Raw genomic sequence first — 62,664 nt, 5'->3', positions numbered from 1 at the left:
CCTTGAAATTACAAGCTTACTATGGAAATTACTATGGAAATTACAAGCTTGGGCGGAAACCGAAACCGATACCTAAGCATACGTCGCATGCAAGAAAGACTAGTCACTGATACTTACAGCATAAGATCAAAATGTACACCCTGTGAGCACGCTCCTGCTACCGCTCTAATCAAACACTCATGGTAGCGCCAGTGGCGCGTTAATTCATTTAATTTTGACAACAGTGATAGTCCACATGATTATTATGGTTTAGTAGGTTTAGTTGCTGGTTGCCGTTATTATGAAAACAATAATAATTTTGATTTCGTTGTCAAATATGTAAATGATCACATGGATGTGCACTGGACGCAGGTGGACAGACCGATTTTGATGAAATATGCGTGTTGAAATATGCCTATAGGTTGGATGCAATGGGTAAGACCAATTGGGCTTACCATTGGCAAATATTGATGCAACCGAGTATCCGTCTGGAAGATGAACAACCAATATTAAGGCTACTGCTATCGTAGAAATGGCTGTCTATTCAGACATTGCGCTACTAGCTGTGCAGTTGGAACCAACCGGAAATCCATTTAGACCGATGAGAGCCGAAAAAGGGATTGGCACGCAATTTGAAAGTGCCAAAGACTGAAATGGGTAAACGAAGTTAATTAAGCCACTAGAAGCAACCAGAAGCAACCAACAGCAGCATCCGTGGTTTCGCATTACTTCAATGCAGATTCTACAGTGCTCTCTAATTTTTTTTTTAACTATACCTCCCTCGAAAGTGTGACACACCCTGCCGACAGCTCCTGCTGACAACGATGGGGCATTAAAGGCTTTCGCCTTAATAAGGTTGCACTGAACTGAACTGAACGTTCCCGCACGGCAGCCAGTTGACAGCGTGCGATTACCACTGTCATCATTCAGTTGTTCCTAGCGCGCTCGTGCCCTCGCGAGAGGCGAAGAAGACTATGAATCATGGGCGAAACGAAACGTGTCTCGACCTGTCCAGGCCTTTCCGCGGGCCTCACATTGCGTTGCCTATGGAAGCGTCACCCCACCATCAACAAGGGGCGTCATTTACGCGGCCGTGGACAATGTGGACGTTCGCCGCGGTCACCGACGGCGCCCAACTGCGCTCGCCCTGTCTGCGAGTTCTTCCGCCAGTTGCTCAGAACGCCCGCGATTACGAAGATCAGCTACACCTCGCTGCCTCAGGTACGGCCCTTCCCGAGCGCTCGATCGGCAACGGCAAGGAAAGCCTGACCACGGTGCTCGTCATGCTCGCGCTGTGCGTCTTCGTCGGGCTCGTCGTGTCAGCCATGCTGGCGACCTCTCGGCGTCTCAACGATGGCGCAGAGACCGAAGGAGCAAGGCTCGATGCGACGCAGGTCTTCGCGGCGCCGCTACAGCAGGCGCCGGCAAATGTACCTCTTCCGAGCATTGTTCAGCGGCTCCGTGGCGCTGACGAGGCTATGTCGATGAATGAGGTTGGCGTACGGACCAACACCACTAAGCACATCGGTGGACAGCGCGAAGATGCGAGCGTCCACTTCACCCGTCAGAATTCGCCAGAAGACGACCAGGAGCAACGGGAATGGACTGAGGACTTTACGTCCGACCTTGCAGGGGAATCCAGCGCTAGAGCAACGGCTGCCGTTAACTCCTCTGAGGCTGTCCCCTCGCTCGTGTCAATGAGAATCTCCGCATCCGAAGGGCAGCATCCGACGGAGAAGACGTGACATCGTCCCAAAGAACGGCGAGAATCGAGCGCTACACCCTGTGAGTTCTGGGATTTGTAATCTACAATCGAGTGTTACAAGAGCGGCTGGCTTCGCGGTGGCTCACTATGCGTACACGGTGAAATTTTGTTTGAACAGTAACGAAATTGCATTTTTTTTGCTTTAATCATGCTCACGAACGTAAATAGTTATGTAGCGAATTAATGCTCAAGAAAAGGAATAACGTTATTTGAAAAAATAATAGGATTGCTTTTAAGTTACTGTATACCTTTTGCATACAAAGGAGCCAAGAAAACTAGTAAAAGAAACGCATAGCTAGTCGTCTCTCTAAACGCGACTAGACATATTTTGTACTCCCGGCCACATTTCGCGCTGCTCATTTTAGTGCGTAGCACTACTTGCTGCAATCACAGATTTCACCGATGTCTGTCCGAAGCCGCTTTCTCTCTCTCTCTCTACGTGAACTTGAAGTGGATAAAGATTATTATTATTATATTATACAAGGAGGCGACGCGCGTCGCACATCTTAAGCGCCGACTTTAAGCAGGCACGCGTCATGCGCTGCCGCGTCAACGTCGTCGCGCGCGTCAGCCAAAGTCGGTCTGCGCATGCGCGCGGCACCTGACGCGAGCATCGCAAGTGCTGACGCTCCGATCTGTCCCTGCCAGATATTTGGCGCGTGAGCGCGCGCGCTACACGCGTCGGAAACTAGCCATGGGGTTACACCAATAGGAGGGGAACCCGCAGCTGTCCCCTACTCCTTTCTTCTTGTCTTCAAGGCTGTTAGCTTCCTCTGCTCCTTTTCTTCACATACTGGGTGCCTTTCAGCTCTCCCCTGCTATTTTCTTCATGGTTGTCAATTTTCTCAGTCCCCGCGAGAGGCCGAGCGAGCCAGTACCAGGAACATGAAGGTACATTCCCCTTTTGAGAAGTCTGCTGTGATGCCGGCATTGGCGTCGCAGCTCGTGGAAAATGCTTTGGAGTCCCCGCTTTAGCGAATCCGACCGTCAGCGGCTGCGTTTCGATAGAGGTGAAACGGAGGCGTCCCTGGGCTGTGCGATGTCAATGCACGTTAAAGATCCCCAGGTGGTCGAAATTACTCCGTAGCAATACACTACGACACCTCTTCCTCTTTCCGCTTTCACTCCCATCTGCATCCCTTCCCTTACAGTGCGGTTAAGGTGTCTACGAAGTGTGACAGATATTGCGCCTTTCATATAAAGCAATGCAATTTTACGCGCGCTTCACGCCTTTTTGGACAGTCCGTTTACCATGACGGAACAGTGGACAGCGATAGATGAAAGTAACAAGAGAAGTGCACCCGGCAGGGACGTCATAACTTGTAACGAGCGGTACAGCGGCCCGCGGCTTCCTTGAGCACATCAACGAAGCCTGGGAGAGCTCGCGGTTTCCGAAGGCATGGAAGGGCGCCGAGGTTTGCTTCATTCCAAAGCCTGGCATGGCTCTCGATAGACAACATGCGGCCCATATTCCTCACGTCCTGCGCGGGGAAGGTGATGAAGTGCATGGTCCATCGCCGGCTGCAGAAGCACCTCGAAGAAACGGGTCATATGCGGAGCCGATGTACGGCTTCAGGCAACATCTCAGCACCCAAGACGTGATGATCCAAATTCACGAACTGGTCGTCAAGCTTGCAACGAGGCACGCGCCGCGCGGGATGTTCGCCCTCGACCTGAAGGGAGCGTTTGACAACGTGTCCCACACGAGCGTATTGCAGAATCTGAGCACGACCAGGTGTGGCCAAAAAACATCCAGCTACAAAACGATTTTCTGTAAAACCGAACGGCGACCACCAGGATAGGTGAGAAGTAGGTCCCTGTCGAGCTCGGTGATAGGGGCACCCCAAGAGATCGGTCTTGTCGCCCATGCTCTTCAATCTGGTCCTACTGCTCCTGCCCGATCTACTCAAGCAAATCGAAAACGTGGACCACGCGTTCTACGCCGACGATATTACGATGCGGACGGCCCGAACGGGGTCTGATGCCTGGACGGAGGAAGCCCTGCAGGCGGTGGTGGTGGTGGAAAACATTTATATAGGATACAAATACAGGAGGTTACGCATGAGCTGACCCTGAAGGGGCCAATCCTCACTAACACTAGGTGGAGGTCCCTAGTTCAGGACCCCAGTGGCGTCTGCCGCCGCTCGGGCTCGCCCGACTAAGGCCCGTTGGGCCTGCAGGTCGGAGCAGCCGAGCAGCTAGGGTTGCCTCCCAGTCCTCCCGGAGGCGGCAACGACCGTGCACGAGTACACAAAGTCGTGCAGACTGAGCTGCGCTCCCTAGAAATCGGAGCTGCTTATGATCTGAGAAAATCCAAGAAAAAGCTGCCCCCAAACGTGACCGTCACCATCGACGGAACGGCCATCAAGCCAACACAGCAGATTAGGATTCTCTGCCTGCTACTTCAGAGCAACGGGAAGGCACACGCCGCCGTCACAAAGATCACACAACCGAACAGATACTTTATATGATTCGGAGGGTATCCAACAGAGACGATGCCATGCGCCTGGTATGCGCGTTCGTCGTGTCGCGGGATACTTATTCCGCCCCGTATCTCCAGCTGACGAAGGCGAATAGGGACACCTTAAACACGATGCTTTATTAAGGCGAAAGCCTTTATTGGCTCATACTGTCGTGGACTAGGTGTGTCCCGCTTTTACGGCGGCTGTCGCGTGGTGTTCCTTGGCGCGCGTTCAAGTGTGGAATTGCAGATGGCAGGAACGCTAGACAAGATGAGACTTCTGGAGAAAAGGCGCCGTATTTCTCCGACAAGTGTGCGTTTCGATGGTGCGCCATCGCTCCTGTCGCGTGGCGTTCCTTGGCGCGCGTTCAATTGTGGGATTGCAGAGGCTTCAGGCTTTCGCCTTTCAATACTTTAGTCGCTAAAGTCCCTCTTAATTTTTATTATTATTATTACGCCGCTGATGCCTGCTGCACCGAGTCTGCTTCTATATGCTGTGTGGGGCGGCGTTCGAGAAAGCGCCAAATGAATGGTGCCGCACGGACGACTGGATCGAACGCTCGGCGGGGTTAACTTCGTATATGCATGAATCGCCTGGTGACGTCATCAGCAGTTGTCACCGGATGTGACGTCATTATGACGTCACTTAAGACTACTAGACATGACCATATGTGACGTCAAGATGACGTCACATCCGCTCATGACGTAATAGCCAGTCTGTCACTACTCGACTATTTAGTGGGTTAAGTGGAGAAATATGAGAGAGGCCTTCGCCCTGCAGTGGGTATAGTCAGGCTGATGATGATGATGATGACTCTTGTTCTTGTTCTAAGCTGTTATGTGGATACCTGATCCGCCCCATAAGGGAAAGGAGGAAGGTGGGCGTGAAAGCGGAAAGTGCGTGAAAGAGGAGCCGTAGTAGAGGGCTGTAGAGTAATTTCGACCACCTGGGATTCTTTATCGTGCATATCACACTGCACACGAACCCCTCTTCGTTTTGCCTCTATCGAAACTTTACTAGAGCCAGTTAGGTGGTTTACAGTAAAAGAAAGGCCCGGTATCTGTCACTCACGGAAGAGGGACGAGGAGCCAGTTGGTATGGAATATGTGTGAAAAAATTAAAAAAATTGTCTGTATTTGTACATACAATTCTGGCTCGAATTCTTGACCTCAATCTATCGAAAAGTTGAAACAGCTGATGAGCTGCGTTCAAATCTCGCATTAGGAAGTAACGTAGCCGTCTGTAATTTTTTTCCAGAAGTTACATAGCATTCTGCGTACGAGACATTGTCGCGAACAAAGCAACAGCTGCTTTGCTGCTAAACCAATGCTAAACCCGACTGCTAAACCAATGTTTTCGTCTTTCGTTTTCAGGTAGACTGAACTTCGAGTGTCCAAACAAGGAGCCACTTCAACGACAAAACAACTGTTTATTAGCGGAAACTTTACATGCGTAACAATGGCCTAGAATAATCTAGTCACAGTTTCATTGCAACTATATTTTTGTTTTCCCTTCATACGTACCAAGTCTTAGTCGCGAAACAGCCAGTAGATATCGGTTGCAGCTCATATGTTGAATGCAACGTTTCAGTCTCCAAATAAACCTCGAAAGTTCGGCAGACGATAGTTGTAAACACAGTGCAAATACCTGTAAATACGTTATTATAAGTTAAATTTTGTGACTTCATGCGCCCGATTTAAGCGCATGAGCTAGCCCACATAAACAAAGCGCACCTTGAGCACGTTTTGAAGAGCACCAAGTAACATAGGTAGTGTCTAGAGCGGCTTACGACGATGTTTTTATGCAGCCCTCGAGTACCGCGTACCACGGTATGTGCAGCACTACGTACTGCTGCCCCGTCACGTCCCGGACGAGTGTTTTACAGCGGCGTGTTTAGTGAAAAGTGTAAAAAACATCGGGCCCCAGCTACATCATGAAAGAGAAGTTCCCAAGTGAACACTTGGGACGCCGAATGCCGCGAGTTTGCCGGAGCGGTGCCGCCGCAAGCGCGGTGGACGACGGCGCACTGGCCTAGTCGTCACTAAGCCTATATTGTTTCGCATCGAAGCTACCGCCAACGGTGTTTTCGATTTGACCAGCACTGTTGTAAACGGCCTGCCCAGTAAAAAAAAAAAAAAAATAATAAGAGGGCTACTGACTGTCTTGTAAAAAAAAAAAGAAAAACAAAACGGATATGGCCATATATGGGCGAGGCCTTAGCAGCGGAGATAGCGTACAAGAAGGCCGGGTGAGCCGGCGCTACACATGCGGCAGCTGTTGTGCAGAAACTTGCTTGTTATCACAGTGATCCTCAAGAAATGGTCAGTTCGGATACGTCTTTATGTCAGGCTTGTTATTCTAGGAAAGAATATTTCACTACGCACGCTGGCGCAAGAGATATCCGCCGCTGCCGTACACACCTCGACGCGGCGGTAGGGCAATGTCAAAATAACGGCTTGAGGGGCTAGTTGGTGCTGCATAGTATTCAGAAAGTGTGCTATTGCCGCCCGAGTCGGAAGCAGCTCTACACACAGTGTAGAGCTGCAGCTTCGTTATGCTAATCGCCTAAAGGGTAACGGTTGCGCGCTGTGCAAAAGTGGTGAGCTGCTATTCGCGTTAACTGCGGCTAAGTTCGGTCCACAGTTAAGGCGTCCGCGTAAGTTGATGTGGCCCTTATCACCTTTATATTTGCGTCCAAAATTAAACGGATTTAGTGGAACGCTGTCAACTTAGTATTAATTGTTAGGGCTGCACAGGTGCGTCCATGTTTATATGACGCCCCTTTAGACGAAGGCTGTACCTGAATTTTGCCCAAATGCACGCCAAATCCGGCATTGTGAAATAATATTAAAAAAAAAAAATGGAGGCAGTGTCCAACGAGCGCATCGCGAAACCGCGGAGTAAATAGTGTATACCTTCGACCGGCTCTCTGGTCCGGCTTGCCGGCTGCTATTTTGGCCCGCCGTGTGGATGCTGTCGCGGGCCGGGCCTAGCCGGATCGTGCGCGATCGACACCACGTGACCGGTCCGCGGCCTAGTCTGTGGCTCCGGATGTATTCGCCGCCCGGAGCCCGGGCAGGACTATAGTGCCTAGAATATTCTAGGCACTATAGCAGGACGGTCGAGAAAAATGGCGGAAGACGGCAGCGGTGGTATAGTGAACTAGAATACTTCTAGTACACTGTAGCGGTGGCGTTCGGCCGGCAGATACGGGCAACGCAAGCGCGGGGAAAGTTTGATCACATGACGCCTGACGTCACGCGCTCCGCCTCGGTACGCTGCTCTCCGAGCAGCGTGAATGTTCCATTGGGGAGACGAGAACGCGCGTCCCCAGTGCTTTCGTACGCTGCTCTGGCTGCTCGTTGCTCCTGTTCGCCCAATGGAAACCGGTATAAGACTTTCTTACGGGCAGAACCGCTCTGATTCGCTTGCAAACCGAAGAATATGGACCATATCACATGGGCACACCACACGGTTGATGGGCCGCGGTAACTTTTAACGCGACAGCATTAAAGGCCCCGTTTTCCAGAAAATTCGGCATTGAGCGAAGAAATCGTGCATGCCTCTGGTAGGTGGCAACTGACATATGGCATGGCCGTGCACTTAATGGTCGTCGGGTTGTGACATCACGAGACCACATGACATGGCTGATTTGGCAGGAACTGACAACTCGGGTTTCACCATTGAGATGGAAGGTTGAGACCACAAAACGGCCTTCCAGGACTCGATCGTGTATCCCCAGTTACACTAGCTGTCTCTAGGCCACGCAGGCATATTTGTACGGATTGGTTAAAGCGGGGCGTTACATCTATATCTGGCGATCTTTCACATAATGAAATATATATTACTGTATGCAATTATATTGTTTACTTTGCACGCATTCGCTTAGAGAAAAATGCGCGCATGGGAACGAGGATCCGAGAGGGCAGCTAGCAAACTGGAGCCATTAATGCTGTTGCGTCGTACCCTGGTGTGATCGTCGGGGTTCGGGGTCCTTGGCTTCATCGCAGACTGGTCAGGAGCAGATGAGACATCGAGGAAGGAGCGGGCAGGGAGGAGAGACGAAGAAAATACGTTTATGTACACTTATTTACACGGTGAAGTGCTTGTAGGTCGAGAGAACAGAGCTGAGATACTGATGGATGCAACTCCCTCTTAAATACTAGTTGCTTGTCCCCAGCTAGGGAGCTGGGAAAATAGAGTTCCTGTCGGGCAGTCCAATATAAGAGAGACACTTGCGAGCATTCGAGGTGCCGCCCACTGCCGACGGTGGAACTTGAACCTCCCCGTACGCCTTCATGTGGCGATGGCGATCTTGCGCTGCCGGTGGAAATACAGCACAAAGTTGAGACAGTCCAGGATGTCCGAAAAGTAAGCCCTTGGCAAAGTTCACTTTCCCCACCTAATTTTCGGAATGTCGCGGGCACTACTGTTCGGCGGAAAGCGCGTGCTTGTATTTTCGCCAACAACAGGGAAAAGTTTCTCGTGGCCACCCCTGCGAGCGCCAGACGGGTAATTATACATGAATGGATCGATCCCCATCCTTCCGACCCGGCGAGGTGGTTGACCGCCAGCACGCGTTGGCGATGGTGCCCGTCATTGTCGCCGCGGATGGAAGCCTTCGATGGCTGCCGCTGGCCAGACTCGGTTGGTTCCTGTGTTCCAACCGCGAGAACCTCTGCTCGGATTCCAGTCATAACAACCCTTAAAGGCGGAGCTTAAGCGTCTCCCATATTTTCGCATCATCATCATCATCATCACATAACGCAAACTCGGAAGAAAAGCGAAGCTGCAGCTCACTCTGAGTGGGAAAACGACGCATGCCTGGCACGTGGTGTAGACGAAAATGAAGCGACTGCAGCTGCTTCACAGGCCAGCTCTCAATATAAGGGGTGAACACAAAGAGGTTCAGAGCGCTTGAGCTCTCTCGTCCAAGCTTGCTGCCATAGGTAAGATAACCTCGAAACCCCTGAAGCTGCAGTCATGGGGAAGCCGCTGAAAACAGGGAAGGCTGATGGGCAGAAGCCAAGACAGTGCTCTTTCTCAGAGCCGGGGAGGAGCCTCCCGTCGGGCATAAGCAGCCAGAGCAGGCCGCGGGAAACCCCAGCCGGCTTCGAGCGTTGGACCACCACTAGCAGCAACGGGAGCAGCAGTAGCCCGCACGAGGAAGGAAGCATCTTGACACCAAGCGACGTCAGCAAGGACGAAGAGCTCAGCGCCGCGGTCAAGGCGGGAATACTGGGCTTCATCTTAGTCCTGTGCCTGGCATTGACGATGTTTGTGAGGAACCTACCGCGCCCTCCGGCCGCGAGAGAGACTGCGCCTCTAGACAACCTGACGACGATAGCGCCCAGCTCTAGTGGAAGCAAAACGCCGGTCATCGTGGACGATGACAAACGCGGGCCAAAGCCGACAAAGCACGCTACAGATGAAACGAAACGGCAGCATCACGGCGAGTGACAAGATATACTGACGAACAGTTTATCCCAGCTCGCGCCTATGGCCCACCCAGACGTCGTCAGGTTCCACGGACCATTCGAACCTGGATATGGTGGACTCGCTGCTGACTGACGCTCCGCGAAGAAACCTTTAAAACTAGTGCATTGCATGGTCAAAAACGCCTGGCTGAAATGTTTTCTTCTTGTATGCTTCTGCAGCGTAAAGCTGTTTGGAAACGCGAACATTCCACAATGCGACGCAGCAGACAGGTGTCCACAAGGATCTCTTCTCTGTTTTAAGCGATTGTATACCGAGCGGCGTATTGAAGTTCTTCGCGGAGGAGGGACGCAGTGATCCAGCAGTGCATCAGCTAGGGAAGACCCGCCACTGTGGCGCAAATGTTAAAGCACTCGGCTGCTCAGCTGGAGGACCCGGGTTCAAACTCAGCCGCAGCAGATGTGTGTCGATCGAAGCGAAACTTAAAAGAAAGTTTCCCTGCAACCGCGTGTCGTCCCCAACAGAAGTCTAAATTGGGTGACAATTACATCCCTTGATAAGGAAAAAAAAAAAATCTGCAGAGTAGGTCTTTGCATAAAGCACAACCAGTTTATGAGTAGCAGCGTATTCGTGACACCAAGCCAGGGGTATATACCACATATATCTGTCGGCCCTTGCAGTGGAGAAATATGGGAGAGGCCTTCGCCCTGCAGTGGGTATAATCAGGCTGATGATGATGATATCTGTCGGCCCTTGCAGGTGGTAGTTCGTCACAGTTGGAACCTGCGCTTGCTTATTTTGCCTATGTTTGCGAGGTCCTTGGTCTGCGGCACATACGTAAGTGGCTGGCAATATTTGAGGCTAAACTAAAGCACATTATGACCGTGACTCAATCAGCTTCGCATATATCGTCAACTTTCATACGTGCACACTGGATTCACAACACATCGCTATAACATTCCGCCGCGGTGGTGCAGTGGTTAGGGCGCTCGATCATTGTGCCCGAGGATGCGGGATCGAATGCCAGCCGCGGCGGCCGCTTTTCGATAGAGGCGAAGAGCAAGGCACCCGTGTGCTGTGCAATGTCAGTGCAGTTAAGAATCCCAGGTGGTCGAAATTTCCCGAGCCCTCCACTACGGCGTCTCTCGTAGCCTGAGTCGCTTTGGGACAATATAACCCCATACACCAAATCAACGCGTTTTGTTCAGAGCTGCTGCACAACTAGCGGACTACGACGTTTTCCTCATGGACATTGTGCAAGCCACAACGAAGGTTTGAAGATGATTGCAATCTTGTCAATGGAAATCATTTCGCGCCTTCGCTCTCCTGGCACATTGAAACATTGAAATCGGCACGATACTGATGCCATCAAACGCACTGGTAAAATTTTTTAGCATGCATGAGGCCATGCTGCGAAAACGGGAACTAAACTGCACATGAAACCAGCGATGCACAACGCTCCAGCCGTGGGCCATGTGCAGCGAGAATGTTTAAGGACAGGGGCGCAGCAGTCACTTTGGCAGCTCTGTCCGGACGCAGCGGAATAAATTTTGAATTATAACAGCGAAAGGGCAGCTTGGCCAAACAGTGTCATCCCACAAAGTGTTTTCAACTACAAAAGGTGGTCGAGACAAGCCAAGCACTATGCTATAGATGAAAGCTTGTACCCAATGCATCAAGGGATACCTTGCAGCAATGTAGATAGAACCGTGAGCCTCCCAAGTGAGAGGCTGATGCTTAAACCACTCGGCCACTGCTTCGATGAAGGTGATCAACTGTTTAGACAACCACTTACCATGACGGCCACGCCCGAGATGGGACACTTTTTTGTGCATGTTTTGTCCAACGATCCACACAGCAGGTTATGTTGCATGTGCCGCATAGAATCGGTAAAAAGTGTTGCTCAAACGTTACAAATCGGCACACTATGCACAATGCCTCAAATGGCCCCAGTTTCAGGCATATCGCATGGTAGGAAAATTTTGCTTCGCAGACACAAAATATTGAATACATGAGCTCCTTCGCAAGCCTCCAAAGGCAATGGCTGTTCCTTTGCTATATTCATTGTTTTATAATAAATCATTTTGCAACTAGAATGTTTAACTTAGTTCACATTTCATTTTCCCCTCAAAGTTTTTTCATGGCCAGTGAATCAGAGAATGTGCCTCACCTAATGTGGTAGACACAATTTCGTTTGGCGGTTTTGCAGCAGCAGCTATGAGATGATGTGCCTATGCGCTAAACTAGTGTTTCTCAAATGTGGGTCCGTGAAACCCACACCCCCACCACAAAAAAAGACAGGCCCTGTGAGAGTTCTGGCCTTGCTAGACACCATCTTACAGGACTCAAAGGCACCGAGGTTCACAGCCAACTTTTGTTTCTCAAAGTTAAAGTATGGACCCTAGGGAAAGAATGAGGGTGATAAGGAACGTTTATATCGTTTGTTGATGCCGGCATCAGTGAAACTTGAGTTCTGGCTACACTGCAATGAAAATAGTCGCGAGCGTCCGATAAGTGACGGGCACTGTGTTGGGAGGAGTCGAATCTCTTTTATTGGCATGCATTTCACTTATAGCGGCATGCATACCGACGCCAATGCTTCGTCTCTTCCCTGCTTCATCTGCAGGCCGTGGAGACCTGTCCAAGTGCACCTACTTTAGAGGCCAGTTTAGCCTTGACTTAATTTCAATTACGCGACCTGCTCCCAGAACTGTGGCAGCTCTCCGCGCAAGATAGCCTCCCTCCCCTCCCCCCTTCCAGGTATCGGGGGGGGGGGTCCCCATCACTTTCAGTAAACCGCAAGGCATCGCTGATGCATCCATGGCTGAGAACCCCTGTTCTAAACAAGCCATACTGCCGAATTTTTCACCTCAGCTGGATGAGGGAAGGCATCTTAGGATCCCCCTCCACCCCTCTCCCCCCTTTTTTTTTTTCATTTAAAGTAAAGAAAGAAGGAAGAAAAAGTCTCAGGCAGTTGCCCTTATTTATTTCAGACAATTCTGAAGCTTGCTCCAAACCACCATTCAGGTTAAAAAGCCTAAGCCAGGCTGTTGACACAAAGAGATCGTTGCAAGTGTCAGTCCATGGAGCAAACAATGACATATATTTGCACAACCACAGTGTCCAAAGTGCGTAGAAGTGCCACAGGACTGGTCAACAATGAAAGAAAAATAATAATAGTAATAATAATAATAATAATAAATTTACAAATATTGTGACTCTGTAGGTGAGGTTGCAATGTCCCCTCAAGGCCTATTGCAGTGGTCCATGGGAGTAACAGGCTGGCTTTTTGTCTGACACAGACAAGTTGAATGTGTATACAATGTGTTTGTCAGTGACTGGCTAATATACAGGCATCTTCAGCAGAATGTTCCTGCTTCACATGCACACACATCAGGTTGCAAAGCGAAAGCACTAACTCTACCTAGTTTCCAGATCCTTCCAATAGCAGCGCTAGGTAACAATTAAGTTCCACATGTTTCCCACTATTATGCAGCCAGTCTAGCTCTATGGCGTAAAATTTGCTAAATGATATCGATTCTACTGTAATTTATCCAAAAAATAAAATAAAAATTGGCCTGAAAAGCATTTATCCTTAAGACATCACGTGACATGAGGTTAAAATCACGTAAGCTGGATGAATTGCACTCAGCACTGCTCACAGATCAAAAGTTGAGTGAGCAAGTTCACAGCTGTCATACAAGTGAGAACACTAACTGCAAGAAAATCATTCCAAAACTCAGACCTATTGTTTCCATTTAATTGAGAAACCAGCCCCACCAGGTCTAATATTATTCTATTTTTTATCCAGCAGAGTACCAGAAAATCATTCAGTGCCAACAGCACCACAACCCTGATGCAACCTTCTAAGTAGGAACACATTTGCTTCCTCATAACCCTGCTTGATTGTGACACGAGAGAGTAACTGGGCTGACCACAAATACACATTGCATTTTGCCGACATAGCTTGGAAAGGCTGTGTCCAGTGCCAGCTGCCGAGGCATAACACAAGTGCATACACTATAGCGTTATCAACCATGCGTAAAAAGCATGCAGCAAACGCAGCCTTAGCAGGAGCCAAGAAAGTGCATGGGGCATCAAAAAAGGAGTTATGCCACACAGTGTGTGCGCCTGAGTATACATGTATCAAATGTGACCAGACTTGAAAACTAACACAAGCAAGCATACACTCCGTCTCCCTGGCTTTGGGTGACCTCCTTTCCAGACAGAGCTGATAACAACGACAACAACAAAAATGAAAAGGAAGGGAAATACAGGCAGCTGTCTAGAGGTGTCGAAACTCTGCCACCAAGCTCTGGCTTGGCTTAGCTGCATGGCATGAAGGGGAGTGATCACAGAAATCCAGAGGACTCTTGGCAGGCTAAATGCAGGGAAGGCATACACCCAAACTTCGAAGAATCCATTTCGGGGCTCTGGCAATGCCAATGGCTTTGCGATTGCTTTCACAAGTGTCGTGCATCTCGATTCTGTTCACCATTTTAAGAAACAGTAAGAAAAAATTGAAGCTGGCCTGAATTGATAGAGCACTGCATTCCAATCACAATGAGAACACTCTCACCAAAAACAGAGACCCTACAACACGGGACGGCTTCACAAGTAAAATGTGTGTCTTTTCACTGAATTCCAGGCATGGATCCCAGAAGTTATGTTATACTACTGACCATTTCAAATGGCAACTGGCCCCTTTTGTTAAGGACATCACGAGCTTGAATCACTGGCGAAGTGATTTTTAAGGGATATCTTCTTACTAACTACCGTACCTTTTGCTGCCAGGAAGCCATCAACATGGCCAGAATGAGTAAAAGATAAGTTTTTACTGACATCAATAGTTGCCTAATGTTGTCCCCGGTGCCCACATAATGTTGCTCCAATTCATTGTGAGCACTGCTGCTCCTTATCGTTGGCACCATTTAAGCCCATAGTTGCCTAGTGTTGTCCCCGGTGCCCACATAATGTTGCTCCAATTCATTGTGAGTACTGCTTATCGTTGGCACCATTTAAGCCCATCTGTCTGCCTTCTGAGAGAATTCATTCGGCCCACTAGGAGTGCCCTAGGATACTGTAAATGGGAATCCTTAAGTAGCGCAGCCTTTGGGTGTGTGTGAGCTGGGAACACCGACAGCAAACGGCTGGGAATGGGTGACTCGGGGGATAAAGGCGGTGCAGAGAAGAGTGCCATGTCAGGCCTTGCGGGTGGGGGCGTTGTACTCTTCTACGTCAGAGTCGCTTCCCTCGGATGCCGTGTCGTCCAGAGCGAGTCGGTCAAAACCCCGGTGTGGCTGCAGAAGCTGGCCCAGGTCCAACTTTCCCTGAGACCAACCTTTGCTGCTGGACCCTTTGTCTGCACATGTCAGTCACAACAGAGCTGCCTCAGTGACTCGCCACACCGCTCTACAGTTCAGAGGTTTCAAGCATATGACACACTCAAGCGCTGGAAGCTGCTCCATGTTCCCATCACCCAGGCTTTGACAGAATACCATTAGACCAAGTATGAAAGAGCACTTAACAAGGGTTGGGAAGGAGCCTCAATTCGCAAGCCGGGCCAAAGTTTCGACAAGGGGACTTGCCTTCGTCTTGCGAACTGAAGCTCCCCCTCAACCCTTGTTCAGTGCTCTTTCATGCGGTGTAGCCATCTTCTTTCTCTCGTTCTACATTAGGTCAAGTCGTAGCTCATTAGTGCAATCTCGAACCAGTGATGAAGCTGGAACGTTCACAGAACCTGTATAAATCCTTTGTTCATAACGTTGTGAACAAGGAATTCATTTGGGTTTCTAAACACCACCCAAAGTTTTGATTTGGCCGGTGATTTTACTAATATTTTACTGCAGTCGATAACAGTTTCTTGCAGTCAGTAGTTGCAGTCCCTAGCTTTAGTGTGAACAATCCTGTCACAGCCTAAATTTAATGCATGTTAAAAGAAGTGAAGAGGTCACTGCAGCAACATATCCCTAGCACATGATGAATTGTTTTTGAACACTTGGGTGCACAGCAATGCTGAAGTCCGCTCCAAATGTTATGGCAGAGTTTCAATGTGCATGTTCTGAAGGAGACATCCCCATCAGCCGCAGTGTTCACATATATTGACACGACCTGAACGCCATCAAGCCTTGCCCATACAAGGAGCAATTTCCATACTGTGGACACAGAAAATGCGCTGAAGTCTGAAACGCCTCGCGTACAAATATACCGAGTCAAAATGAACAAAGAAATCGGTTAGTTTAAATGAATGGCGCTGTGCTGTACAGTAGCTTTGGTATGGCTCCTGTGAGTGTCAATTTTCATTTGCTTGCTTAGCAAGTACATAAGCAAGTGGCCAAAAATGAGTTGATTTGTTTACATAACTATCCATTGTGACAGGTATAAGTCTAAGTACAATTGATATAACTGAGACCTTGAAAATAATGAGTCACCATACAGATATACGAGGCCACGAGAGAAATAGCATAATTAGCTACTCAACATTGAAGATCGGAAATTTCTATGTAGTCCTGGTGTACTGTTCAAGAAAATTTGAAATTAATAAAATTTTCCCCTCATTGGATCATAATTCGCGCTTGAAAGAGAAACATACTAAATGTAGAAAATGTCATTCAGAAACTGCAAGGACACATGATGCCAGTCTGCATTGCAAGCTCCCATATTGTTGACTTGCAACTCTGAACGGTATGTCATCTCTGCTGCAAAGAATTCGTGCTTTACTTTCTTACCTGTTGCAACAAAGAACTGTGCAATGTACAGATTGCAAGAAAGCTTGACTCTTTTCCTTTCGAACGGATATCTTTCTTCCATTAACAGCCATAACAATTTCTTCAATCACTAAGCTAACATAAATGTTTATTATCCTCTGATAAATGTAAAGAGTGTGGTAAGGCTTTTCTATATGTACAAAGATCAAGAAATATTCTATGTCTGGCCACCCCCCTTTAAGAAGTATATATAGATATTTCCCATTACTCTCCCCATTTAAGCCATGCTTCTTGCCACGCAAGCAAGACAACATGCCTTCTTTATAAGCAATGAAAAAAGAATGCAGTACATATGTCTGATGGCAGGGCAAAATTACAAAAGTAAAATCACAGCCCTCCTAGTCATGGTACTACGCAACACACACTTACACAACAGCTGATCCATTCTGCCTGTTCCCCTTAGGCCTTTTCATCTACCCTCCCTCGTCAAAGCTTAAAATCTAGGGTAAGCTTGCATCTGTTTTCTGTTACTATATAATAACTGGTCAAACTGTACTGATTCACTCAAAGGTGATTTTTAAGCCTCCTGCAGTTGCTAGTCTTAGTCTGGTTTGATGCCAACCAACAAAGGTGTTGCTTTAGCAGTGATGCTAGCTTGTACAAAGCAGGTCCACTGATGCACTGGCAGATTGCCACTGACAAATGACAGTGCGGGTATGATCCGAGACTAGTGACTGCCATTTCTCAATAACTGCTGTACTAAGATGAGAGAACAAATTAAAGAATATTATGGGTGCAGTGTCCATAGGGTTTACTCAATGCCATTCAAAAGATTACCACATTCTGAAAATTCTTGGAGCCATTTAAGACCCCTTAAGAGCGATAAAGGCTTTGGGCTAGTTCTATTGTAGTATTTATCTGACAGAACCGTTTTTCTTTTTATATACACTTTGAGACTTCCTTGTTTCAAACTTTACTTGCCTTGATCCACAGCACATCACGCATTCGCTAGCTACCGCGTTCAGGGAGAGACTGAGTGAAGAGCCGCCAGCACACCCCCTCTCATTCCCTCCGTCAAGGTACAGTGGCGTCCCCTACGTCGCCATGGAGATGGCAGGCTCGCTACACAAGGAGAATTAAAATCTGTTTCTCATGAGCCCGGCGTGGAGTAGTGGTTTGCGCGCTCGGCTGGAGATAGGAGGGATAGTGATTCGATTGCTAGTGGAGACGATGCATGAGATTCCGTGATTAACTGAGTTAAACCATTAAGTGCCAGTGCAAAAGAGGTTTTCTGGTCACAATTTCTGCTCACACCTTCTGTACAAGACGTGCATGAGCCAAGGAAGACTTTCACCTTAAAACATCCTAGATACAACTCTCACTAAAAACTGCAGTACTGCTCTTCTGAGTAAGCCTCATTAGTTGTGCCTGCACACAAACAAAAATTGAAACTAAGTAATTGAACAGCATTACATATTTCGAAAACCTATAACACCTGAATGGTTGACTGAAGATTCAGTGTATAATTATTAAAAATATATGCCTGATAAATGATTGCAAGATAAGTTTTCAGCAATTTACTCACGGCTCGTCCAAAGTTTCCTGGTGAATCACACCTGACAACTTGAACTCAAAGAGTACTGAAAATTTCTACAAATTTTGCAGAGCGCGAGCTAATGTGAACATGAGTGAACGTTTCATAATTTCAACAACACCTCTGTTAAATAACAAAGTATTTAGCCCTCGATTTGGTCCGAATGTTTGATGCTTCGCATGCAGATCCAGCAGACAAGTGGCAAACCACACCAATGAACTGCCCAGCAGTTTCGGACCTCAGTGTGATGCAGGCTCTACAGGTCACTGAAGGACTGAAAGTTGCTCTCACCGAGCCTACTGCTAGCCAGGGAACGAGGCGCTCAGTCTGAATTTTTGTTAGTGAAACTGGCCTGTACATGATTTTAACTTTTTCTTTTAAAACATGAAACTCCACAGATGTATTCGCCTTGCATAACAAAACTATTCGAGGTACCTTCACTTTGAAGTTACTCGAAGAAAATCATGACTTGCTTTCAATTCACTTCGTATACAATAAAAAAAAAAGAGCCTTTTGCACAAGCCTGGTTATATGCTGACAGGACCAAAGCGTTAGTCTGAATCAAGCAGCAGTTCAGATTAAGAAAGTTCAGAATGGTAGCAGTCCACTGTAATGTTATGTGCTAATAATCAATATGATTTTCTCATGATTCTCTGTGCAGTTACCTAACCCATTAGGATCATGACATTATACAAACTTCTCTGTACCCGAAAAGATTAGGGCTAGAACAGGGGCACAAATAATAAGGTTCGGTGAATTAAATAGAAAAATGTTATAAAATTACACTTTGGATTAACTGGACAAGAGATTAAAAATTTACACTGAAAAAAAGTCTTTTTTTCTTGCTCATACTTGATGCGGACGAAATAGACGTTGAGGTACCTACCAATTTTGTATAATTAAAGATATTATGGATTGAGCCAAAATGGATTTTACACCAGACATGAAGTTCCACAGGCATGAGCACAAATATTCACAGCCTTAAAGCTTGCAAACTTATTTTGGTTTTGGATGCAAAAACAAACAGTAACGAATGAAATAAAACAAAACAATAAAGAACCATAACAATTTTAATAATTAAAAACGCCTAAGATTATCTTTTTTTTTTTTTTTCAGCATGTGCCATGGTGAGGTGCTTATTTGCTCTCTTGCTGATGTTCCAGCCAAAAAGTTTCATGTTGGCATGTTGTTCTGATGTCAGGCTGTGCAGTAAATATGTGGCAGCGATGACAAGCCGGCTGTCTAGTCAGGGCAGAGAAGTTCATCACCCGTCTTCATTCCCAACGGAGTGTACTCAGGATCTAGAATGAGCAATTCATAATTTAGTCTTATATATAATCGCACGGTGATGAAGAAACCCCTGCTAGGCAGTGCTGCCTTAAACTTGGCAGTTCATCCTCCAGCACAAATGCCTAGTGCTCGTGACTAACTTGCACATGACAGAAAAGCATGTTAATTAAATGCTCGAGTATCTTAGTGCCTCAGCAAGCATTAATGGCCCAGGTATTCAAGACAACACTGCCCACCAAGGTAATGTAAACAGTACCCGAAATGTGAGCAAGCATTGCCCAAGGATGTGGCCATGCAAGAGTCCATTCTAATTGTTTAGCAGAACACAAGGGACAAAGTGTACTAATTTCTTATTGACTACCTGCTTGGTGACAGACGGTTAGAATGTAGTAATGAAAAGCTCAATCTGGCTGAGCCTGTGACTGATATGAGTTCCGAGTGGCTATGCTACGGGAGATCAGTTTGAGCCCAACGCCCACATGTCCCCATGTTTCCTGCAGAGAAGGTAGCAGGCCAAAGCATCACAGTCTGCAGTTGACCATCATTCTATCTATCACTTTTCATTCAATCTCCTGTTGCCCCTACAATTGCCATGCACTTTGTCCAACATGACAGCCAAAAAAGCTCATGGCACTGTTGCAAGAGCAGGGAGAAAAATTAAACAAGTTTTGTGGACTGATGCACTCGCATGCTTCATTTAATTGACTGTGTGGGCAGTCAAATAGAACACAAGTGTGATCAGAGTATCCTCTGCTGTGTTTGTAGTGGAGGCAGTTGAGGTCACTTCGGATGTAGTGCACATAGCGTTCAGTGAGAAGAGAGTAAATTTGAGCACTCTGCCGTTCTAGTGGGACTGGTGGCAACGTCAGGACGTGGGAGGATAAAGGTTGCACAGTCAAGGCATGTGCCAGTTCATTTCCTGAAACCACCAAGTTATCCGAAGTCCAATGGATCGCAACCCTGAGATATGAACCAGGTTGTAAGTGCTTTTTCATTGCTCTTTGCTGGCAGAAGGAAAGAATGGGGTCAAAATCTAACTCTTAATGGCAGCCCAGCTATTCACTTTGCCGAGCATAAGAGAGGACTGAAACAAATGTCCATCTCGGATCAGCTGCTATCGGTGGGTACTGATGACTGTGGAGAGCCATGGAAACTTTATCAGTGCTCAGGCTGTTCTCACCTTTCCTGCGCTTGAGCCGCACGATGAGGGTAATGATGAGGAAGGAGAGAATGGGGATGGCCAGCAGGGCAACCACCACCATGGAGAAGCCAAAGTTGTCCTCCTCGTCATCCTCCTTCGAGGTGGGCAACTTGTTGGGGCCAGCCTCGCTCCGGGGACCTGGCGTCGTCGTGCTTGGCGCCGTTGGTGGAGGCACATCGTCCAGGACCTTCTTGCCGCTCCTGTGCACCTCTGCAACAGATGCAATGCACAATATCGTCAAGTACTGCCTACATACGTTCTGGATTGGCGTTTCTAGCCACAAAACGCTTATAGCCGAGCCCTCTCGGTTTTCGAAAAGCAAACCTGAAGATAATTACAGCCTGCCATGTAGCCAGAACCGAAACTAACCATGAGTAGACAAGATATTGTCACAGTATCACGGTGTCACGGATAGGCATTCATCATGCTAATAGCACTGCCCACTCATCTTTGCCACCACTACTCCTCATAAGACACAGCACAAGCATTTTGTTCTCTGTTATACTTTCAACATGTGCAATACCAAAGTAGGTTGCCACTGATTGCCTAATGGCCCAGCCTGTGAGGCACCAGTCTTGTGATTTGGAGGATAATTTGATTCATAGCATAACCAGTTTTACACCTTTTTCTTTCACTCATCACTGTATGAGCCACATTTCCAAACTCTAGATGTAACAGTCCACTAACGTCCCGAGTGATCACTGCTCTGACAGCATTTTGGATGGCGATTTTGACTCGAAAGCCTAGAAAGTTACCTATAAGGTAAGAGAAATACAGTGGGGGAAAGCATAGACTATTTGCTTGGTGCTAGCTTAAAAAATATATATTTGAGTAGAAAAATATTGTTCGGCTCAAAGAGATATTTAATTTTCACATCAGCATCCGAAAAAGGAACATAGAAGGCAATACACCCTAACTTACACCAATGACTTGTAGAGTGTAAATAAATAATAAAAAAAAAAATGCAGATCACTGCCGAAACTGCATTGGAGAAATGCAAAAGCATCCTTATTACTAATTTCCTTATCATCAATTTCCATATCACTAATTTTGCTACCATAAGTGTTCAGAAGCAGAGCGCCAGCTGAATGCTGCACGGAATGTTTGTTCAGGAAAGAAACGCACTTGAAAGAGAAGTGAAAAGCCCGCTTGGAGAATAGTACTGTGACTGTTCTTCCAATTAAAATTAATGTGTACACATGCTTTACACTAGCGAGTAAGCCTTGAGTGTGCACGTAGCTGAGCAAGCTGGCTGGTTGGGTTGACAAACTCTGAAGAGAGGACCAATGGACAAAGGGGGATCGCAGTGTGTGCATTGTGGCCACTTCGAATGAAACTATCATTACATCATTGATTGTCCAAAGGAACAAAGAAATGGCACCTTGTCATTTTCTACTCACCTCGGACAAACCGCCACAGCCGGTTGGGACCGATCTCGCCCACGTAAACTTGTTCAATGTCCTTGGAACACGCAATGTCGTGAGGGGCTACAAAAGACTGGAGAAAGAGAAGAAAACGGAGGGCCATTCTGTTTACTGCTATAACATCTTCAGGGAATGCACCCACGTCTGTGGACACAACAAAAACACTATCAAAATTCGCCTACAAAAGTTGGTTTTAGTTTGCTTCTCATTACAAGCCTAAATGCTTTGAAGTGTGCAAAACTGTGTTGAATGCTTTACATAATGATTGATTGTGACAAGAATTAGTAAAAAAAAAGAGTGACTGAGCCCTTTAATACACTACGATGGCACAATAAGGATATATAAGGACCCTAAAAAGTTAGCATTTTTTTTTGTGTGTGTGTGCAATCTTAGCATGCTCCTTACAAAAACCTGCAATTTTGAAAACTTAATTTATGCCTGAAGGGAAGGGATAAATAACACTAATGTGGTGTAGTTCTGCTTGTAAACAAACACTGTAGCAGCACGCATAAAGTAAAACAAAACTGCAAGTAAAGAAATAACCCCGGCTAAACCTTGTATAACATGCAAACGTAGGACTCAGGGTAGAACAAAAGAAAGAAAATGGCTACACATTATGAAAGCACAATGAACAAGGGTTGATACGGAGCTTAAGTTCGCAAGCCAAGCCAATGTTTCAACAAAGAGAATTGTCTTCACCAAGACAAAGATAAGTCCCCAGGCCTGCATGAAACCGGGTAGAGCTGCTGCAGAATACAGTACATTCTCGTTAATCAAGCCTTGGAGGGACCGGTGTAAATGTACAAATTAAGTGAAAGCTCAAGCTCGAATTATCGAACGAGCCTGAAGAAACTGCCGAAAACTGTTTGCATTACAGTAATTTCACCCGATGAACCCCTGTGCGATGGCTGTTTGCATTTGAGAACGAACACAAGTGAAAAAACACATGGTCAAGCATTGCGGTGAAGCGTGCAGTGCAGAGAAATTGCCGTGAATTCGGAAATTCGCGATTGTTCGAAAGATTCTGAATATCACCTTTTCGAATATTCACATGCCCTTATGCAAAAGCAATATTCGACATCTGAAGGCATTTTTCCCCCCATGTTTGCATTCGATTCGTATTCGAAAAATTCAATATTCGCACACCCCTATTAATCTCTCTTCCATGTTGATTCTGCGAAAAAATGTTTCCGCATCATGAAAGTTTTCTTGTGTTCCGTGAATTTCGCTGTATGGTGGAATTTGACTCCATTGCTTTTCACTCGTCAATGTAGTGAAGGACTTAACTGATTTTTCTTTACAATATAACTGCAGCAGCTAGATTAACACAGCTATGTTGAAAAAAAGCATGTCAAATAGTCCCCTGAAGCTAACAGAAAATATTTGCACGCTTGGCGTACAAACAGTTTGCATGCACATAACGACTCTGCCGTTTAGCCTAAAGCACCACAGATATTGGGTTTTGCAGATGAAAGGCTTCAAATCTGCCACGCTAATTTGAAGGGCATAGTAAAAAAAAAAACTTCAGGGACACTTAAACTCCACAATTAAGGTTATGGAACGACAGCTTTAACGGCTCCTGCTTGCAGCTCCCCTTGTGGACCTTCGTTCGCTTATATGCACTTCACTAATCCTTTAATTGGTACCTCTGTTATCTGATGCATGCTCATTAGCACACGTAAGTCACCTCATTATGTGCCAGACCGCCCATCACAAATATAGAGCTCCCTTTTAATCAAGCTGTACTATCATGCCTGCGTGGCCCAGGGCTAGCGTGTCTGGCTGAGGATCCAAGGTTATCAAGTTCGATTTTCATCTAGATGCCCCAGTTGGTGGCTCCTGCCATGTCATGTAATCTCATGACAATCCATCCACCAGCTAGTGACCGGTCAGGTCACCTGCCAACTACCACCTATCACAGCCATGTTTACAATTTTTTGCTCAATCTTCCAGCGCCAACAACACCGACAATGCCACATTTTCTGGCACATGCAGCCTTTCAAGCTAACATGTTAAAATAGAAAATGGCGTCCAAGTATGTGGGGTGCCCTTTGAGGGTGAGTAATTTCACACGATTCTGTAACTGTTGCCGAATTTTCACGAGAGTTTCAGTGAAGCTGCGTAAACAGCAGAAGTCAGCATAAAGACTATGAAGTGTTTACCAGCCCTGCTCTGTTTCCCAGTGTCCTTACCTCTTCTTGTATGAACTTATGACTCATGGATGACCCACAGAGCTAGTGTCTTAAATGCTTCAATTTAAAAGCATTTTCGAAACAAAGACAAGGTGCACAGCTACATACCCCGCTAGGAGGGCCCATAGAGGCCAACAGCTGCCTTGAGGTCAGGTTAAAAAGGAAGGCCCTGGAGGGATTGGAGATGACACGGGGACCTGACACGGCCAGCAGCATGCCTCCGCTGTAGGCAATCGAGTACACCTTGCCTTGGAACGCCTCCAAGGCCAGCTGCAGTAGAGGAGGGGTGCAAGTTAGTAATGCGTGACACTCAGACAATTTACACCAGCACCAAAAGGCAGCTACACCAAGATACACGTTCCAATGAACTGGAAGACCCTTTCTTTATCAGCACTATTCCCCATGGATGTAATTAAGTGCTGCAGACTCCCATTAACTCAATACTGATTAACAGATAATATGAGCAGTGTGAAAACCAATTGTGAAACTTTAAACTGAATGCAAAAAAAAAAAAAAAATACATTCAAGATGAATTGTTTTGCATTTTCGTCGGTCAAAACAAACTTTCGCAGTAATAGCAACCCCCAGTGACTCTGTGGAGTGGTACTCGTGGAGTTCTTAAGGCAAGCAAGCGAGAAAGAGGGAGAGAAAAAAAAAATGCTACCCACGAGATAGCTTTTCCAGATTTTGTGCTCTACCGCGGTTTATTAATTGTTTTCCATTGTAAATTACAATGCAGAAACACTAGAATGCCCAAGTACACTTTTTTTCTAGGAGCTTTCGATTTAGATAAATTATCATGGTCCCCCTCGAGGTTACTCTTAAAGAGATTCCACTCAGTGACTAGGCCCATCTCTCGACACAATGTGTGGTAGCAGTTCTGGTGAAATGTCATCTGCTTCAGCTATGCAGACACCTGTGAAATGCATGCTGTTGAAGGCAGGTACCTGGCCCACGTGGGCTGAGGCTCCACTCCTGGCCTTTGTTCCCTTTGTGTTGTATCTTCCTTACTGTCTTTTTGGAGCAGATCTCCTATAACGCAGCATTCTAAGCGAGATGACATTTTTTTCAGCAAGAACTAAAACTTGCACACACTAACCAGTGTGAGAAGTCTTGCTTTCCAAGCTCGACACTCAAAAATTTCATTCATGAGTGCATTCTTATCAATAAGGCAACAGCTAACATTGATGCTAACAAGAATAAACTTCAGAAAGTCAAAACCAAAGTAGAGAAAAAATTTATTAATAGATCATTTAGCGGCTGTGGGCAAATACTTCGCAATAATATGCACTCTAATGTTTTATGCATCATCACAAAGGAGAAAACATGCAATTAAAATGAGATGTTTATAGTCCTTTAATGCTTGCACGTGTCGGTTAGGAAGTAACAACTGTTGTAGGCAAATTAAAGCCACAGAGAGGTTTTGTAATTGTGAAACCTTGTTTTTTCACACTAAAAGTCAGATAGTAGCTGGCAGTGAAGATCACGATGTAGATAGGCTGGCCTGAATCGAACTTCACAAGGAAGCAAGGAGTATTCTTTTTTCCTTATTCACATGCAATGGTGCTTACCTGGAACTTGAAGCTGCCATCCAGAATGTCAAAGCACTGCACTCGGCCGTTTTCCCTGTCAGCCACACAAAACAACCCCTCTGTCTCGGCCAAAATGATCTTGTGAGGAATAGCAAAGCTTCCGGGTGGGGCAGTCACTGAAAACCAAGCAAACATATGTAATGAACCGTAAAAGCAAAGAACATGAAGAATCTAAAATTCATTACAGGAAAAGCGATTTCAACAAGCAACGCTTCTGAAATGAGTAAAAGACATGAATACCTCTACTTATTTCACTACAAACAGCGTTTAACAGCCTCACAGTACCACGTCAAAAATTATTGCATAAAAAGACAGCTCCTTTCTTGATCAGTCACAACTATTCTCATTAACCCTTTAAGGTGCTTTGCACACAACTCAGCGCACTCTGGCTGGCACAATTTCTTACTCTTCAGGCAAATTTAGCATTCTTCATCTTGCTACTAGAATTGCTACTAGCACTTGCTTGCTACTAGCACTTTTTATGTTTACTAACAAACTGAGCAAAATATATTTTGACAAAACAGTGAGCATGTCTTCCACCATTTTGTTGGTGACATACTTTCCCTCTCATACTACCAAGGTCTTCTTTACTTCCTTACTGGGTTTGTTGCATCACATGCATCGTAAAAGCATGAAATTATTCCACAATCCCTCTAGTTTTGATTTTATAGATCATGATGCGTTAATATTAGTTTCCAACCATACTGACAGTTTGTAAAACATTTTGTACACACTTTAAAAAGTTAAATCTCTTAATTTTTTCAAAGGAAACTAACCAACTGATATTATTAGGGCCTAGACTTGATATTTAGGCTAAAAATTACTTGTTTTAAATCAAAATGATAATTTTACCACGAAGGGTTACAGCAAAGACAACAATTAATTGAGAAAGCGAGAGGACTCAAAAAGAAAAAACACAGGTGCTCACCAAAAGAGGTAGCAAATGCTCCGTCTTCACCAATTTGGCGAAGAAATCTGCCTCCCTTGTCAAAGTGCACCACACGGGAGTTGCAGTACCTTTTTGTGGGAAGGGAGATGAACAGAGATAAAGTTATCAGCAACACCACTTACAAGCGATGAGTGCCAAGACTAATGAAATAACATGGCACACCGAAAAATTCTCTATTTCCCTACAACCAGAATTCCCCGATTACCAAAATTTGGCTCCTCAGCTTTTCACTACACCTGTGAAACTTAGTGGCTGCAGTCACTTTTTCCCAGCACAACCTCATCGCAACACGCATTGTGTTATTCTAGGAGATGAAGTAATGTATAATGTGCCCTTCCCCCACTGCTAGCATGTGAAAGTTGTCTTCATACACCCCTGCTCTCAATATACTATCAGTACAAACACACAGTGTTTGCCATTTTACAGCTTAATGAAGACAGGAATGGTCAGAGAAGAAAGACACACCCGTCAGCCACATAGAAATCCCCTCCACTTGCAATGCCTACGCTAGTTGGCTTGCAGAAGTGCTGCTTGCCACCTCCTGGCTGGAAGCGTTCCCCGAGAGTCAGCAGAGGAATTTTGGCCCCACCAGGAGGGTACTTGTGGACCTGAAACAGATTCAATTAACGTTAGGTACAAAACGCCATGCTTGAACACGACACCAAAGGTGGGGAGATGAAAAAAGTGAGGAGGAGCCCTAATTGCATAGGCTGGAAAGGTAAGGCCGAATAAAGAAAGCTAAATCCTTTCCTCTGGCTCTGACGATAACCACAAACTGGCATCGAGACCAAAGCCTTACGCATAACAGCAGAACACCATGGCTACTAAGGCACACCAAGCAGATAGAGAAATGACAAATGCTTGAGAAGGTATGTGATTAAAGACACTGTAATTAAAAAAATCATCCTTTTACCCCTAAGGGCCAAGTGTAAAAAAATTTTTCATCTGCTAGAGAGGCTTCTACTATTACGCTACGCGTGAATCATGAAAACCGTCAAGATACCGCATTCATATTACAGCTAAGTGCATCAAGAAAGGCAAAAAAAAAAAATTCACAAGAAAGCGGGAAGCCATTACCAAGTGCCAGAAATGACGTCATAAATGTCATGAATTTTGTTCGCCCTCCGCAGAGCATCTCGAGCTTAAGAGTCACGAATTTTCGCCCAGTGAACAGAATCACAAGATACAAGCATATTTCAACAGTGCACTTACCTGGTGCAGTGCGACATCCGTGATCCAGATGAAACCATCTTTGTCAACAGTGAGACCATGAGGCATGAAAAATCTGAGCGGAGAAATGAAAGAATAAAAAAAGCAACGAGTGCTGCAAGTATGCAACAAAGGGAACAATGAATTGCAAACACAAGGCAAAAGAAAAGTTGTTTGTCAAGCTAGAAGGCTTTAGAAGCCCAATATGCCCACAAAATGTCGTAAGATTAGGTGAAAATTTCCACCTGTGTCCTATTTCTATGGGCATTTCTATGGGACACCTTCTGTATAAGAAGCAGCAAAACTCACTGTTGGCGGCCCCATCGGTGTAGCAAGTGCCCATTTCCAGGCTCGAGGGTGAGCACCGTAGACTCAGGAATGGGGCCCTCCTCGACACGCTGGTAGACGTCATTGTAGTCAAAAGACCTGCATCATCAAAAGGCCTGTGTCAGACTTTTTTGATTGAAAAGTAAAGGAATAAAAGGACGGGCCTGATTGCTTAAAAATAAAACGTCCTTAACAGACCAGATTAGCACCCCCTCGGTTCATGCGAAATAACTCTGCATGTAGAAGTCCCAAATAAACAGTTATTAAGCTAATGAAAAAAGCAATTGCTCATACAGCAAAACGAAAGTGTGTGTTAAGTTACACTCTCATTTTTAAACACAACTATTAATATTAAAGGTTTATTGTCTACAGAGTTTAACGTGCAAAACTGACGTCTAGGAGGAACACCATAGAGAAGGGCTCCAGAAGTTTGTATGGGTGCCTTGCATTTTGGCTCCGTCAAAACTTGGCTGTCGCAGCCGAGATCGAACTTGGATCCTCGTGATCAGCAATTGAGTGCCCTAACCAGTAAGCCACAGTAAGGGTGTATTATTGTTTGCCTTTGAGTAGTGAACGAAAAGCTGCAATAGGCAACTAGATTTGTAATGACGTCCATTAAGAACACTGTAAATAGTGTTTATCCATTAAGTTTGCCTAAGAGGTCTAAAATTGAATGAAACAAATTATTTATGAGTTAATGTGGATATACAGACATATTCTAGCCACATCGCATTGAACCAAAAACACAACTCTTAGCACCTTTGATCCCTGAAAAGAGCATTTTTACTCCCACAATATTTGAAGCTTTGACTAAGGGTAGCATGACAAAAAAGATCACATGCATGCAAGGAGCCCATCCAAGCTGCTGTTTATTAGCTTTCAGCACAGTTTTGCTCTGCAAAAACACTGTTAGCACCGCAGATACAGTGGAAGTGTTTTGCACACACCAATTCCAGTACTGGGGGAAAAAAAAAGATGTAGAAAAATCCTTCATAAAAAAGGCTACTTTTCAGACTGAGGCACAAGTGAACGCAATATGGCCTGCATGGGAAGGACAACTGGAGCAGGAATAGGATATGTAGTGCATGAACAGAGGTCTGGAACCTTGCATTCTTCTTCACTTCTCGGCTTTCAAGTAGACATTGACCTCGAGAACTCGGCATAGTGGCACTGTTTTCTACAGCTGCACGCTCTTTTAGTCTCAGCAGTTATTGGTTATTCTCATGATTTTCATGACGGTGCCACTGTCGAACCAAGTTGGAGGCTGTAGGAAGAATTCCGTCTAATGATCAGCTTGGCTGCAATAACAAATCCTGACTACACGAATAATTCAAGTTGTTTCATGGAAGGCGAGTGCCAAATGCTAGCTAAACTCTTTTCATTAGTTGATGTGTTGCAGTATTATCAGTATCATATGCCTGCAAACTGCACAAGAATGTTACTAGGAATTTTAGTGCTGTGATGGTCACCAGCACTGAGTTTTCCTATACACTGGGAAACTTGCAAAATGCAAGCCTGACTAAGGTTCATTGCTGCATTGTTGAAGGTAAGCAAGGCTTTCTGAAATGACTGCATGATGCTGACGGCTAGAATGATCTACAACGGTTTTGCTTTCGACAATCAAGTCCCTGGATTTCAATTCAGCAATGGAACCTTGGTGCTATTTATGTGTGGCCAGACAAGCAAGAATAATCCTTGTATGTATTACATCCATAAGCAGACTTGTTTAAAAACAAGAACTGGAGCAGTGAGCAGTGTCACCGACGCTGTTGGCCATTCCTGCTACCCGCACACGAAAGCTGTCGGCCCTAGAATCTTGCGAGAAACATGCGATAGCAACGGATGCATACATCACACTTGCTGTGTCTTTTTTTTTATGTGCTATAGTATTTATATTTTGCTGCTTTTGAGCAGAAACTGCAGCAGTGACACGTGGTGTGACATCCCAAAAGCAAAAGCAGCAGAGACTGCTGCGTTTTCCATATGGACGTCCCGATTTCGCAGGAGCATGGAGCGTTCGACTGCAGCCCCAAGCTGTGATTGTAGAATCATAGACGTTACACTCATGTCAATTCGTGTTTTATTGAGATGAATGAAACTTTATTGTGGTTCTGCCATGCTTCCAGTAAATCAGCACTAGCTATCAAATATTCGGCGCAGCGGGTTCATCATATTAAGATAACTGCAGCAACACCTTCATTACATAGAGTTCTGAAATTTATGTGCTTCAATGAAAATGGTGTTAGTTTTGGTTCCTGGAACTGCCTCGCTAGTATTTGTAGCTTGGGTCAACAAATATTCCGAGTGGATAGCACACCATCAGGGTTCCCTGAATGCATAATTCCACATCTTGCATGTTGTTACCTCCTGGCCATAAGTGTTTGTAATTTGTGACTTGCAATGGATACCAGACTCAGAAGGTTTGAGCTAACAGTTCGACAAAACGATATCAGACCTGCTATCTGTACAAGTACTCCTGCACTATCATGCAAAGGGTAGGAGTGGAGATGAATGGTTTATAGTAATGCTGGCTGCATTACTAAAGCATGCCTGCATTATTTTGTGGAGTTCTACTGTCGTAGGATAAGTAAAGTGACTCATTGAAAACTAACATCATCCCTTCCACATGCACTCGGTGTTGTGTCGCCTGCCATGGTAGCTCGCAAATTGTGCCTTTTTCTGAACTCAACAGATTGCGCATTAAGGCACTTTAGATATGTCTGCGCCCAATTTTCCTCTGTGTTCTGGTCTATGATGTTCATAAAAAAGCTTGCCAGAGTCAAAACATCGGCACTCACTGCGCTGTCCAGACACGAGAGCCTCGGTGAAAGACGACCAGGTTCCCCTCCAGGTCGACTGACACTGCCACAACTTGGCCAAGGCGCACTTCTGAGTCTGGCCAACCTTCGGTGGCTGAGAACACTGCAGAAAAACAAGATGGCCACTAAGTGATGCTGTACACAATGCACTATGGCAGAACCTTTTGATATGGCGCATTCATACTTTTAACAGCTTCCTCATGTAACACACCCAATACCACCAACCAGCATTCCATGTAAAATCTTACAGCACATTCTATACTCTGCAATTTTCAATTTTTCAAGGATTAAAAGCAACTTTTCTTGCACACGGCATGGCTTCCAAAAAACACTCTCCTGTGAAACATGGCTAATTAGGTTTACGCATAAGTTCCATCTGGACCTTAACTACAACTTGCTTATTGCACGCATTTTCTTGGAACTTTTCAAGGTGTTTGACAAAGGTTGCACAAGCTTATACTTTTAAAGCTAGGGCAACTTAACCTTGATAACAAAATGCTAACCTGGCTGTAACCCCTTCTTTGTCACCATCCTCAGTTTAAGTTGTAACAATCATGCTTCATCTTGTAGTTCAGTCCACTATCGGGTGCCTCAAGGCTGTAACCCCTTCTTTGTCACCATCCTCAGTTTGTAAGTTGTAACAATCATGCTTCATCTTGTAGTTCAGTCCACTATCGGGTGCCTCAAGGTTCAGTCTTGGGTCTTCTCCTTTTCCTAATTTACATTAATGACCTACTGCAACATGTCACCTTTCTAAGTTATCTGTTCACTGATGACTAGTGCTTCAAGAGGTCACTTATGACTATGATGGATTTTAACGCTACTACAGTCAGATCTTGACGCTATCCTTGAATGGTGGCTTATGACACGTGACAGTAATGAAGGCAAACCTTTACATGTTTCACATACTGAGTAATTTAACACTATGCTAGAGTCAGCAACATCTTGTCGCTACCATGCAGTCCCTATCACGTCAGATCTTATTTGGTCCCTTCCTGATAACCATGTAATAGACCTCTTTCATAAATGTTAAGTCGGCTTCACCTCTATGCTGCATTCCCCACTAATGGCAGAACATCAATGTATTGAAACATTGTATTATGGCCATAATTCGTATGATTTATGGATCAGAACATATTAGTATAATTACCCTATTACCACTACGTGCATCTGTGTAGATGCAAGATGCGATTTCAGGTCTATATCGCCGTTTTTCTGGCGGCCAGTGACGCCATGTTTGGGGAAAGAAGCAGCGTGGGAAAGCCTACTTAACGATTTTTGCAAGGGGTCCATTAACAACAGCAACAAACTGCTCAGGTACCTGAGACATGTAAGTTTTCATTCAACTAGCGTACAACTAAGCTTGCTTGTTTACAAAACACATTAAAGATGAATACGCCACATCTGTATGGGACCTGTGCTCTGCCAAGCTAACAAACTCATGTGAACTTGTTCAATACAATTCTTTTCAATTCATTTTGCACAACTATACAATTGGACTGCCAGTATGTATTTCCACTGTGAAACAAACTGTAGGTGTCTACCGTCACTTGTGCCTCACAATCGTTTGTCTCGTCTCTAACTATATTACAAAGCATACTCCCATACCACCAGCCAGCCCAGTGAATAATTATCTAAAACAACATCATCCGGATCACCTAATTCACAAAGTTGGAACTATCGCTTGCTGCACTCATTGCTATTCTCAAGATTTTATTCCATGCAGATAGCTGGATTGGAACCATCTTCTCAGACTTGTACCATATTTACACAACTGTAAGTCGACTCGAATGTCAACCCCCAAATAGCAATTTCCGAAAAAACAAAAACAAAAGAAAGCAAAAAGAAAAAAAAAAGCATACCGCTGTGGATGCTCTTGACAAATAAAATTTATTGCCTGGCTGTACAACTCGTCTCCACTTCAAATCACGTACTTAGGCGATATACGCAGCTTGGCTTCCAGCTCTGGATAGCATACCAACTGTATTCCTTGGAAGCCTCTGGGCTTGGCATCACAGTTGAAAATTTTGTCTCGCTGCCACCACCACTCCCACATAACCCGCTTAGAAGCTTTGAACTTGCTGCCCACAGCGCAGTTGTTTCTTCGGCATAAATGATAGCCGCCTCCTTGAACGCTGCACGGAACAAGTGCCGAATGGTTTTTGGACTGGAGAGCTCGTGACAAAGCATGTAGCTGGTTGTAAAGTCAGAAGTGCAAACGCACAATGAGCGCAAACTCAACGAATAATCAGTGTCAGCTTTTCCATCAACCATCGGCACTCCCTGGAAGTGCTACCATGTCATGTGACCCGACGTGACTGACGTACAAAACGGGAGCGTCACCGCGATTCGAACAATGGCTCTTCCGTAAACTATCGACAATCCTGCAGCAGCACTTTGAGCTGCGCAAATGTTAAAGAAAAATTCTTTCCGAGAAGCACGCATAGTAATTAAATGTTGCAGTTTAAGCCACAGAGCAAATAAATTCACCGCAGCCTTCCAGATATGGTTTTTGTCTTGCTATTGTTAACAGTGCCATGCTTTGATTTCGATTGTAAGCCGACCCCCCAACTTCGAATTTTCGAAATTTTAAAAAGGGGTCGACTTACAATCGTGTACATATGGTTGCTGCCATTGAAGACTACCAAAGTAGGTGCCATAGCTAACATTGTACAGTCAGAAGCCTAACAACTTGCATTTTGCTGCATTTTGCTTCAGTTAACGCTCTGTTTGCAACTTGCGCTATGTTTTGTATCTACTCTGTTCTCTTAGTAATGCCAATGGCCTTACGGGTACTGCTAAATCAAATGAAATGAAGATAAGAAAGGCTGCAATGTGTACAAGGCTGTCTCTAAATGGCAGAAGAAAAGCAGTGATGGAACGCTCAACACATGCAAAACCATTGCAGAAGTAAAGTGGAGGACGATTCCGCCCATTGGGTCATGCCCCTTCGATGTCACACTGTTTAAACTGAGGAGAGGGTTATAAAGGAGGGGCTTTCCAATGGCTCACCATAGTGGCTGCTGGCTGTTGGAAAGCTGTCAACCACAGTGTCCTCACCGCTGCTGTCCAGTGGAAGCTGGCTCACCAGTGCTGGTCGCTCTAGGTTCTCACATTGGCCGGACGTGCGACCACTTGAACGCAATGCGTAGTACATCAGATACAGGTTGCACATCTCCTGTGTAGCACCTGGCCTGCATGCAAAAGAGGAAGCAAGGCTCATGACTGCAGAACTGGCTTTTCCATTATTAAAGAAAAAAAAAAAGAACAGGTTTCATTAGTACTGTTCCAAACAGTTCTCGCACCTACCATGAGTCTGCTCACTCAGCTGCTCGCGAGCATATTACAAGTATATTAGGAGGCCATGTAGTACAAAGCACATTCCTGGGTGACTCAGTAAATGACAGCAAAGAGAATGACCAAACAAACTGTACTCACCCGATTTCTGTGGGCATTTTCCTGGTCATTGTGTTGTATGTGCAGCGGGATGCCTGCAAAGTATTCCCAGCCAGTTTGAGCCCGCTGTCATCTTCAGCAGTACAGGTTTCAAAAGCTGAGATGTCAGCCACACTCACCAAAACATCACCTGGCTTTACTGGCACAGTCTTGTTAAGGGGATAAAAAGCCTGAAAAAAAGTGGCAATAACAGCATCAAAAGAAGCGATAATAAGCAAACAATAGTAATAACAATAGTAAAGCAACCTGTCTCCTTTCCGATAGAAGAAAAGAATGAATATGCAGCAAGTTCTTTTCTGCATTAGTCGGTCAAATCGTCATTAATAAGCAGCAGGGGTTTGCATTTCATCCTCAAAGCTATGCTGCCATAAGAGCGCTCAGAGAATGGCTTTATGCATGTATATTATTGAGACTAGCCAACAGTTCCATTCACACCATTAAAGTTTCAAGAAAATAAAGCCCACAGCAGAAAAACTGGGCGTAAAACAAATCACAGCAAGCAGCTGCCATGCATATATTTTTTTCTGAAAACTGCCAACATTCCGATTATTTTGCCAAAGAGATGCCGTTTTACTGAATCAACCATTCACACTCACTTTTAAACTCACAGTCCTAGGTGACATCGAAACAGACACTGCCCGTGAGCCAGAAGTAAACCTTGCAGTTAAGCTCAAGACTTGCCTCTGTCCGGAACCACCAAAGCCATATCCATCATTGGTCCGAATGGAGGAGAGTGGATAGAAAAAGCGGGCCATGAAGGAGCTACCTCACCCACTAAATGTTTTAGCCATAGAGGAAAGCAGCTGTACAGGCATTCAAAAGTTGATATACAAAATGCAGGTAGGTTTCTTTGCAAAGCTCTGAATGCTGTTACTAGCCAGTTAACCACTGTGCTGGTGGGACCGGTGGGCAATTGCAATCTTCCTGTCCTTACCTGAGGCTGGTGTGGGTCACCTTTAGCCAGAAGGGACCACTGGCCGTTGTGCAACAGGTAGGCAGTGACTGCACGCCCCAAGGAATGTGTGTGCACACGATAGGCGAAAACAAAGATGGTCTCCTCTCGGCTTGCCACACAGTTGACGTCCACCGGGAAGTCTACACGAGAAGAGGAAATGCAGGTGTTCAAGCCACAAATCTGTAATATGCAGCTCAGAAAAAAATAAAATATCCAGGTGATCACTGGATCACTCCTGGACAAAGCAGCTGCTGCTGCTGCCGCATTCAGATAGTGCAAATAGGTGAAGTGACCCAGTCCATGAATCGCTCCGCGACATTGCCATACATACCTTCTCTTCTCTCTCCCTACCTCTCGCATCCGATTGATGACCGTGGTTCCCCTCTTGCCACCAGCCATTTCAGAGCATCTTTCCCATTTCTTTCTGCCTCCTCCTCACATGAAAGTGGAGAGGCATGTTTTCTTCTAACCACTGTGCCCTCTTCATTGAGGCTTCATATGCCATTGCTAATACTAACACATTATTAATAGTTTTCAGTTCTTCGAGAGTTACATGACATGACTGTTTTCGAAAAGAATGAAGCAGCAAACATTACTGTAACCGACGCATACATTAATAAAAGGTTGGTGGCAACAATGATGACCATGCACTGGTTGTGTCATAGTTTCTAACCTATGTCCTATTGCTGTGCGCTACTTCTGAATGTGAACAGTCATAGTGCCGCTTAGCGCTATGTTACAAAAGCAAAAGTTAGAGACTGGTATGTTTATTGCGGAGAGGCATTCAGTATGCTGGATCCCTGCCTGTTTTTCAACTGTATTCACCCGTAGCGACCATACACATTTCTCGCATGGCAGTTCGCGCTTTACTAGCAGGAAAATTTTGCATGGTTTGGCCAAAATTCACGTAAACTTCAAGAAACTCGGTGCAGCGAGTAAATTATATATATATAAGGTCAATCACCCCAACACCTTTGTTACATGAAGGTCATAAATAACCACAATAAAATAGAGGTGGCGCTGTGGGATCCAGACGTAATAAGAGGAATTCACTATGTGAAGGTTTGTTATATCCAGATTTGACTTGTTTGTAGCCACACTGCCACATTCTGGTGTATGCCAATTACAATCACTACCAAGTGTGATATCAGTGATGAATCAGAACAGTGAGCAGTAGCCACTCCAAGAGATGAAAATGATTTGTACGCCTTTCTAACGATACCTCATAGCAAAATTTAAGTCGCATATGGCTTTAACATGATAGCATTAAAGGCCCTGTTCACCGAAAATTCGGTGTCAGCGGCTGTCTGCTGGCATTGATGTTGTGAGCAAAAAATGACGAGCATGGCACTAGCAGGCAGTAGCTGGCAGCTGACATGGCCTAGAGCAGACCCCAGGGGCCTGTGAGCCCTGAATTCCTACGTAATAATAAAGTTTTTCTGTCTGTCTGTCTCTCTGCCAAGCAGTAACTGGCCGTAGGGTTGCCTGCCATTATGTTTGGCAGGAGCTGTCAACTCAGGCCTCTCTTTTCATATGGGATGGTGATATCAGAATCAGCCAGGACTATTGCATTCACATTACCCCTAGGGCTCACAGTCACATTCATACAGCATGGTTGAAGCGGGGCTTTATATGTCTGATGGTAGCCTATGGTATCGAATCATACCCTTAAAGGCGGAGCTTAAAGCCAGTGTTCCCTTAAAGCCATTCTTAAAGCCAGTGTTTAAAGACCATGTTATATAAGGGTTTAGCATTCAATGCCAAAAATCTCAACTTCAAATGTAAAAGCTATTTATGAATGCACACACAATGCCTGGCCCACGGTAAATAGAGCATAGCTGAAGTACAGTAACAGTCAACACATTTAGAAACTGGAACCTGAGTGCACCTATTGGCAACTGTGCTAATCATGAGCCAGGTCTAATCATTTAACCACATGTGAGCGAGTACTATATAACAAACAATCAAAACCAGAGGTGTGTTGACAGGCATTCCTTTTGCCACGCTATACTTACGTCCCACAAGGCATGAGCTGAAAAGGAAATATCCAGGCTACATGTATTCACAGCCATCTACGAACGTGTTCCCCACAAATACAGACTATACATGTTAAAGGTTTCACCTGCAGTAAATTCAATATGTACTGCAAAGGCTACAATTTGACGTATGTTTCAGTGCAGTGCAGATTGTTGTTTACACTTATATAAACCTGGCCAAACTAAATGCGTGTTTGATTAAAGCAGTTTTATGACTAATGTGGGTACTATTAGGTTACATTATTTAACCAGTTGTAAAGTACACATAACATTCCAAGCACGAATATGATTACTTATTCACACAATTTAATACACATAAATGCAGAAAAGCAAGAAAAGGCTAAGCAGCTTACTCGGCTGACCAGGAGGGATGGTTCTGTCCTTGGCATAAAATACATGAATGCCAGCTAGGTACCTTTGCCTGCATAAAAAAATTTGCACGTGAGCACAGAGACAATCTGAGATAGCACGAACAACCAACTCTCAAAGCTCACTGCCCTTTCATAAAATAAGACATACTAAATGTTACTTCTTTCCAAGAGACTTTTAATGCTACTCCTAATCTTGGATAATAACATCATTAGCTGTTCATTATTCGTTATTTGCAAATGAAAAGCAGCAAAAAGTAAAAAAGATGAGAAAAAAATTGTCGCATCGGGCAGGACAGAGTACTGCAGTGCACTTACGGCTGCAGATCAATCTGCAATTCCAAGCCTGTTGAGTCAGATTCCCCATCTGTAAAAACCACGAGAAATAATTCTGCCATAACTAGAATTCCCAATGAACAACAATAAAAGCATTAATATTTGACTTAAACATAAAAAGTTTGAATAACTGGAAAAATTTTCATGGTGACAGCAGGTTTGCAACTAATATAATACAGTGAGCTAATTTTAAACCCAAAGGTCAGATGCCAACCTTCTTTTTAGACTGTTGCTACACAATCAATTTTTTTTCTGGAGGCCCTCACAGGCATGCACAAGTAAAAAAAAAAAAAGTTATTTTTAACATTTACACTAACAAACGGAGCATTATAAGTGCTGAAAGCATGGCTACAGGATCAAACCGATATTAGCACTCCACGTACACGGGAAGCTACATGGTCCGAGATGAGACGAGGAAGGCATGGTTAAGCACTTGAAAAGGCAGGCAAAAGAGCAGGCTGCTACCATCAACACCTACCTTGCAATGGATTGTCATAGTGTACTTGGAGGACCAGATACCTGACAGGTGTTCTATGGCCAACCTGGAACCCCACACCTGTCGGGGAAGTAAAGAAGAAAAAGGATTCTCAAGTACAGAATTCAATGAAACCGACACAGCAAGCCTGAGAAGTGGTAGGTATAGTGGCAGCACCATCACAAAACTATGCCTGTCACCTGAAAGCAAGCAACTATAAGGCAGACAACATTACTACTCTGTTTCACAATCTTCTGAAAAGGAGGCGAAAGTCACAAGTGTGCTGTGACAGCTTCCAGACCTGTGCTGTCCACTCATTACTGGCATGTGAGAATAGCACCCTAGTGCAGCCCAATGGCTCTAATGTTCATAGTCTCCATTCCACTAATATGAGCATGTTACAACAGAGTATTCAATGGCACCAGGTACCCTTGGGATATTGTTTACTTGCGCAATTGAACCAATAAAACTGCAGATCACATCACATGCGTCCATCACAATTAGTGCAGGTGATGATGCTAGCGCTAGAAGCTCGGAACAGCTCGAAACAAAATGGGACATTACACCTGCGCCTTGTCTCAAGGCAGCTAGACCAATCATCATCACTAAGTAATCGCGGCCTTCATGCAAACGTGTAATGAATAGGCTGGTAGGAGCATGTATCGATTCTACAGGAACGTTTTAGTGAAACAAAGCAGCGTGGGACCTACACAAGAGCATAGATGGCTGGCAATACATTTTTAAACCCAACTAACTAAAGATTTCACTGAAGCAGAAACGCATCCGGGAAATGATTCTTTGTAGCCAGAAATTTGCTCCATTAATTTTTTTTGCTCGTTTATGGGAAATTGAAAATATTTTGCTGAAGCAATCTTCGTTGTAGCGGGATTTGACTGTAACAGGTAAGAATTTTTATTCTTTTTTTTTTTTGGTTCAGTAATGGGCACAAAACAAATTGAGAGGCAACCAGAGGTGAATTGAAGAGGAAAGTGGATTAAAGCGAGACGTTTGAAATTTTACATAGGAAAACGGTGCTGAACCCCATTTTTATTTGCAAAAATGATTCCAAAGAATATACACATGCATCGACCAAGCTAGCTCAACAGAAGTGAACTTCATGATCAATACACACAAAAATACCTCAATTACTAGACCACCATAAAGAATAAGCAGAGAGTTCTCACACCTGAAGTGAAGCTCCATAAATAACAAGGATGAATGTTTCCATTCCACCTGGTTCAAAACTTAGCTAATTATGGCTAAATAATTATGGCAACTCATAAAGATCTAGAAAATGAAGCTCTTCACCACTGCTCAAGATGGTGCAAATCAAATTTCTTAATACACTGAATTATCTAAAATAAAAGCAATATAGAAGGGTGCTAACCATACATGCAGTAACAAGCACCAAGGCAGTCAATGTACCTCTTGCAATGATTATAGTTTGCAGTATAATGTCAACTTCTATCCAAACATATGTGGTTGAACCACTGTGTTATATAGTAGCACAAAATTACAACTGTGATTTTTCACTTTCATGGCAATAATTGCAGGGAAGCTATAGTGGTTAAAAATTGAGTTTCGGGCAGCATTTTATAGATTCTTGCCTCATGAATTCAACTACTACCATGTTTAAATTGCTCCAAGGCAGCGATTTATAACTTTATTATGAAGAAATCAGCAGCAATGACAGTAGGCTGTTGAGAGCACCTAGTTAGAGCCTCTGGTTGGTTGAAGGCATCATGACGTAATCGTTGCCGTCTCGGCTGTTGGAGATGCTGGGCACTTGCTAAGAAAATAGCTTTTTTTTTTATTATTATTATTATTTTTTTTTTGCAGCTGTATGCTCTATTTCTTGACAGAAATATATTTACGCGCTGAATATCTTTGCACCTCTCCATACATGTTCGAGCCTCCAGCTTTCACATGAAAGCGACAAATGTCAAGAAACGACAGTTTGGATAGACATTCGCCGCGATTATCAACGGATACAAAAAGCGGCTGACACATTTCGAGCAGACACACATAAGCACTGACAGCAATAGCCGTGCCTACAGTGCATTGCCTTGCTGCTCGCACTCTTGTATAAACACTTTTCTGAAAACTGACTAGACATTCCTACTTCTAGCTCTCTTTTTTTTTGACAAATGCTACTCTTGATGATAGTGATGTACGTCACGTGCCTCTGTGACAGAACACTGAACGAATGACGCCGGGCTTCAGCCAAGCAGAATTTACGGTGACGCCTAATGCCCGTGTCCATGATAGGCGCCAGTGGTAGCCGACATCACGAAAGTGATCTGAACAAAGCACATTGTTCATTGAAGGCATAAAGTTCCATCTCTTAACAGCAGATATCCACCGTGCTGCAAACTCCTTGTCTTTGAGAAAGTGGTGGAACACAACATCGTCACAGCCACTTCACTTCTGTTCGTACAGCAGTACGGCACGCAAAAAAACGGCACGCTGAGTGCAAATGTTTTGCCTTGGCCACCTGCTGAAAGCACCTTTTAGAGACATCTAATGCAGAAAGAATAATGTGTGGACGAGTTTTCTTTGCGGAATTCGTCGTAGAAAAAGCACAGCGAGGAATTGGTCTGTGCTCATCGCAAAGCAATGATGACATCATTCCCGGTTGCATCCGCTTGGCACTCCCCAGTTGCTCTGTGCATCGCCCAGTGCAAGGGGAGGAGCATCAGGGAAATTTAATTCGAGTGTGCTATGATTCCTAGGCAGAAAATCACGAAAAAATTACATAGGCATAAAATGTATTATGATTCAATGCTAACTGCCAAATATTTTAGAAGTTCTGCAACCTGTTCAGCATTTTTAAGTCAGAGCAGAGTGTAACAATGTCAAGAGCATGTTACAGCATAAAAACTTCAGGTAGCAAAAATACCTCTAGAGATCTCTGCTGTGGCGTTTTTAAATCCCCAAATCAATGTGAAACAAGCCCATCCCTCTCCTTCATTAAATGGAAGCACCAGTAATTCAAAAGTCAACTCACCTTCTGGCAGCTGTGTGCTAGCTGCATTACGGGCCCAGCCATAGAGGACTGTCAAATTCTCACAGACGGCATTGCGGTCACAGTTCCTTTACATGTAAAAATTAAGGAAAGAACAGAATTCACTTTTAAAAAAATTTGTAACAATGCGCTGATTGTTCAGTGACATGCAGTTAGGACCTCAAATGGTTATTATTCAGAAACAGAATGGTTCATAGCCAACTTCTATATGCTGTGCGCATTTACTGAATCTGTGTTGGTGCTGAAAAAAGGCCATTCGGGTTCTTTTTAGGCTGTATCTGTGACAACAGAGGGAAAGGGGTGAGTTACAGCCGCTACTGAGGACACTGGAAGTTGGTTGGCTTGGCGGTCTTAGGAAACAATGGAGAGCAGGATTCCACGAAAAAGAAAAGGGAAACCTTCCCCCCCACCATAAGTGTAGTTGCAAACGGATGCAGTTAGATATGTACAGAAGTGTAGGAACAAGAGGCGTGCTTTGTCCAAATGTGTGTGTTAGCCTCTCCATTGCACGTATGAGACAGTCTGCAAGACACTGATGACACCTCCAGTGCCAGTAATAAGTCTGTCCTATTATATTATTCTTGCTTCTTGGATCTATAAACAGAACACATCCATGGGAAAGTGAGGTGTAGGCCAAGTTCATGGGAAGAAGGAGAATTTACTAGGCCTCAAACAAAGTGGTGAGTGAAAATATTTGCACAGTACACCGAGAAAATGTGCCTTCCTTTCCTCAAATTCTGATTGGGTCAGTATGTACTTAAGTAACCGCTTAGTGTCCACTGTGAGAGCGAGATCGTAGTGAATAAATTGTAATAAACAGTTAATCTATCCTGATGTTGTCCTTGAGCAAAGCAATGTGATTTAGCAAAGTGAAGCCTATAAGACACCTAGCATCACTGCCAGCAATCAAATTCTTCCTTTATACAATGCAGAGAGAGAAAATCAACTTTTTCTCATTGCATCTATGCAATGTTTAACATAAGTAGAGATGTACGATAGTACAATTGTAGTTGCTCAGTGGCTAACCTGTTCTGTTCCTGAGCGCAAAAATGAATGCGGGTGCACTTTCTCTTCTCAATGGCATTGATTTCGAGAGGGCAAAATACACAAACGTTCAAGCACAGAAATTTTGAAATAACGCACATATGGAACTGCACAAAGATGCAAAACTGGGCGAGTTGGGAGTTGCTGCATGATCCACAGTTTTTGTGCTATTTTTAGACCATGCACATAGAGGAAACAGGCACTCACAATGTAGCTACAAGCCAGAAAGAAATTTCATTGCCTAGAAATTGGTTGGCTGGTTTGTAGGGTTTAACGTCCCAAAGCGACTAAGGCTATGAGAGACGCCGTAGTGGAGGACTCCAGAAATTTCGACCACCTGGGGTTCTTTTACGTGCACTGACATCGCACAGCACATGGTCTTTCGCCTCCATCGAAAAGCGGCCGCCGAGGCCGGGATTCAATCCCGCATCTTTGGGAACAGTAGTCGAGTGCCATAACCACTGCGCCACCCTGGTGGGTTTTGCCTAGAAATTAACTTCCTTTTAGAACCATAAATAAAATTTACCCAATCCACTAGGAATAAGAGCCAGAAGCACTGACCAAGAGCCTGGGTGAAGGTGGTCCTTCTTGAAAACGTTCCCGCAGCCAATAAGCAGCATGTGGCTTGCTGTGCTATGATCGGGCTTCGGCCTAAAGCTCACTGCGACATAAATGAACAAACAGCAAACAAGTTGCACACAGAGTTCTTAACTGAAGCACTGAAAAATACTGCACATCAAGGCAGTTTATCTCACCTATGTAGGCTTCTTCATAACTTAAGTTATATGCTGTACAGTAGTAATCATCTGGCTGTAATATAAAAGGCTGGGTTTCAGTACCACTGGGCAATGAAGAAAAGTGAATGCAAAAAGCAACAGTGTAATAGCGAACAGCAAGAAGCCATATCCCCGTGAAAGCATAAGGCTTCGTAAGAAGGATGAATGGGCACGGGAGCTAATAAAAGAGATTGGAAGCATAGCACATGAATATGACGAACTTCAACTACACTGGGTTTACTAGGTTCCTAGCAACTAAGACAGTCATACACAAAGGTCTTAGAAAGTAGATTTGTTTAGAATGGGGCTGAAAGGTACATTAAAAGTAGTAAAGCACAATAAAGTGCATATCAACAGGTACAGTCCCCTTAAAGTAACTATGCAAGTAAACAAAACATCAAAACATTCAGCTACCGGCAAGTCTGCAGGCACTCTTCAGCAAGTTTAAGATATACAGTGAAACCCACTTATAACAGTATTGAAGTGCCATGGAAATATCATTGTTATAACCAATAATTGTTATAACCGGTTTAGGATGAAAAAAAAAACATATAAACTACACATTTAATGAGGACGAGATAGCTTACACTTTTTATTTCGTAGCGGGAAGAAACGCACAATCCGTAAGCGTGGTCTGTTTCACAGCAATCTGGCCGGCATTTTTCTGCAGGATATCCAACTGCTGACCATAGTACAGTGGAAGGTTCTTAGCAAAAACAAAGTCCCGCAGGGAGTCGATCATTCTCAAAGCCTCCTGGTGAGACACAACCTGCACAGGTTCCGGTTCATCATCGTCGTCGCTGCTGTCGCTGCCCTCTGTTACTGACTGCTGCGACGATAGCCTTGTCTGTCAGCTCTTCATCTGTCGCAACTGTATGATCAGCATGTAAAAATTCCTTAAGTGCCGACGTGTCGCCGCCACTACTGCTCACTGTGGACAGAAGTTCGGTCATCACTGTGTCGGCAGGAGTTTCGCAACCTTCCACGTCGCCGGCATCCCCAGCAAAACCCGCTTTCCTGAAGCAGTTCATGATGGTGGAGGAGCTTACTTCTGCCAATGCTCCAAAAATGAAATGCACTGCCATCAAGAGCGAGATCTTCAAGTCTGGCGCCGCTCGGCATTCTTGGACAGAAATGACGAGGTTCAGCGCAAACCTTCTCAAAACAAGTCGGCGATACAGTGCCTTGAAGCAAGCAGTCACACCTGCATCCATAGCCTGCAAGCCTGTAGCCTTGTTAGGTGGGAGGAAAAAAAGCTTCCACATGCGAGAGCTTCTGAGCTGTCTGGTGCGCAGTGCAATTGTCGAGCAGCAATGCCACCTTCCTGCCTTCGCGTTGCATCCACTGATCAAACTTGACCAGCCACTCGCAGAAACGTTTACACGTCATCCATGCTTTCCCATTATGATGGCAAAGAACCGGGATCCTCATGACACCACGAAAATGGCAGGGATTCTTGAATTTCCTTATGATGAAGGCGGGGCACTTATCGCTGCCGTCCATGTTGGCACATAAGAAAACCATCACGCACAATTTGCTTTGCTTGCCGCCCTTACAGGGATCGCCTTTGACAGCGTCCATCTGTGATGGTAGCATCTGGAAAAACTGTCAAGTTTCATCCCCATTGTACAAGTCCTGGTCCATGTATGCTTCTCAGATGCAGGGCAGTGTTTCCTCAAGCCACTTTTGCCTAGCGTCGATATTGAGTGATCCTGCTTCACCCACAACTGCTTTGTAGACGATTCCATGTCTCTCCTTGAACTGATGAGTCCAGTCACCACCAGGCTGGAAATCGATGTTGCGCATGAGGTATGCGAAGTGCTTCACCTTCTCCGCTAAAATTGGGCCACTAATCGGCAGGCTCGCTGCACGGGCGTTGGAGAACCACTGGTAGAGCGCCTGTTCTACATCTCTGTAGGCCTTGTGTCGAACCCTTTTCTGGCTGTTGTCCATTGCATGGGCAGCACTGGCATTGCTTTCGTTCTCAATCTTGAGCGCGTTGCGGATTATTGTCCATACTGTCGGTTGCGTCAGGCCGTACTTGTTCACTAAGTTGCACACTTTTACACCGTCCTTGTGCTCACGTACAATGTTCCGTTTAACTTCTAGCAGTATTGCCGTTTGCTTTCTCCTCTGTGCCGGTTGTGTCGCGCTTTCTGAAGGAGGATCCTCCATTGCTATTTATGGAAAATCCAAGGCCAGCAAGATCGTGGCAACTAAGATGGCACACTAGGAGAACCGCACCAGAAAGACAGGTGGACGAACACTGCTGCACGCCTGCCACAAAACATGTGCAACCACGAAGTGGGGGTCTGTACAAAGCAAATAGGGTAGGATAGTGCAGCGCACCACGCTCAGCACACCCTCAGAATGGACTGCTTTACTGTGCAGAGGCAGGGAGGACGCGACTTTCCTAGGCCACGGGTGGTCTCAAGGGGAGCACTCAAAGCTCTTCCTCAGAATAGTCATTCCTAGTAGCACCTTACATCTTCCTTCCTCCTCTGCGTGAGGAATCGTTCCGTTCTGCCTCGTGTCTCCGCAGCATGCAAGCTTCCCTGGCACACCCAACCAACGCATTGGCTTGACACGCTCTGTCCCGATATCTTTCTTTCTTTTTTTTTTTTTTTTTTTTATTGTCGCTGCATCGGCATTGTTGGCGTCTCCACGCACGCGCCTGCTTTTGTGGTCGCCCCATTTCCGCGTTTTTGTTGACTTTCAGCGACCATATTTGAATGTTATAACCGATAATGTAATATGACACCATTGAAATAAGCGGTTTATTTTACCATAGAGCACAAGGCATACCTGACTGTGCAGCAGCTGTCCATTGTTATATCCAATATATTGTTAAAACTGGTATTGTTATAAGTGGGTTTGACTGTATCGTCAAAAGATGGCATTAGCCCCAAAACCGGGACCTATATATATAAACAGGCCTCGTTTTCTTCTCCAGAATTCCTGTGACATGGCAGTAAATCCACCCAAGAAAGCAAAAGTTCTGGCAAGAGTGTGGGTAACTGGCACCAGATATGGTACTTAAAGCAACAGCAAAGAGGCTGCTTCTTTGTAGAGTTGCAAAAATATATGCAATAAATTTGATGAGCTTTTATGTAATTAAAAACAAAACAAAGCAACAATTTGTCTGCAGACAAGTTCACACAACTCCAAAGCAGCCAAGCTATCTCATACAGCTGCAAATACAAGCAAATAAAATAATGATATCAGCTCTCAAGTAAAGCAAGAAGAGTATCCACATGGCATTTTAAAATGTGCAGACTTCTGGAGTTTTGAAAGAGGGCAAGATTCACCTGAGCAGGTTGCACGCCAGGCATGCGCAGCAGTGTCTTTAATCTCTGCTGCCGGTTGTGTGGTGGCTCCCCACGACGCCACAGACCCTCGGACAGCTGTGCGAGCACCAAGCCACCTACCAACCAGTAGGTGCCTAGCAAGGACCACTGGAACAAGCAAAACAACAAAGGTTTCAAAACTAATTCCAAGTATGTTAACAGAAAACTGCATTGATACTTGGTTGTTTCCCAAATTTCCATGATTTTCAAATGACTTACCATCTTGAGTGTGCTTCTCGGGCAAAGCTGCACAATTTCATAGAGACCACAGGACAACCACAGAAAAATGAATGCCGCTGTGAATAGGTTACGCCGAGTATAAACTGCCTGGTACAGCAGGTGTGCAGCAAGAATAAGGAATATATGCTACATCACATTGTGCATCCGGCAGGCACCAAGACATGAAGTCCTAATTGAATTCTTGAAATAGGCGCAACTAAAGTGCTTTATTGGCTACTAAAGAAGAAGCGGTGGCTGTAGCATGGATTCTCACTACAGAAAAGTGCAATGATGCAACTTGCAGCATACTCAAAAAAGGTCACAAGAGCAAAGGAGAATAATATATTCTCAGCGCCGCAGCTGCGCCTTTCTAAACGCACATAATGAAGAACAAAAATGAAGGCATACGAGAGATGAAATTTTGACAGACTTCACTCGGAAATGCTTCACAGGTGCTTCTCATCCGTCACTCTAATCCAATGTCGATAAAAGTATGACTCTTGCTTTTTAAGCTGCGCTAAGGCGGTCCCACACAATTGGAACACAGCGACATATAGAATTACAGTTTCCAAAATTCAGTCAACACTGAACAAGAATACAAGGGTCAGCACTAGCCGCTAACATGCTTGAGTCGGTGGAAAACCCTTAGACAGTTCAAATCGCGCGAAACATCTTATGGTGAAGAGCAGTATACTCTGCGCGGCTTCCTGTGTTCGGTCTATAACAATGAACAGCTACGACTACATCACGTCGTACACAAGCACGACAAGTTACGCAGAGCGTAATAAAATTTTTTTCTTTTTAATCGCAAACGTAGTCTGACCAATAACCAGTACATCGTACATGAGATCACCACCTACGTACTACAGTCACACTTCGCAAATAATGTCAAAGATTAGACAGGATTAGAGCTTTGCACTTTGGCGCCTTTCGTAGACCAGTAAAGAACTTTCAGTCTGGTGACAATTCGTGCAACAAACTGCGATCAAAGCGACAAGATAGTAGCCCCTCGCGACACCTCCGAGCAGGTAACTATAATAGAACATTTGCGCACACCTGTTTTACTTCCGCATATGTTCATCTCAAAATAGCACAGCCCACACCATATTCTCTTACATAATTCCCTTAATCAATATTGAACGTAGTTTAGCGGCTACAAGTGACATACAAGTAAAACATATTGTTACTGAACCTACCAATCTGGCACCCATTTCCAACGTTGAGTCCGCCGCAGCTCAGACACTACCTCAGGTGTTCGAGGCGAACCACGAAACGGTTTGTGCTGTCCGTCGACCGCATTCTTTCAGCACAGGTTATATGGCTTACGAGTCATCATCAAAGATCTGAACATCTATTAGATCCCACCACGCAAGCATGCGGCCACTCGATAGTATCTATCAACAGTAATCAACAGCAAACAAGAACAAGCGCAACTGGCTCAACAAGTTACTTATCAGACTGGATTGGATTGGATTCCGCCGACCAAAACCCATAAGCTTTTTTTTTTTTTTTTCTAAAACAAAAAAATAAATAGTATAGTTTAAAATTTACCAAGAACAATAAAACTCGGACTTTGTTTTCAAAGAGGTTGTTGGTTTTTGTAGGTAAGTTAGTATTTTTAAAGAATGCAGTCCCTCGCAGCGTCGCCGCTGTTTTGGCGCCAAATATGAATGTCTTTATATGCGGCAGATGTTGCGCCATCGAGCGACGACCACCTCTGGGGGCGGCTTGGGGAGAAGCGTCCTTTCACGAAGAAAGAACACTCCTGAGGGAGCGGGGGTGCCTCTACATCGACGGCAATAAAGTTATCTTGAACTTGAACCTTCCGAGTGGCTTCTTCGTATTGAAACAAAAGAGCATGGGGAGAAGCGTCCTTTCACGAAGAAAGAATACTCCTGAGGGAGCGGGGGTGCCTCTACATCGACGGCAATAAAGTTATCTTGAACTTGAACCTTCCGAGTGGCTTCTTCGTATTGAAACAAAAGAGGAGGAAGAGCAACTTTATTTGGTGTCCGGCACGGTTTAACGCGATCGGGCCTAGGTCTAACAAGTGGGAACGTCGAGATCTTGTCTCTTCGCCATCACGAGGGCCTGCTGGATGATCCCTAAGCTCTGCATAGTTTGCTGCTAGGCGGAGGGAATGTCCGGCCGACGGGGCAGGTAGAAGGCTTTGGTTAAGTCATTAAAGCTCGTCAGCCTCTCTCTTCCCCTTTTTCGCCATGACTCTCTCTGGCACGGCATGCGGGACCTCGTGCGACGGAGTGAACGACTTCGTTGAGGTTGGCGAGATACGGAGAGACAATCCCCGTGAGTGCGGGGAACCAAACTAGCTCGACCTTGTTGTCCGGTGAGAGATTCAAGTTCTTGGTTATTCGTCAAGCTTCCACGGATATTGTCCCCTTGGCGTAGTTCTTTACGGCCGTGCGCGAGTCGCTGAAAACGACCCCGCAATGGGGAGCAGATATGGCAAGTGCAATGGCTAATTCTTCGGCCATTTCAGTGTGTCGGGACTTTACGCTGGCGGAGTGGACAAGCCTTCCGGCAGTGTCGACGGCCGTGACAGCGTATCGTCGATTACTTAACAAGAGCTTGACGAACTTTATGAATTTAGAATGAAGAGAGGTAAAATAATGGCTACTATTACTACCACACTCTTTCGTCACGTGGCCATCGACGGCTCCCGACGGTAGTGGTGTCAATTTTATTGGCCATTAAATATATAAGTGGGGGGCAAGGAAAGCTCCCTAATGGCCTATGGAGGGAGCTCATGCAGCGGGTCCCTTTAGTGGTGTACCAGCCCTTGGAGGGCTAGCCTGTTTGTGACACTAGTGATGATGCGTCGTTCGTCTTTTAGTGCCGAGTATCGACATCAGCTGTTCCCAGTGAGCGTAAACTCTGGGGGTGGGGGTAGAGGTGGATGAGGGTATGAGTACATGGAGCAGATGTGCGTTGGCGCCCAGCTGCAAGGCGCTGGTTCTAACCAACTGGAGCACGGCACAGAGACTTCGTGTGAATGCACATAGTATGTGTTGGTGCTTAAAATGTTTGATTTAATCATATTATTCACTTGTTTCCTCCTGACTGTCCGCATCGGCTTGACAAACCGGTAAGCTGTCTGTAACTTTATATATATATATATATATATATATATATATATATATATATATATATATATATATATATATATATATATATATATATATATATTGTCACGTACACGGTGACTAAGGATACCAATGATAGCAGGGGGTAGCCCAGACACAAGAACACAGCAGCACAGACGCAAACGTGCAAGCGACACTTTTGTCGTCCTCTTCAACTTCGTCCTCCTTTCACACCTCAGTCATGCGCCACCTGGCAACGCTAGGTGGCATTACCCCCTCCCTCCGAAAAAAAATGAGAAGGGCCGGTAAAAATGGTGTGAAAAGCAAGAGAGTGGTCACAGCGGGTGGCCATGGGCTATCGGTGGTAGTACGGCTTCAGTCGCACAATGTGCACAATGTCCGAGCTGTGCTTTCGACGTTTTGGTTGTGTGGCACCGTCTGGGATAACTTCATAACTAAGGTCACTCACACGGCGCAACACTTTGTACGGCCCGAAGTAGCGGGAAAGGAGTTTCTCTGACAAGCCTGGACGGCGAACTGGTGTCCATACCCAGACTTGATCTCCAGGCTTGTAGTCAACCTGGCGGTGCCGGAGGTTGTAACGGTGCGCGTCAGTGGTCTGCTGCTGCCCAATGTGCACACGGGCGAGCTGGCGGGCTTCCTCAGCGCGGATGGCATATTGCTGGGCATCTGAGGATAGCTGGTCATCATCTGGGCACGGGAGCATGGAATCGAGCATGCTCTGAACTTCGCGTCCGTAAACAAGTCGAAATGGTGTGAAGCGCGTTGTCTCTTGTAAGGCTGTATTATACGCAAATGTAACGTACGGCAGCACCTCGTCCCAGGTCTTGTGCTGCACATCGACGTACATTGCCAACATGTCCGCAATCGTCTTATTCAATCTTTCTGTAAGGCCATTGCTTTGTGGATGGTACGCTGTGGTTTTGCGATGGGTCGTGCAACTCAGCTCAAATATGCGGTCGATCAGCTGTGATGTGAAAGCTGTCCCTCTGTCGGTAATGACGTAGGAAGGGGCGCCATGCCGCAAGACTATGTTGTGCATGAAAAACTCTGCTACTTCGGAAGCTGTGGCATGAGGGATTGCCTTTGTCTCAGCGTATCGAGTCAGGTAGTCAGTAGCGACTACTATCCATTTGTTTCCGGCCTGCGACAAAGGGAAAGGGCCAAGGAGATCCATTCCAATTTGGTCGAACGGAATGCGGGGTACTTTAACGGGCTTGAGAAATCCGGCAGGCTTCTGGGGCGGTGTTTTACGGCGCTGGCATTCGCGACAGCTTCGTACATAGCGTTTCACTGCTGCGGAAAGTCCTGGCCAGTAATACATGTTGCGCACTCGAGCAAGAGTCCGTGAGTAACCCAAATGACCAGACGTTGGTTCATCATGGCAAGCAAGGAGAATATCCTCACGGAGCTCGCATGGCACTACCAGAAGGTAAGTTCTGTCTTGGCTCTGGGAGTTTCTTTTATACAATACGCCTTGCCGTATGCAGAAAGAACCAAGGTGCCGAGATAGGTGTCGAGGCAGAATCGTATCACGCCCTTCCAGATAATCGATGAGTGGAAGGATGTCTGGATCAGCTCTTTGTCGATCCCTGAGCTCAGATGCGCTGAGGGCTCCTAGAAAACCGCTATCGTCATCGGCTGTAGTATCGCCAGTGTCAACGGGTGCTCGTGACAGCGTGTCGGCGTCTTCGTGTTTGCGGCCGGACTTGTAAACAATGGTTATGTCAAACTCCTGAAGACGTAAACTCCAGCGTGCAAGTCGTCCAGATGGGTCTCGCAGATTTGCCAGCCAGCACAAACAATGATGGTCGGTGACGACTTTAAATGGCCGGCCGTAAAGATAGGGACGAAACTTCATAGTAGCCCATACGACCGCCAGGCATTCCTTTTCTGAGGTGGAATAGTTCATTTCGGCACGAGAGAGAGTGCGGCTGGCATAGGCTATTACTCGCTCAAACCCGTCTTGATGCTGAACAAGGACCGCGCCAAGACCGATACTACTGGCGTCAGTGTGTACCTCAGTGTCAGCCGCTTCATCGAAGTGCGCCAGAACAGGGGATGTTTGAAGGCGCTCACGAAGCAAAGAGAAGGCCATCTGCTGCTCAGAGTTCCACACAAAGGAGGTGTCCTTCCTTGTAAGGCGCGTCAGAGGTTCTGCGATCTGAGAAAAGTCCGCAATGAAACGCCGATAATATGCGCACAGGCCGAGGAAGCGCTGAACAGCCTTCTTATTAGCTGGAACCGGAAATCGTGCGACGGCAGCAGTCTTATCGGGATCCGGGCGCACCCCATCAGCGCTTACAACATGGCCGAGGAACTTGAGTTCTGTATACCCGAAGTGGCATTTCTGGGGCTTCAGCGTGAGATCAGCAGAACGGAGGGCTTCCAGGACAGCTCGAAGGCGTTCGAGGTGTTGATCAAATGTTTCGGAAAAAACAACTACATCGTCCAAGTACACAAGACAGATCTGCCACTTGAGGCCAGTGAGGACGGTGTCCATCATCCTTTGGAATGTAGCTGGGGCAGAGCACAATCCAAATGGGAGTACTTTGAATTCATATAGGCCATCTGGAGTGACAAATGCGGTTTTTTCTCGGTCTCTTTCGTCTACTTCGATTTGCCAATAGCCGCTTTTTAAATCAATAGATGAAAAATACTTCGCACGTCGCAATCTGTCAAGTGAGTCATCGATGCGCGGCAACGGGTATACATCTTTCTTTGTCACATTATTCAATTTCCGATAGTCGACGCAAAATCGAAGAGTGCCGTCTTTCTTTTTGACAAGGACTACTGGTGAAGACCACGGACTTTGTGAAGGCTGCACAACACCATCATCCAGCATCTCCTGAACTTGCGTCTGGATCACTTCTCGTTCTTTGGCAGACACACGATAAGGCTGCTGTCGTATTGGGCGAGCGTCGTCATAAGTAATGATGCGATGTTGTGTGATGGGCGTTTGACGAACCTTCGAGGAAGAAGCAAAGCAGTGCTTGAAGTCTAGCAGCAGTTGCTCTAAAGCCCGCCGTTTCTCCTTTGACAAGTGACAGTTAATGTCGATGTTGTCAAGAGATGGCTCGTTAGTTTCTACTGCCGTGGATGCAAAACAGACCGGATCGTGCGCAACATGGTCAGCAAAAGCGATAGCAGTCCCCGGGAACAAGTGTCGGTACTCATTAGAAAAATTTGTGACAAGGAGTGCAGCCCGGCCATTGTGAAACGACAATAAACTTCGGGGAGCGCAAATGCCATGAGCAAGCAGGAGTGTATGGTTCGCCTCCGCTACAGCATCACCGGTACGGAAATCGTCACAGGTAACTTCCACAAGAGCACTGCTTCGCGGCGGCAGCGAGACGCTCTCAGCGGAAACACGAAGTGCGTTATTGCAAGGACTGCTACTATCTTGTTCGGTAGATTGTCCCATCGAAAACGTGACGAGTCTATTTCGCAGGTCGATAACTGCTCCGTACTCCCGCAGAAAGTCAATGCCGAGGATAAGGTCACGGGAGCAGTCACTTAAAACAACGCAACTAACGACGAACGTACGTCCGTTAATCTGAATGCGAGCCGTGCACATCCCCTTTGGAGTAACTATATGACCGCCGGCGGTTCGAAGGCACACACCTGGCCAAGCAGTGAGCACCTTCCTCAAAACAGTCGCCATGCGACCACTCAAAATTGAATAATCGGCACCGGTGTCCACTAAAGCATTGACCGTAGTGCGACCGTCTAAAATAACCGGAATGTCCAGAGAAACGCTTTTTGCTTCCCTAGGTGACGGTACCAGCAGCTCGCGGTTGGATCGAAGCGGCGACGACGGGAGGTCTTCAACGCAGCGACTACCAGCGGCCTCGCCCCCGAAGGTCGCTGTTTTCAGTTTTCCCGACCAGGGCTAGACGAGCGGCCTTGGTCCTCTCGCGAGGAACCGTGAGTGAACGAGGAGGAGCGCCTTGGCGAAGGGGAGCGGGGCTGACGCTGCGAACGGGATGAACGCTGCTCCGCCAGGTACTCCTCAATAACTCGGGGTCGTTGACCAAACCGGGGAGGAGGCGAGTCGATGCGGAAGCCGTGGAGACCGAGGCGTCGATACGGACAATCCCGGTAGAGATGTCCTGGTTCACCGCAGTGGAAGCAAAGCGGGCGGCGGTCAGGCGTGCGCCAAATGTCGGCTTTGCGTCGGGGCAGCGGGCGATTGTCGAAGTTCTGCACTGGCTGCACCGAGGGCAGCGGAACTGTAGGTGACGCGAGAATGGGCGGTGGTGAAGGGGGAGCCTGACTCTGCAGAACTTCCGCATATGTGGGACGATTGTCGGTCCCCGACAGCAATGGCGGGCTCGGAACTACAGGCGAAAGAGGGCTCTTGAGTGCCTGCCGCACCTCCTCCCGCACTATAGCAGAAACGGAAGATGGCGATTGCTGCAGAGGGCTCCAGAACTTGCTTAGTTCTTCGCGCACGACGCTGCGAATCAGTTCGCGCAATGCATCGGGATGCCGCTCTGAAGATGCAAATGATTCCGCGGTTGTGCGTGTATGAAAAGGTCGGTCATAAGCCACGGCACGTTGGTGTAGCACCTTTTCCATTGTGGTGGCCTCCGCAAGGAATTCGTTTACAGTCGAGGGTGGGTTTCGCACAAGGCCTGCGAACAACTGCTCTTTCAAACCCTGCATCAAGTGCCTGACCTTTTTGTCCTCGGACATGGCGGGATCGGCTCGCCTGAAGAGGCGCGTCATGTCCTCGACGTATGCTTGGACACTCTCATTCGGCCTTTGGATGCGAGAGTGAATGGCACGTTCTGCATGCTCGCGACGATCTGCGCTAGTGTAAGCCTCGAGCAGTTGACGACGGAATTCCCGCCAAGAAGTTAAAGCTTGCTCTCGGTTCTCGTACCAGATACGGGCGCCGTCCTCAAGGCTGAAGTAGACGTTCCTTAGTTTGGCAGCATCGTCCCACTGGTTGAATGCAGCGACACGTTCAAACTGAAGGAACCAGTCCTCCACATCCTCAAAGAGGTCCCCATGGAAGGTCTTCGGTACCCGAGGGGCCTGCAAGGTGTAGTTACAGGCCGGTGCGAGGCCCGTCACCTGCTGCGCAGGAGCACTAGATGTCATGGCGGCGGGTGCTGGCTGAAACTCCGGAGACAATCCCTGGAGCCGTCGACTGGAGCGATGCACGGGGGTGTCCAATGGTACAGGGCTGGCGCGACGTCTTGTAGATGGAGATTCTTGCATAGGCGATCGTTTTACCCCGCACCTCCACCAGAATGTCACGTACACGGTGACTAAGGATACCAATGATAGCAGGGGGTAGCCCAGACACAAGAACACAGCAGCACAGACGCAAACGTGCAAGCGACACTTTTGTCGTCCTCTTCAACTTCGTCCTCCTTTCACACCTCAGTCATGCGCCACCTGGCAACGCTAGGTGGCAATATATATATATATTTAACGCTCTGTCCGGACCACATGATGTCAAACTGCGCACATTTCAAGCTCATCATAGCCTTGATGTAGGGGTTTTTAGCGCAAAAGATGAACTATCAACTCACCCAACAGGAAGTTTTAATAAGGTCATCATAGCCTTCCTTCCAGGGCCCAGGAGGAGAAATATATATTTAAACCTAATTAAGAGACCCTGAAATTATTTTGAGGGTCGTATTCTATGCAACATGCAACATATCTGTAGAAGTGGTCGTTGTGAGTGCTTGAGCCGAGTTTAAATTTTTTACGCGGAATTCCCTAATGCGAAATTTGAGCGCAGATATTTAAGCGTTTTTGAGATATATTGAGGCAAGGAATTTGGGAGATGGTTATATGTATGAATGCGCAGTTACGAAGTACTCTTTATTTTTCTCACGAACCGAAGAGAATTTCTCAATTTCTCTCGTTCTGAGAAATTCTCGTTGACTCGGAATTCTCTCGTTGTTCGTGACAATCTTTCGTTGGGTTACACCGGTAACGGCACAAGGACGACGCGGCCCAACCGCCGAATGGGAGCATAAGAGTTGCGCTCTAATATTAAATTTGTAAAAATGGCTGCTTGTAAACGTTTACGGCGACGCGTCACCATTTTCAGTCGCCCCTTCTCTTCTGACTTAGAGCGAGGAATTTAGGTGAGCCTTTTAACTGCGCGGGGCTCACCAACGTTGGCAGGACGAGGCGAGCTGGGGCGCAATCCCTTCCTGTTTTCGTGATTAATGCGGTAGCATTAAACCTCGCATGTTGCTATTTCGCGTTGGGGGGATAGGATGACGATGATGATGCCGTAGAATCACGTGACCATTGCGCGACGATTTGATCTCTGATTGATCACGAAGGATGGGCGAATTCGTAGGTATTTTTCCAGTGGCAGGTGACATGACCTAGCACCGATTGGTCGCCGGGGTGCGCGATGTCATGAGACCAAGTGACGTGGTCAAGTTTGCAGGTGAGCTGTCAGTTGGCAACTCTTCGCGTACCAGGTCGGAATAGCGCCAGAGCCAACGCCGCGTGTGCCGTATTGAACAACAGCCCAATTTTGCTGCGTTTGATCCACACGCAGAGTAAATAAAAAAAAAATAAAACGAACTGAGCACGCCAGGCTTCATTGACAGAAACATGCAGCACCGTCACAAGATCCCGTTAGCTTGGCGAAAAAAACAAACAAACAAAGTCGCTGGGTTATGATCAGTATACGATATCTCTACAGCCGCAGGGAGTACAGATCCGATTCCAAGTATTTCCATAACAGCGACAGCTCCCCCGAAGTGACTAGGAAGGCCAAGGAAGTATGTGTCGATGGAAGGGTTGTCAACGCAGCACGGCTGCAACGAGCACGTACGTCGGGCTGCAATGATAGAAACAAGGAAACAACTATAGTAGGCGCAACGTATTTTAAGGCGCGCATTGCGCTTCGTTGGCGTAGTTGTAGTCATCTTAACCAGCCAGCAGTGGCAGGTATAGTTGCCGAGGTAAGCGATACCAAGGCTAGCTGATGAATAGTGGAAGCATGGAAGAATGGAAGCACGGATATGGCAATCATTGTTACCTCGGTTTGCAGCCTCTGTTTCGGTGACACTCTTCAGATGGGAGGGTGAGATGGGAATCGAACCAGGGGGGTCCTTGGATCTCGACACGCTACCCCTAGGCTACGCAGGCGCGTTCGGATGGCTTGGTTAAAGCAGGGTTTTGTATCTATGCAGCTTTCACGGTAGCTTACGAGTGTATTGTAATGAGCATGCGTGACATAAAATCATATGATGACTAATTTATCGCTGTTCAGTGCATTAGCGTAAGTAGTTCTTTATAAGTATCTATTATTCGACAAGAAACTTCCAGAAATCTATACACTATATATGTTTCCCACAGCAGCAAATTTGATCCCGTGAAGATGATGACCCCTAAACCACGCGGACACACGTACCGTCTACTCAGATTCGCCGGTCGCTGAAGTCTCCCCTCCCCGACTCCAGTTTGGATAAGATGGGCTCCTGGTCATGTCGGGATTGCAGGTAAAGAGCTGACAGATAAACTCTCCCGCGAAACTTTACACCGTTCACCTGTAATTTCCTGGCCATACCCATCGTCCAGACTGGAGGCCCGTGATATTCTTCTCTCAATCTCATCCATTTAGCTTATGCACAAAACCAAACTTACCATTTTTTATACACCGACTAGGGCATATCTATAAGGTCATCGGGCCGCACCTTCATGTTCAAGCTGCCACGAACACTATACGCCAACCTTTTTATACTCTTCGTTTCAATGCCCATCAGTCAGACAGTCACCGCATTACCCCTACACACCGCAATGTTGATGGAGTGCTTGGCTTACCTCGGACCAGTAGCAAGACTATCGGGCTATCGTGTGGCAAGCCCGCTACCATGCTTAGCGGTTAAAATAGCTGCACATAAAGGGGATTTTCTCTCTCTCCCCAGGAACTGTGGCAGTATTCTGGGTGTAGCAGGAACCAGTTATAACAATTCTAAAGGTAGGGGGATTAAAATAAAATAAAAAAGTCCTTTCCAAGATCAAACTCTCAGCTGCGGCGGGCATCATGCGCATTAACTCTCTGAAGGCCAAACTTTTGCCTGGTTTTTCAAGCAGCACTTGAAAACTTCTGGATTAATTTGCAGTACATAAGAAACATATATGAGGTGTTAGAAAAAAAAGTTTAATCAGCAGACTGCACAGCAAGTCGATTAACTTTGTTTTCATTAAACGTACAGGACCGTCAGATTTTTAGTTTAAACGCGGCACCATTTCGTCCGCGTCACGGCCGCATATCGAATGATACGTGGAGGCGCTGTTTTGCATGGTCTGCCTCTTAGCTTCAGTGTGCGACTAGGTCGGATACAACGACGCTTTGAAAACAGCGGCCTTGTTCAAACTTACCCAGAGGACAAATTGCATCAATAGGGCGCACGCTTTAATCATTGCAGTAATACGGAAAGTTGAGCTAGTTGGTACATGATTGCAAATTACGAGCGCTGCGACGGAGAACAACAACGAGAGAGTAATGACAAGGACAGGCGCTACTATCAACTGAACGTTTATTCGAAGAACACAGATTAAATACTCGCAGAAGACAACCAAAGGCACATGCGCTTCACAGATTTTTTCCTAGGTATCCAGATAAACAATCTCACATTCTTGGATGCTTACAGATGGTGAGCTCACGCACGTGTCACTGTTTTTATGGATGTGATATGACTCTGACAGTTCTCTAGTCATTTGATCTTTGTGTCTAAACTTAATTTTGGTTTTGTTAAAAAGCGGTAGGCATTTCTTCCTACTAGGCACATTTGACCCCACTAGGTTTATTCAAATCACAGTCCCTGCTTTAATCATAGTGAGTAAAGACATAAGTTTCTACTTACAAGAATAATCTCATTGAGTATGAATCTTCACGGTTCATTCAGTTCCATCCCCACAAGCCATTGCCAGGTTATTTATTTTTTTTTTCGAGATGTTTGTCATTAGTCATAGTGAAAAAAGGAGGAGGGAGTAGGAGAAGGCTAAAAGAAAAGTGCAGTCTGGTCTCGCTTAAAAGTTCGCAGAAGTTTCTCATGAGGCGATTATTTAGTGTTCACTTGCTATAGTGATGTTCAAGGTCCGACCGCAGGCCTGCTTTACTCAGGCAGCGTTGTCTCACGGATGTCATAGCTGGGCAAGTCCACGTAGGTGTTTCATATCGCACTGTTTCGGTGAGACACCACAATGCCGGCGTTTGTCGATACTTTTGCAGTAAAACCCCTTGATAAAGGTGAAACCCCTGAATAAGTTCATTGAGGGGTTCTACCTTGCAGCCGTTTGTCACGCAACCGATGACGTACAGAAGCGGCCACAACTTCTCTTGCCAGAATCCGGTCTTTTCACGAGTGAGATATTACGAGGGAGAGGGTACTAACACCGTAGGAATTATAGCGCGTGTTCACTGGCGCAAAGCTTGTTTCTCAATAACATGTGTCAAAGTGTGTCACAATTGTATCCACATAGATGATATCCAGATCATGAGCATGGCCTGGAATCCACATTGATTGATTGATTGATTGATTGATTGGTTCACAGGAAGGGAAAGGCGCAGTATCTGTCACACTTGTTTCTGTGGACACCTGAACCGCGCCGTAAGGGAAGGGAAGAAGGTGGGAGTGAAAGTGGATAGAGAGAAAGAGGAGCCGTAGTGGAGGGCTACGGAGTAATTTCGACCACATGGGGATCTTTAACGTGCGCTGACATCGCACAGCACACGACGCCTCTTCGTTTCGCCTCCATCGAAACGCAGCCGCCGAGGTCGGGTTCGAACCCGGGTACCAGAAGTATTTTGTGTAGAGCTGGTGAATCGTTTGTTTAATTTGAAATGTGTGCCGAAGACCCTCAGTGTAAATATGAACAATATAAAACGTGGGTACGATTGGAAGAGAAGCAATCGCATTGTGATCGCCTGAAACTCCAAGGCTAGGAAAATGCATGTATCCGCGCTATATGTGGCGCGAGAGTTAAAGGGATAGAACAGTGAACAAAATATGTGATGGGATTATGGTGGAAATGAAAAAAAAAAAAAGATCTTGCCTGTTGTAGTATAGATCGAGTACTATAATTTGAAATTGGTATTGAAAATCGCAAGAAAATGTTTGAAGTAGCCTCTTGCTGCGAAACGCTGTAATTATTAATGTAGTTATTCACGTGGTCACATCCCTCTAAAATGTCACTGTTTTTTGGAAGTGCAAAATGGTTTCTATACTTTGAAAAGTGCTCGACTAGTTTTATTAAATTTTGCAATCTTTCCGGTGCGCCCGTCAGCAAAAACCGCCCTCTTTTCGCATCGCCGATGATGTGCTTTTATCATTTGGCACTATATGGCGCCACTGTTTTGAATTTCTTGAACCATGGCCCCTCTAAAACTTCCGTCGATGAAGAGTACGTTCCTGTGCAGTAACAGACTTGGGTGTAGAAACTAAAATCGACGCTAGTCTGTAATAAAAATGTCTAATTACTGTTTGGCGGGTGAGATTTATATTAGTTTTCAATACATCACTTTCGACGCTGCGCAATTGTCATCGCGGTCGCTATTCATGGTTTAAACCGTTTAAAGCACCGGATACGAAAAGTACAGTGTAGAACACTATACACAAGGACAGGCACATGCAATGATCGAAAAATTGTCGGCAAAATTTTTCTACACCGTTTCTGACAAAACCGCTATGGAATCGACCACTCAAGACAGGAAGCTTTGCTATTACGTCGAAAAAAAAAAATCGGCATTGACTAAACTTGGCGTAAACCTGGTATTCAGTGAAAGCTTCATCTCGTGGTTACACGTTAGGCATCTATTTGGTCAAATTCTGGCAAAGTCAAATTTGGGGGGGGGGGGGGGGGGGGTCCAGTGAGCCAACCTTGGCGGTGGTCCTAATAATTTAAGGTATCACCACTGAATTGGCCATACTCGAATTAGGTTAGGCATCGGTTTTGGTCAAATTATGACAAAGACAAATTTGCGGAGTCCAGGGGTCCAAATTTGGGGGAGGCCCACATAAGTTTGGATGTCGCCCAGTGTTTTATTCCTTTAAGATGAGGATAAATGACCACACTGAGGTAGCACCCTGCAGTACTGTGTGTTATTCATCGGTTTATACTATGCACTCTGTAGGCAGATGCGCGGCCGATATCGGCAGTGAAGCTGTGGAGCGAATGCCTGTGAGTGGACCCAGGAGGAAAAGTCTGTAAACTATAGAGTTGCAGCGACATTTTGTGTGTTCTGTTTGCCTCACGCTGGTCGATCAGTTCAGTGAATTCATTAAGTTTAGCGTATATTCTTGCAGAACGGGTATGGGTGTAAGACGAGGGAGATAGGTTATAGAGCGCATAGCCTCACGATTGATTGTTTCAAGCAGACCCATTGCCGGCGGGTAAGGCGATGAAATTGTGTCGGGTACATTATCCGTGGCTGAGGATGGAGTGCATGAGCTGATGAACACTATCAGAAGCCGCTCCACTAGAGAGCGCTATAGCTATGCGGCGAATCAGACCGAAAGGAGCGTGAGCCGATTTACGGTTCGCGTTTAGCCAAAGGATTCCAGTCCCAGATGTATGACGAAGACCTAGAACACGAACACTTTCTATTTGAGGAATTTAGAATTATCTACCGCAAAAGTAAAAAAGTCTCCTTTCCGTAAGCCAGATTTGTTTCCGATGTGAATGAAACGTGATTATTACATATTAGGGTAAGTCCCAAAAAGGGGAGTCGGGATGTTAAGGCATCCAGCGCGTGCTGGAACGCCGGCTGTTGTAGACGCACCTGGATGACAGGACCACAATATTATGTCGCCAGCGTATGCAAGAAGCCTATAGAAGGCACGTTTTCTGAGCTCGGACAAGAGGAATAAAGGCCCCGTTAAATAATGCGAGGTTGAGGACGGAGCTCTGGGGCACACAGCGGTTGGAGGCAAAGTGACCAAAAAGCATCCCAATGCACACGTACGGCTATGTTTGTTAAAAGGAGTGAACCGACAGAAGAAAGCGTTAGGAAGACCGAGATCCTGAAAGGTGCTAATAAATGCGGAGTGAAGGACGTCGATCTGCTTTCGTGATGTCTGTAGAGATCACGGTACGAAAACTATGGGGAGAATGATTAAGTAGGTCAGAAGCCAAATCAGAAAGGCCGTCTTCCATTCCAACTTGAGTACTGAATCCGATTTGAGATTCCGAATAGGTGGAGTATCCTGCTTTTTCATTTTCTTCTCAAGTGGCTGAAATAAAATAACTAAAATAAAATAATCGCATAATGTTTCTATGCGAAGATTTCAAGCCACCGCCCCATTGGAGCCTCACGGACCAAGAGGGTTGGGAGATCGCGGTCTCCAGCTCGGACCCGGCAGCGCGAAAGATGCTGGTTGACTGGGCTGAAGCGGTCGCTGCCAGGCACGGCCTGACAGACACCAGCCGGGATCAGGAGCCACCTCAATCCTTGTAATGTACTCAGGTTCCTACAATAAATGTTTTACCAGCACCACCACTGGCTCTCTAGCTGCGTCGCGGGGCGCACCTTTGCTGTCTCGTGCATACAGAGGAGAAACTAGAG

The 62,664-nt window shown here is 45.8% G+C and overlaps 1 protein-coding gene across 2 annotated transcripts; it reads right to left on the bottom strand.

The window, feature by feature from the left end:
* Positions 1-12,596: 12,596 nt before the first annotated feature.
* On the bottom strand, positions 12,597-48,444 carry LOC146198864 (peptidyl-glycine alpha-amidating monooxygenase B-like). 2 transcript variants are annotated; one of them, XM_084594334.1, is made up of 22 exons: positions 48,180-48,444; positions 46,726-46,872; positions 43,397-43,451; positions 43,203-43,302; positions 41,580-41,665; positions 38,576-38,653; positions 38,080-38,128; positions 37,747-37,814; positions 35,337-35,497; positions 34,522-34,572; positions 34,385-34,437; positions 33,959-34,140; positions 30,926-31,049; positions 28,110-28,226; positions 27,804-27,876; positions 27,057-27,199; positions 26,571-26,659; positions 25,622-25,758; positions 24,159-24,320; positions 21,835-21,931; positions 20,414-20,644; positions 12,597-15,004 (listed from the first exon to the last, which is right to left on the bottom strand). In XM_084594334.1, exons 1-22 carry the CDS (start codon positions 48,192-48,194, stop codon positions 14,844-14,846), a joined length of 2,379 nt encoding a protein of 792 aa, XP_084450460.1. In that variant the 5' UTR covers positions 48,195-48,444; the 3' UTR covers positions 12,597-14,843. The 2 variants fall into 2 exon arrangements, with proteins under 2 accessions (XP_084450460.1, XP_084450461.1); XM_084594335.1 differs by lacking the exon at positions 12,597-15,004 and adding an exon at positions 19,009-19,244 and having other exon boundaries at positions 48,180-48,443.
* Positions 48,445-62,664: the final 14,220 nt, after the last annotated feature.

This window comes from Amblyomma maculatum, chromosome 2, assembly GCF_055883805.1.
Source record: "Amblyomma maculatum isolate TAMU_Amacu chromosome 2, ASM5588380v1, whole genome shotgun sequence".
NCBI lineage: Eukaryota > Metazoa > Arthropoda > Arachnida > Ixodida > Ixodidae > Amblyomma > Amblyomma maculatum.
Note: the sequence above shows the minus strand (reverse complement) of the source record. Positions and strands in the feature narration are given on the sequence as shown.

Excerpts from the sequence above, each read along its gene's own strand:
- LOC146198864 (XM_084594334.1), bottom strand. Across the intron at positions 41,666-43,202 it reads CACCTTCACCCAGGCTCTTG|GAACTGTGACCGCAATGCCG; the intron begins GTCAGTGCTTCT and ends TTACATGTAAAG. Across the intron at positions 34,438-34,521 it reads TAAAGCCAGGTGATGTTTTG|GCATCCCGCTGCACATACAA; the intron begins GTGAGTGTGGCT and ends AATACTTTGCAG.